General features: G+C 45.4%; 2 protein-coding genes across 4 annotated transcripts; both read left to right on the top strand.

Moving 5' to 3' along the window:
• The first annotated feature begins 4,173 nt into the window (after positions 1-4,173).
• Positions 4,174-19,494, top strand: SLC6A14 (solute carrier family 6 member 14). 3 transcript variants are annotated; one of them, XM_085230623.1, is made up of 14 exons: positions 4,174-4,378; positions 5,512-5,680; positions 7,322-7,453; positions 8,897-9,058; positions 9,929-10,064; positions 10,755-10,887; positions 12,665-12,805; positions 13,780-14,008; positions 14,090-14,215; positions 14,310-14,428; positions 15,633-15,732; positions 15,978-16,087; positions 17,260-17,427; positions 18,013-19,494. In XM_085230623.1, exons 2-14 carry the CDS (start codon positions 5,611-5,613, stop codon positions 18,160-18,162), a joined length of 1,776 nt encoding a protein of 591 aa, XP_085086749.1. In that variant the 5' UTR covers positions 4,174-4,378; positions 5,512-5,610; the 3' UTR covers positions 18,163-19,494. The 3 variants fall into 3 exon arrangements, with proteins under 3 accessions (XP_085086749.1, XP_010713265.2, XP_085086750.1); XM_010714963.4 differs by lacking the exon at positions 4,174-4,378 and adding an exon at positions 4,731-4,888; XM_085230624.1 differs by lacking the exon at positions 4,174-4,378 and adding an exon at positions 5,310-5,334.
• Positions 19,495-30,555: 11,061 nt separating this feature from the next.
• LOC104912152 (protein FAM162B-like) lies at positions 30,556-35,529 on the top strand. Its single transcript, XM_010715171.4, has 6 exons — positions 30,556-30,840; positions 31,335-31,406; positions 32,759-32,855; positions 33,630-33,738; positions 34,413-34,530; positions 35,417-35,529. Exons 1-5 carry the CDS (start codon positions 30,675-30,677, stop codon positions 34,518-34,520), a joined length of 552 nt encoding a protein of 183 aa, XP_010713473.1. The 5' UTR covers positions 30,556-30,674; the 3' UTR covers positions 34,521-34,530; positions 35,417-35,529.
• Positions 35,530-62,571: the final 27,042 nt, after the last annotated feature.

Raw genomic sequence — 62,571 nt, forward strand, 5'->3', positions numbered from 1 at the left:
CTTTCCTTAGTTGTATCTGTTGTTATGACTTTTAGGATGCTCACCTAAGGTTTTGCATTTACACACTGTTTCCGTTGCTTGAAGACAAGCTGAAGGTATTTGGTTGGGGAGGAGGGAGCTGGGGATGAGGCTGGCCTGCTGTCTCACAGCCTTGGATGCTAATTTGGCAGCAGGTTCATCTGCCCATGGAAAGCTGAGTTGCTTTGGGCCATATTTAGCAGCAGAACTGCAGGAATTAAGTTTTCTGGGGCTGCTAATGCAGTTGTTCACCTCATTTTAGTGATTCCAAAGCAAGTCAGTATTTCAGCTAAGAATTTTCACGGGTTGACGTAGCTGATAGAAACATCTAGCCTCTCCTTGATCTGACTTTGCATTCCTTAATCTTTTTTTTTTTCTTTGTTTTGGTCTTTACTCTAGATGGAGCTCTATGTTTGAGAAGCATCATATTCACATGTGACAAACCAACAAATTCTCAGTGACTGGAACTTCTAGCGTGTAGATCGATTACAGTAGATAAAAAGCTGACAATCTTTCAAATAGTCTTGAAAACACCTTTATTAATTTGATGGATGGGGATTAGTGCATTTTGCATTTGTGGTGCTTTTCCCGCTGCTCGGTTTGGAGGAGATCAATGAGTTAATTATCAGCCTCCTACTTTAGAGTATGATAGCCCAGAGGCAAACAGCTCAGCAGAGGTGATGTTGCTGCACTTATCACCTCAGATGACCACGCAGCTGAACTCAGAAGTGCAAAGGTTGGGAAGAAATGGGATCAGGTACCATTACTTGCAGTTGGGTTAATACAGACTTTTAATGTGATGACATATCGCATAAGGAGTTCCTTTAAAAATATGGTGGAGCTTTCCCTTCAGAGAATGCCACCCCTGCAAAATAAAAACATTTTATGGGAATATGTCTATTTTTGGTAAACACCTTGATGGAGTATTTCTCAAATGATTCAAAATGAAGATAGATTCATTTGTTTCCACTTTCCGTTTTATTTCCTCTTACTTTAAATTCTCTTTTGTACCAACAATTAATATTCGAATAGTGAGCAAAACTCCTCAAATATTAGAGAAATTAGAGAATACACCTATTCTACTTTTCTAAGAATTTTGCATTAATTACCTTAGAACTCCCATTCCATGAACTCTTCTAGAAAAATGTGCTCTTGGCTGTGAGATCCTAACTTAGCAGATGTGAGCTTCTTCATGGCCTCCTGAATGGTAGCAACAAACCTCCCAGCTATGCAGAAAAGGCACAGAACTGATAAAGAACAAAACACAACCAGGAATAAGGATGTATAAAAGATTATCTCCTCTTCCCATGGGCTAAATCTCACCCTTGCCCTGAAGGGATCAGTAGGGTTGGAAGTGGAGTACAATTGTTGTCTCTGTTGGCTGACTCACACCAACTGTTGGATGGAAGCCATTAGGATGAGGCAAGAGAGACAATTGGTTTCGTCTCTGCAATTTGCATAGCTTGTGCCTTCATTAACACTATCGCTGTTTTCTGAGCAGCTCTGGATATCCCTCCCTTTTAGATGTTCTCCCACCTTGCACACAGAGCAATAATACATTTCTCACAGGTGGAGAATCCTGTCTTGTTTTCACGGACTGCTTGACCAATCAGTGGTTTAAGTTAATGGTAAAGTTTGTTCGAGATCACCTGCAGGTCAGTTAACCACAAAGGAAACAGTCTTACTCATTATCACTTTGTCCTTTAATCAAGGCTGAAACTTTAAGCCCTACCATTTATATTTAAATTAATGCTTTGTGTTTAATTTTGTTGTTCACCTGTGCAAGAGAAGGTAATTCCACCTCCTGCAGGGTGGAATTACCTTCTGTCTGCTTTGCCTTGCTTGGTCTGTTGGTTTATAGCAGTCATAGAATCATAGAATGGACTGCGTTGAAAAGGACCACAATGATCACCTAGTTTCAACCCCCCTTCTAAGTGCAGGGTCACCAACCACAAGACATCTCTTCTGCCTTTCTGATTCTGCTCATCTGAAGAGTACGACGTGGCCATGGAGCTATATGGATCACAGTAATTGTGTTGTTGATGGATGGCTGGGTGCTTGAGGTCATCTTCCTCAGACCCTGAAGACCAACTTCTTTTTCCTTTTTTCTCTGGTTGCATGCGTTGCTGCTACCTGGTTAGCTGGTGTTTGTCTGCTGCTGAGGTGATGTTGGGATAGAGGAAGAGAGAAGGCTGTTTCTGCCAGTCAGCAGCTACAGATATGTAGTCCCTCACTTCCATTTTGTGGGAATGCACCAACAATCCTTATCATGGCCATGCAATGCATGTTGGCACACCCCTTGCCATTCCTAGGTGTGGAGCAGGTTCATGACACTTGCCTCATGGTACCCAGTGTGGTGTCACCTCCTTATTCTTTAGCTGTCACTCCTCTTCTTGGAATGGGTTTTCTGGTCTTTAACCTCTGCTTGTTGGCAGTGGGAATGGTAAATGAACAATTGTTTTGCCTACTGATTCAGTTTTAAATGTGTGTGCCAGGTGCCAATATTAGTTAGCACTGCTATCACAGAAGATACAGATTAAGAAATAGTTTACTCTTCTTGTTCTTAAATAAGCACACCAAACACCTCTACTTCACTGCCATGGCTGTGTTTGCTAAGAGTCTTATCCAACGTGTGATAAAACCACTGTTGTAACTAGATGGAAAACACAGACATCTCTAGCAAGTCTCAGGGTTGTTTACTGTGTTGTCAGTGCATTGAAGCTATCCTAATTTTTATTAATGTTATTAATTGGGTTGACAGAATGCTCAGTGAGTGGAGTTCATAATAGTTTGAGGTGATTTTCCAAAGTAAAAAGTGACTTAGCTGCGATGGTGTTGGTAGCTCTGCTGGATTTGGGGAAGCAGCCTTCAGGGTTTGAGTTTGATCTTCAGCCTCCAGAAATTGCAGATCAAACTGCTGTGCTATTCAGCTGTATATCTACCAAGCAGGCAAAATGAAGGTCTGCCCCAGGCAAAGTTCTCTCCTTTAACTGCACTCATCTCTTCACTGATCACCCCCTGAATGCTGACTGTGCTCAGATTTTTTTTATTTGTCTCTCCTCAAATACAGAAAATGCATTAGAAAAGAACATTCCCATGGTCAGAAACTGAGCGCATCCCAGGAGCGATACCTCCGGTATAGTTTTACTTTTAGTCATCTCGAGTTACACAGAGAAAATGCCACAACTGGTGACTCCACAGCATTACAACACGCACTTAATCCTAATAAGGAGGGAGAGGCTGTGGCTAACAGGTTGTTTTTCATCTCGTTTTGTTTCTAAACAAGCTGATAACCAGTTCTGAATCACAAGTTTGGAAGAGATTTGGCTGCTTTTGTCAGGTGCTGTTTGCAGGAAGGTGTTCTTTTCTACCTGGGGAGCCAGTGGTCCCCATATCCCAGGGTTACCCATAGCCCAAACCAAAATCATGCTGTCTCACGTTAAAAATTCCATATTCACAACTCACATCGGGATTGCCAGGTTAATTTAGCTTATGTTAAATCCAAACAGGCTTCAGAAGAATCTCGGCTCACCCTCAGTGTGTGTGAGCTGTGTGCTGTGCCGTGCAGAACTGAAGGCTGGCATTCTGTGTTTTCATGGTTGGCTGTTACAGCCCACAGTTTGCAGGCAGCCCATCAAGGAATGCTTTCTTAATTTGTTTACCTTTAATTCGCAGAGCCTCCATTGTGCCAAGACAATACGCTTGTGCTTACTTTTGTTTCCAAAGGCACAGTATTCAGGCTTCCTTCCAGGGGCTAAAATAGAAATCTCCAAGAGAACCTGCTGCATCGGGTGATTAAAAAGATAAATAAATCTGATTTGACCTGCGTTTCGGATGCTGTCCCACACACTTTTCACTCCTGATACAACACATGGAGACTCAGGCTGGGTAGTGCCCTACTTAACAAGGAGCCTCACTAACTGAGAACAGTGTATGCAGGTGGGAGAAAAGAGTGGGTGCGATGGAGAGCAGCGAGGCAGCTGACTGACCATCGTGTACCACGGTGTGCTTTAGCTGCTGTGCTCCTGGGTGCCCATAAGGTATACATGGGGCAGGCTGCTCAACTTGGTGAAGCGCAGGAGGTCCTCAGTTAAGTCGTCGTTGTCATTAAGCCATTGCTTGTTAAATTCCTCCTCTGGGGGTGGCTTTGCTTTTATGACCTGTCTTGTCTTTGTGTGTCCTGTGCGTGGAAGGTGTTTAGAAACCGACGTTTAACCCCTGTTGTGCGCTTGGCTTTCATGCATCTCCTGAACTGAGACTCCAGCGTGAAGAAGGGAGAGAAGGAACAGGAGGGAGGGATGGGTGTTGGATGTGAAGGGAGACCGGTGTGCTGGGAACTGCTTGTGCGGCAGGAGCGGAGGTGAGGCGGGCAGGCAGTGGTTGTGCGGGGAGAGGCGTGGGGTGATGTGGGGTCAGATGTTCTGGCAGGTGTGTGAGAAGCTGGAAGGCTGAAGTTGGATAGATAGGGGCAGAATGTGTGTGAGAGGGGAAGCGGGTCCGGGCGTGGAGAGGGCAGGGGGTACTTAGGAGGGGAAGTGGGCAGGGGACCGGGACAGCTCGGGCGGGTGTTCTCGAGGAAGTGGGCGAGGGGTTGGGCGTGCGGAGGGGAAGTGGGCACGGGCTGGGGCGAGCGGCCACGGGGTGCCCGAGCTGCTCCAGGGGGCGGGAGGGACCGCATCGCCCGCAGCCCCGCCCGGAGCGTGGGGCAGCCCCGGGGCCGCGGTTCCTGGCAGGGGGGCGGGCGGCGGGAGGGAGGCGGCTCCGATAAAGGGCCCGCAGCGGGCGGCGCGGGCAGAGCGGAGCGGCTCCGGCAGCGGCAGCGATGGGGATGCTCAGCCTGCCGGGCTTCCTATCCTGCGGGAAGAAGAAGGTGGGGATGGGGCACGGGGCAGGTGGGCTGTGTGGGTACTCGGGTAGGTGTAGGGACGCTTGGACTGGTGTGTGTGGGGGAGGGAAATAGGTGGGTTACAAATGCACCTGAGCAGGTAGGGTATGGAAGTGCTCCAGGTGGGCATAGGGGCACTTGGGTAAATAGGGTATGGCTACCTGGGAGTGCTGGGCAGGTGAGGTATGGTGTACCTAGGCAGACATTAAAGCATCTATCCAGATTGGATGCAGGTAAATACAGGAATATGGGGGACCTAAATAGGTGGGCAAAAGGGGATGAGCTCAGCACTTAGACAAGTATGGATATATCTGGGCATGTACAGTGGCAGAGCAGAGGGTTCCTGGAGGTTCTGTCCCCAAGAGCTGGTAGGAGGAGCAGGATACAATTGGCTCTGAAGAATCTTTGGGCTCCCGGGAGGACCCTAACAGGTTTGTGCTGTCTGGTCAAGGACCAGTTGGACTGGTCACCCCACCTGGCTCTGCCCACCCTATCTGACTGCCCTGCCCAGAGATGTCCAGGTGATGCTGTGGACAGATAAATGAGGATACGACTGTTCTGCTTACCACTGGGGTGATCCTGAGCCTTCCCTCTTCTTCTCTTCCAAGGACTTCAGTCTGTCAAATGAAAAAGATGCTCACGTCAGCGACAATGATGAGAACTCAGATCGTGGCAACTGGTCGAACAAAGCTGACTACCTTCTCTCCATGGTGGGCTACGCCGTGGGCCTGGGCAACGTCTGGCGTTTTCCATATCTCACCTACCAGAACGGCGGAGGTACCTGTATTGAATGGCAATTCTGGGTGGGCACACCTTGCTATCTCCAAGAGCCATGAAGGCTGGCCCTGAGGCTGGATGTGTTTTGTCAAAGCTGGATGTGAGCATCTCGCTGAGAACTGGGATGATGCCCGCTGATAGGAATGGGAAGAGCAGGAAGAAGCGTCTTTGTGCTTTTTGAGTACTGGCTGAGGAGAGGGATATGATTTAGTTTTAACTGCAGGCTTCCATCTGAGTATTGAAGAACTCTTCTGACTTCCTCATCACTCGCACCTCTTTATTAATGTGCAAGTATCCACTGATAACCTAAATAGCTGTTCTCCCTCTTCAGTGTTTACCACTTTGATATGTTTATGGAGTGCGATTGAGTCCTCTCTGTCTTTGTTTTGCCTGGGCAAATGAACTAAGCTGGAATAATTATCTAAGCTCAGCAATAATCCCCATCAGATTCTACAGAAGTGTGGGGCAGAAAGCCTCTACCTGCTTACATAATAACTGGCAAAGCCAAATGGAGGCTCTAGATTCCCTGACAGCTCTTCCAGAGCTCTGTCTACCCACCAAGCAACCATTGGTAATTAGGAAGAGTGCAAATGCCTAGTATCTGCAGCGTGCTTACTTGTGTGTATTTATTTACTCTGCCCAACAGTCATTTTGAGTCAAATTCTGGACTCTTAAATGCAGCGCAGTTCATCTAACTGCATGTGGAACACAAGATGGCATTTTAGTACAGAAGTTTTATTGGCTTGAGTTATTGGCCAGATTGCCTTACTTATGGCTCTTGAACAAAACTGTGAAAACCAAATAAGTCAGGACATCAGCCTATCTGTTAGGTGATTTGTATCTGCTGCAGCAGATTTAGCATTTAAAGCACCATTGTGTTGCTTCTTGTATCCTTCTTTGCCCCAACTAATTGAAGGGGGCTATTTGCATCCTTAAATTACAGCAGGTATTTGTAGTTCCTTGGAGAACTGGGTCCTCAGTGGCTTTTAAGTCAGGCAGCACAGAGGATGGATTTCTGCCTGGTTACATATGTGGATGTTGGGTCATGTTCAGGAAAGCTGTGTTCTCTCTTTCCTCATTCTTCATGCGTGCACAAAAGAAGTGCCAATCCCTTCCACAGGACACGGTTCTCATTGATGTCAGGTTAATGTGAGCTCTAAAATGGGCTTACACAAGAGCCATGCTGGGATCCTGTTTGACATAGGAGTCAGCCAACCGTATAAAATAATTTTCATGCTTTGACATCCTGTAGCAACTCTGATGGTGCAGCTGCAACTTGTGGCTAAGGATGTGAAGAAATACTTTTGTCCATGTTTAAATGAAAAGAAATAAAAAGCAGGCCAACCCTACAGCTGGGCAGCTTTCCTGGTTCTCTGAGAACGGTATCTTCAGTAGTCTTTGCAAAATCCCTTTAGCTCAATAAGAGGAATAATCCCATGTAAATCAATTCTGGTAACCCACGTCTCTTCTTCATAGGTACTATTAGTCTTACAGAAAACAACTTTTACATATCAATCTCTATATTCTGCAAAAAGCAAAAAAGCCACAGCAGGTATTTGAGACGGGGCAAAGTGGTCATAAAGAATACAGTGAATACTGAAAGATTCATTGTTTTCTGTTTTTTTCTTGTTCTCTGCTCAGGTGCTTTCCTAATCCCATACACACTGATGTTGGCATTAGCTGGCTTGCCCTTATTTTTCATGGAATGCTCCCTTGGGCAGTTTGCCAGCCTAGGCCCCATTTCCATCTGGAGAATATTACCATTGTTTCAAGGTTGGTACTGTTAAATTTCCTCATTTTATTAATGAACAGATGCAGATTGACGATTTCCTCATAGAATTATTAACTATGAGAAGCTTTTTCTGTTTGATGTGTGGAGAATGCTCCTACTGGAACTGGGTTAGTGTTACATTCCCAGATAAATGTCTTCCTTATTAACAGATAAACAGATGTGGGTAATGATTTTCCATGAAGTTTCTAACTATGTGAGGCTTTATCAGTGATTCATGCTAACTGCAGCTATCTGGAGAGAAGAAAATCACCACATTTGGTTCGTGATGGGGAAAACCCCACTTGCATACCTGCCAATGTACATAAGAGATTGTGAACCAAACTTTACCTTATCGCTCTTTCTTTACACTACAAATCCCAAACAACTTGCAGGACAGTTCCACGTTGATGTGCTCATTCTGCATTTGGCCACCAGAGTTGGTGCAGGCATATAGAGTTGGTTGATGTGTGCAGTCAACCAGGTCATTGCACTTCCAATAGGTAGGAAACTGATCCAATGGATCCAATAGTTTAGGCTCCAGCCTATGTGGGGGTTTGGATTTTACACGAAGACTTATGCGTTTGGAAACAACCGTTCACCTGCTTTACTCACTTATACCCACTCAGATTATGTGCATGTGGGTGTAAAGGGCTAAGTAATTGGTCTGTTTGTCCTCTATCTACCTGAGAAATTAATACAGGAACAAAGAAGGTTTGTTTTGCTTTTTTTTTCTTTTCTTGTGATTACAACAAGTACTTCAATCACCACCTTCTACAAAACAAAAGAGATTAGAGACTGGCTGGTTGACTTGCACTTTTTGCCAGTCTCTACTCAGCAGCACAACCAACCTTTCAAGAGAAGAATAGTGTGTTTATCTTTAAAGAAAAAGTCTATAGACACAGCAAATGCTTTGTGTGTCTGTGAAGATATAAATTTAAATATACTCCCTGAATGATTAGGAACTGTTTGGCAGATTTTCTCCAGCTCAGAACAAAGTTCATTTTAGCAAAGGAGAATACCAGTATTAATTGCAGACTTTTGCCATTTTCTGCTATTTCTCATTTATTGGAAAAACTAGTAATTACAAAGGTATCTTTAAAATGATCTGTGCTAAGTCTTGTATAGTTTCCTCTATTTTACTAAGAAATCAAAGCTTTCCACTGAGCTAGGAGAGGAAAAAATTATTGAATTTCTTCCTTAGACTTGATAACTAGTCCAATTATTTCTATGGGTCTAAGTTGAACCTTATTTCAAAAGCATGTGTGGGATGGTCAGTTTAGATCATACCCTTCATTTCATGGACTTACCCTTTCTGTCTGGTGGCTGTTTGCAGTTATTAAAAGTAGTCTTTGTCCCAAGAAGCCTTTCAAAAGTCAACTGAAGGCTCTTCGGTTTTTCAACCTGAGTTTGGAGTAATTAAGACTCTGCATCTTTCTGTTTCATAGGAGTGGGCATCACGATGGTCATCATCTCAACGTTTGTGGCAATCTATTACAACGTCATCATTGCCTATGCACTCTACTACTTGTTTGCCTCATTTCAAAAAGTGCTTCCATGGTCGGATTGCTTTTCCTGGGCAGATGAGTTCTGCAGCAAAACACGCCTGGGTACTGTGCTCAACAGCTATGGCTCAATATGTGATACTTGATAAAGTGTTCTTTGTGTTGTTTTCTGGGAGAGATTGCAGGAGCAAGATGGCAGCCGTGGCTTCAGGAAACAATTCCTGGATTTTGATTCTAAACACATGAGCATAATGCTTATCATCTTCTCTTTCACCAGCTTTAGGTTCTTGGGAAATCAACAGAGACCCAGGGTGAACTTTATTTATTTTCCCCCTCACCTTTAAACTCTAATGTTCCTGGAAATTGCATGTACCAGAAGAAATACTGCATTCCTATTGCACCAGGCCTAATGGCAGAGCAAATACCTCTCTTAAGCAAAGCAAAAGTATTCCTATAGCTTTTATCAGGGCTGCTTTCATTATCCTTTGCCTCCTCTGCAGCTACAATAATGCTGAGCACCAATAAGGCATTGATTTCATACTTTATTAACTGTTTAGGACATATCTCAATACTATTATTCTTGATGTTTGGCAGTGCATGTACTGCCAAATATTTATCTCCCTAGCTTTCTTATCAGGGTAGTTTGAGGCAAAAGGTGAAGCTGATGTGATAATTATTAGTGATTAGCTCAGTTGGAAACAAGTTGCCATATAACCTCTGACGCTATTAAAACAGGGACAGGAATTCAAAATTCAGCTGATATTGTGTTGAGTAACCTTCCACCAGATTTTATGGTAAATGCTGATACAGAGCTCTTGAATGTTGAGAGTAGGTTATATTTGCTGTGTGTACTAGCTGAAGCTATAACTGTTTAGAAAACATATTTACCATTGTAGGCTAACTTCATTTTTTTTCAATCACTGCTTGTTGATTGACTCTTTTTTTTTCTTTTTTTCCCTGCTGTTTCCCTTCCAGTAAAGGACTGCAATGCAACATTAGATGGAGAAATCATTCATGCAAACTACTCGTTCATCACAAGCAACAACCTCACATGTATCAATGACACCATCAACTATAAACCTGTGCAGTTTCCCAGTGAACAGTACTGGAAGTAAGTAAGAAACAATCTTGTCAATGGGAATGAGCATGGAAATCTGTGCAGGAGGAACTTAAATTCTCATTGATGAGTGTGAGCCCTTAAAAATTATATGGAAGCAAATGAGCAAACATGTAGCAAGCTGAAAAATAATCCTGCTGAAGAAGCCTTCTCTTGAGTTCTGGTAGGGACTACATGGTGTTGTTGTATATGGTATCTATTTGGGGGGGGGGATTTATGCAGTAAAAGATACTTGTATTATTCATAATCAGAGCCTATTTTGAAATGTCCATTTCTTCAGCCATGTGATTTCTATCTGCCTGAGAACTGATTCTTGTCATGGGCTCTTCTGCTGTTAGAATTTCATGGTTAACTTGAAGGCATGATGGGACTTGCGGAGTCAGTCATGGAGCTGAGGGCTGGTGGATGCTGAAGAATGGAAAACACGCAGCTGCATTTTATGTTTTTTCAGCTCCAATCATGCAGTTATAGCTGCTGCCTGCAGGGTCTTGTAAATACATCACTGAATCATTACAATTAGAAAAGATCTCTCAGATCATCTGGTCCAACCATCAACCCATCCCCCCCAACCACTAACTATGTCCCTCAGTGCCAATACCTATAGGAAGCAGCTCGTTTTCCTTCAGGAAGGGGCTGAAGAGGTGCTTCTATCACTGTTTTCACTGTGCTGTTTTGTGCTTCCAGTAAAGTGGCTCTTCAGCGCTCCCCTGGGCTGGATGAGACTGGCAACATCGTGTGGTACTTGGCCCTCTGCCTGCTCCTGTCCTGGATGATTGTTGGAGCTGCCTTGTTTAAAGGCATAAAATCTTCTGGAAAGGTAAGTGAGGAAAAGCAGATGGCAGATTCTGACCTGATCCTGCCCAGCAGGAATCCCAGTGTCAGCTGGACTGAAGGGAGGCCAGCACAAGGCAGGATGCGATGCTAACCCACCACCCTCTGCTGGACCCACTATTAGGCTCTGCTGCTGCTCCTTGGCTTCAGAACTGTTATATAAAATATGAGTAAGGTGCTGATTGCTCAGCAGTTACTTAAGGCGCTGCTCTGCTGGCTCCACCAGGGCTGCCCTGTGTTTGGAGACCATGCTGTCATGCAGGTGATCCAGGCTGGGTGCTGGCAGCCAGCTGGCTGGCAGTGATGAAGGTGTGCATGTGACAGCACATGCACATATGCCGTGTTAACACCCAATAATTATTTGCACCTACAGACCAGTTCAGATATTTGGACAATAAAGGTCAAGTCCTACCAACAGTTGTACATGTACCTACCAGGTTGCGAAATCTTGTTTGTACCCAAGATTTCTGAGCTGCCTGTAGGGACCAGGTCCATAGGTGCTTATTTGCAGACTCTGGCTCTGCTGAACTACCAGGCCTGCCTGTGTTCTGCTGGGTAGGGAGGATCCTCTTCAGAACCCAGGCTGTATTTCATTCCTCGCTGCATGAGGCCCTTCTCTCAGTTTAGTTGATCCCCTTCCCATACCTCTTTCTTATTCCCTGTGTTGCGTCTCCATTACTTATTCCTTCAATCTGTTATAAGAAACTTTCTCAGCCTTTCTGCGCTCATTTTCTTTTTCCTCCCTAATTCCTCTCACTACGCCTTTCCACAGTTCCATACTGCCTGCCTTGCTTTGCTCAGCCTAATATCTCCTCCTATTCTCCTCTCTATTTGAAGTTTTCTGCCTTTTGTCTCAGAACTTTGTAGTGGAGTATCTGTGCTTTCCCAGCATCATTTAAATGCCACATTGTTCCTCTAAAACTTGTGTTATTTGGCTTCCTTGCAAATGGCTCTTCAAACTGTCACTGCTCTAGTGAAAGTAAGACTCTTTGAGGAAAAAGTTAAGAACCAGAACTATCTAGCTAGGCAGGAATAAGGAAGAGATGAATAGTTGAGAGAGTTGACTGCTGCAGGCAAAGATGACAGAGATCTTCAAAAACAGTCTCTCCATCTGATGGTGCAGGACAAAGGCTTGATGAAACCAGCACCATTCTTTCAATTATCTGCCTGCGTAACACCGAAACCAAGATTTGAGAAACAATAGTATTGTTAAACACAGCCTGCATGATAAACGCACTGCTGCTGGCCTGGATCCCACCACACTAGAAGTTGTATGGACAAACAACCTGGATTTGTGTCTGAGAGAGCTGAAAAGTCCTTGTTCCCAGTAAAGAGAGAAGTTTCCAGCATGGGCTGTTCTGTTTTGTTTTTTGATCTCTACAGGAGATATTTCCATCCTGATAACCTAATTTTGGCTGGCTTCAGGTCTTGTTTGCTGGAAGCGTTGCCTAGTAGGATACATCGGAAGTAGTTGAGTCCAGGCCTTGCCATAGTAATAAATTATGTCAGAAAACATTTCTGAAACTGATCAAGAGCTATCTGAAAAGTGGATATGTGGCTTAAGCCTTCTGCTGGAATGAAGCTCCAGAACTGGCTAAGCCAGATGATCGGTGCTTGACGTGTGCTCACCTCCAGTCCCACTTCCCGGATTGTTGGCTCTTTTTGTACCAGCAGCTCTCATCCTAGACCCTTGGCCTTCCTCATGCATGAAAGGCTGTGCATCTCATCACTGCTGACATGTGTCCCTGCTCTTCTTTCTGCAGGTTGTCTATTTTACTGCGCTCTTCCCGTATGTCATCCTGCTCATCTTGTTGGTGCGTGGAGCCACCCTGGAAGGTGCTTTGGATGGCATTGAATATTACATTGGGAAACAGTCCAACATCACCAAGTTGATGGAGGCAGAGGTGAGAGGTGTCAGGAAGCATGACACGTTTCTGTGGTTATATGGGCTTGGCCCATATAACAATTTACAGAACAATTTATTTTTTTATCTAGTCAAAAGTTCTTCACTTCTTGCCCTGAGTTCTGTATAGACAGCTGGTTTCTGGCTTTCCAGTAACCCCATCTCTATGAGAGCTTCAAGCCCCTTTTCTAGCTACTCTCAATTTGCTCCTTCCCTTCCACACTGGACAGCAGCAAATTCTATCACATTGCCTTTGAACAGTTCTCCAGAGGCAAAGTTTCACTGTAGCAAAACCGGCTGAGATGGCCCTTGGTGGGGGATCAAACATTGCTTGTGCACGATGCCCTCTTGCTTTGGTTGTAAGAATTTCAAGGAGAAATTCAGGCTGTGCATCGCCCAGTAAATCACCTCAGGAAATTGGATGGGTAGGGAAGGGTGCTTTGTGCAAAGGAAGCCTAGGTGACTTTTCATTATAGTTCAGTACATTAGTTCTGCTTGAACAAAAGCAAATACTCAGCGTGCTTCATTTGTGGTGTCTTATGTGAGCATCAGGCATTAACTGAGGGGATGCAGCAGGGGCACAGTTTCCCACATAAATCATTTGATTTGGTTGGGTCATGGTGTGAAGAACAAAAGTTAGTGAGCAAATGGAAGCTCGTTTCTGTGGCCTCTCCTGGTTTTTCTTATTCACTGGCACTGTGACAAGACTGACATCTTGACAACCTATGAAATGAACTGAATCTCTTCTTCAGAGTTGGCCCAATAAGGCCTAAATATTTGGCAATATACTTGGGATGCTGCCTTCATGATTTCATAGAGGACCTTGTTTGTGCTGGAGATTGCAGCGTCACCAGCATGCTATATCCTACCTATTCTGAAGTTCAAATGAAATAAAATCAGATATTTAGTCTAAACATAGAAAAATCTTGGAGCTTCCATGGACAGTAATAACTCCCATGTTCTTGGTTCTGGTAGGTTTGGAAGGATGCAGCCACTCAGATATTCTACTCCCTCTCTGTGGCATGGGGTGGACTCGTTGCTTTGTCTTCATACAACAAGTTTCACAACAACTGCTACTCGGATGCTATTTTTGTTTGTGTAACAAACTGCCTCACCAGCGTATTCGCCGGGTTTGCAATTTTCTCTGTCCTGGGACATATGGCATTCGTGTTGAAGAGACCTGTCTCAGAGGTCGTGGACTCAGGTAGGCTGATCGTTGCACCATTGGTATAACTGAGCTTGAACAAAGCGTAGCAGTAACCTCCATCATTCTGCTTCTTTCCAGGATTTGATCTGGCGTTTGTAGCCTACCCTGAAGCTCTCTCCAAGTTACCAGTTTCCCCTCTTTGGTCCTTCTTATTTTTCTTCATGCTTCTGCTTTTGGGCCTTGACTCCCAGTTTGCCACCATAGGTGAGTGGGGTTTTAAGTAACTGATTGCATCCCAAATGAACAGCACCTTTCTAAATTGTGCTCTTCAAAACTCACGCTTATCTTTCCCTTGCAGAAACACTTACAACCACCATACAAGATATATATCCCAAAATGATGAAAAAGTTGAGAATCCCTATAACCCTGGGTGTGTGTGTACTGCTCTTCTTTCTTGGTCTTATCTGTGTTACTCAGGTAAGGTGCCACACTTTGGTTTGGCAATGGCTTTAGTTATTCTGCAAGTGGGTCAGAACATCCCTTTTCAATGTGACAAGAGCTTCCCCAAGCACTTCCATTTGCATGAGTCTGAGAGAATCACCGATGCTGTCCACGTGCTTGGATGTGCAAATAGGAAATTCCCATGGGGAAGTGCTGGAGTACTACAGGGTGTTGTGTGGTTACTCAACTGGGATGTGTTTTTAAATAAAAGGCCTATAAATAGCCTGTGAGCCATCAACCTGACTATTTGCTACTGGGTAGAAGACTGTCTGTCTAATTTCAAGCATATATACACAGTGTGTCTGCAGCCTTGTGGGAACTGCTGCTAGATGTGGGTAGGACCTTTGTGTTCGGAACCAACTACCAAACAGGACAGCATTTGAGAAATTCTCTGTTCAAGCCATAAAAAACCTATTAACACATCATTACTCCTCCAGAAATACATGGGATTTTCAGTACACTGTGTGCTTTTTCTTGAGGCAATTGCTTTTACAGTTATAAAGGTTAATTGCCAGGATGACATCCAGAAACACAGATTTCTATGTGTAATTGGACTGAGAATATAAAGATCACTGTTGTGAATAGGCAGCAGTGTATGGTCAAGGAAAGCGTATAGGTTATGAAACATGACGGGGGGATTTGCAAAGGATGTAGTATGAAAGAGTGTGAAATATAAAGCTGTTCCCTGCTCTGTGATCCTGCTGTGGCATACAAGTATTCAAAGCCTTGTTCAACCAATGTGGGAAACTTGTGTAAGAACACGAGCCTATCAGAGCTGTTAACTGGCACAGCCATTCCTATAGCTCAGCATTAAAGATGATGAAGCAGTCTTTACCAACGTTTAACCTTATTTCTTTCTCACGTTACTGTGAAGCTGATGCTTTAATACTATAAGTGCCAAACTTGAATCTTGCTATCAGCTGTCTATATACACTTTGCATATACGTGGATCTCGATAACGTGACAAAACACCATAGATCTGCAGATGTGCTTTCTAATTGTTCATAGAGATGTTTAAATGAAATAATGTTTGCAAATGTGTGCTTAACCCAGAGAAATGGGAATTTGAAAAGCTCAGACTGGTGGTCAGTTAAACTGGCTTGAACAAGAGAACTTCATTTGCATAAAGATATTATGGGAACTGGGTACATTTTTCACCTCTTTCTTGTTTGTTCTGCAGGCAGGAATTTACTGGGTGAACTTAATAGATCACTTCTGTGCTGGATGGGGAATTCTTTTTGCTGCAGTCCTGGAGATAATAGGCATCGTCTACATTTATGGTAAATTACTGACATTGAAAAGCCACGCTTTGACTATAGATTTGATTATACAGACAGAGCATACATTAAACATTTGTTTCTGCAGTAAAAGATTTATGACTTCTTAATAGTTAGTCTTTTGTTTAATTATCATAGAGCTGGAGTTATTGACCTTGACCACCTCCTTCCTTGTGCCATTTTGAAATAGGCACACCTGCAGGGTCCATATGAGCTCTATGACACACCATGTGATTGCTTTTCCACAGGAGGAAACAGATTTATCGAAGACATTGAAATGATGATTGGGAAGAAGAGCTGTTTCTTCTGGATGTGGTGGAGGATGTGCTGGTTTTTCATTACTCCTGTGCTCTTAGTGGTGAATACAGATGACTGGATTATATTAATGTGATAGAGTTTATTGATTTGGTGACGGATAGGTTTCCATGTAAATATTCAGGGATGAATGCCCACGCTCTGTATGCAAAGACAAGGTATAGCTGAGTCAGTGGAGCATCCTATGCATTATCCATACGTTTCAATACATGCCACTTATAGAATTGTTATGGTTAGAAAAGACCACTAAGATCACCAAGTCCAACCATCAACCCACTTCCATGCCCACTGACCATATCCCTCAGTGCTATATCTCTGTGTTTCATGAAAACCTCCAGGGATGGTGACTCCAGCATCCTCTCCAGGACAAGCTACACCTTCAGATCCAGCAAGCTGGATCTATGCTCCATGGAGTAACACAGAGCCAAACAGATTGTCTATTTTAGCAGCTGGCTTCTAATTATTGCAGATGAATATATATTAAAACCAAGCCTCTTGTTTGATAGAAATCCTATTTTCTGGACAGATCTCTTGCATAGATTTAGTCTTTGGATGTCCAGGTGTTCACCTGTCTGACACTTCTCTTTTGTTCTGTAAAAATACATAAAACCTCTCAGGTTTCCATTACTCCTCTGTTCCTCGCTGTGACTGGAGATGGTTGGATTTTGTCGTATTACTGAGCTTAATATCCCAAATCCAAGAGCAGTGGCAGGTCTCTGTCCAGAAGGCATTGTCTTTATTCTCCTCAGATTATAATTAAGAAAATGTTCTTTATAAACATCTTCCTTCTGCCACCATTTAATCATAATTATTTGTCATTCCTGTAAGTAAGGGAACATTAGAGCACATAAAACATTACAGAAAAAGATGCTGAGCTTACTCAGTAACGTGCCCTCCAGTGCTGGGCTCAACAGAACCCAGAAATCTAGTTCTGTTTAAATGTATGTACGTTTAAAATGTTGGCTTGCATGTCAACATCCTCTGATTTCTGTTCGCCAGTCTCACTGCTTGACCATAGCTCAGCACTGAATCCTGTACAACAAATCTCATGTTCAGAAAGCATGAAGAAACTGCAGAAGTGTAGATAGGTTGGGTCGTTTGTTTGTTTGTTTGTTTGTTTGTTTTTAAACTAAACTGGAAATATGGCACAAGTTGAAGTCAACTGGAAATCTGCTTTTCTCTCCTATCTATTTCTTTATATATATTTTTAAACAGGCAATTTTGGTCTGGTCGTTAGTGACGTTTTCAGCTCCCACTTATGGCTCAGTGCTATATCCAACATGGGGAACTGCTGTTGGTTGGTGTATGATCATCTTCTGTGTCATCTGGATTCCCATTGTGGCTGTTGTAAAAATACTTAAGGCAGAAGGAAACCTTTTTCAGGTAAGGATACAACACAGTGGTCATTGTCCCCAATTTTGCTTTTCATGGCATTGTCAGGAATGTCTGTGCCTTTTTCTCAAAAGCATGTTGAATATCTCAAGGTTCTATCACCTGGATCTGTACACCAAACCACATCTTTGGTAGAGCCAAATGTACCCTATTGTGGTCTGGTATGAAGATAAAGTCTATTTCTCTGGAAATGTTCAACAGTGATATTTTTGTTGTTGTTATTCCACTTACTTAGAACACTATATACATAGTATGTGCGTGTGTATTTTTTTTTGCAGAATATTTGTATCTTTATTTTCCTGGAATTTTGCCTCATATTCCTCACTGAAATGAGCAAGTACAAGATCTGGTGTTTGCTCTTCTTGCCAGGCTTTGCAAGAAGTGTCCTGCTGGTCACAGCTTTCTCAGCCTGTTTGACTTCAGTAGCTGAATTTGTCCAGAATATTTTATAAAACATAGATGATTTGTTTGCTGTTTCTTGAGTTTGGGACATGTTTAGAGTTACGGCTTTATTGAGCTTTAAAAATAGCCCAGAATAAGGTAAGATATGAACTGCCTCTTGCTGTTGCTTTTCAGCGCATCGCAAGCTGCTGCAGGCCCACAGCAAACTGGGGTCCCTACCTGGAGTGTCACCGAGGAGAAAGATACAGCCACGTTGTAACTCCCAAAAAGGAAAAGGAACATGAGATTCCTACTGTGTCTGGCTTTACGTACTTTCGGGAATGAGATGGCTCTTTGGATGATCAACTTTTAACATAGATGTGTTTTTTCTTTAACTCTTAGAAAGTGACAGTGCAAAACAACAATCAACCTTCTGCCCTTCCAAGTTCAGCCTTCAGATGCAAGCAAGCCCTATTATTTATTTGTAGTGTTGTATTCTTGGGTTATCTTCCCAGGTCTGAGAGGGCAGGAGGAGGCTTTGCAGCCTCCCCAGGCTGATGGACTGGGCATGCTTGGTCCCATCCCACCAGTATCCAGCTGGACTGTGCCTACTGGTGTGGAGAAGAATAAAAACACACCCTGATGCTTCCCAGCTACATGAAATTTAAGCCACAAGGTGCTGTACTTGCATGCACATCTGCTGTGGGCAGCATGCATCTCCTCCTTCTGCTGTGCCCTCTGCAGTGCTGTGTGGGGCTGTGCTGTTGCCTGGCCCTGCAGCTCAGGGAACATGAAGAATTTTTCTTAAAACATTGCTCAATGCTGTGAGTCTGCTCAGGATCTGATGTTCACAGTGCGTTCATTTTGTCTATGCTCCTAAATATTGAGCGGCAAAAAATTTCCATCACTGGAAATAAGGTGGTGAGAGGTGGCCTGCTTTATCATTATTTCTCCTGGAGCCCACCAAGTCACCTTTTGTTGTGTCATGCTCTGTGCCCAGCATTCAGCCATTTGTAATTCAAAATTCCCATATCTCCAATAATCTGTCCTCGGGCTCTGCAGCCCCAAATGGCAACCTTTGATTTCTGCTCTCCATGCAGACAGCAAGGCTTGTTCTCTGCTGAGATTTTCCTTGCAAGGGAAAGCAGAGTGTTTTCTAAAGGTTCAAACAGTATCATCAGTCTTTAGGTAGAGCCAAAAGAAGCAGAACCTCCATGTGAAGGTTAGAATTGACTTTGTAATACCAGTAGTCCAACCTTTGCTGAAAATTGTGAGAATACTGAAAAGTGAGGAAGTCTGAGCTGTATTTGGGAGAGCAGACTTTTGCTTCTACCTTGGAACTAGTGGGATAGCTGGAGAGCTGATCTTACTCACTGAATTCCCCTCTAAAAAACAAAAAACAAAAAACAAAAAACAACAAAACAAGACCTATGGAATGAAAGCATACATTTTGTGTGCTGGAGCATGTCTCTCTCACTGTGATAATGGTTCCTTGGGAACAGTGCAGCAGGGTTTCTCATCCCTTCCTCTCAGGGCTTTGTCACTGTTTCTGAATGTTGAAGGAGTGGGGATAGTGGCTCGTTGCCCAAGACGCACACCTTGCTGTATGTTTTATACTGATGTTTTTGTGACAAATCAACACTTGATTGCAAATAAAATGTAATTTTCTGTTTTTAATGGCTCTTTGGAGCTGGAAAATGAGATTTCAGCCTTTTGTGTGGAGGTGGGGAGCAGCAGTTGGTGGGGTGGGAAGTACCACCACCTCTTCAATGTTTGGGGCTATTGAACTGAAAAGGTTCAACCTGGACAAAGACTTTTCTTATAAAAGGTAGTAGCAGCAGCCCTGTTTCAAAGCTTAGTCTGAACATACAGAAGGTAACCAAGAGGTGGTGTGGAAGCAGGTTGGCCAAACTAGCTCCAGAAGAGTTCCAGGAGAGCCTTGATAAGAGATGCTGAAGGCCAACTCCTGGTTCCCTGCTGCTGCACATAGGATTGCTCTGAGGCTTCTTCTGCTCGTAGGTGCTTCTAAGAGTCAGTTTCATGATGTTTACCAGTGGAATCTCCCAGAAGAGTGACATTAGGCAACTTCTCATGGGCTGGAGATCCAGATTTGGATGATTGCATACCCCATCTGATGGGGTGAGCTGATTTTCTCCTCTTTATACTGAGTGCTGCCATCTGCCAAGGAGTTTTAAAGAGTATTTAGGAGTTGGCATTCATATTCTTCACCAATCCCAGCCCTGGCCCATCCCCTGGGGTTGTAGGATGGCCCCTGAGGGCTACATGAAGAGTTACTGTCCCTCTGTGCAGAGGTAGCAGATCCAAGTGCTTTCCTCTCCAGTGAGGGCTGGTGCCAAACATCGCAATGCTTGTTGTGTTGCAAGGTCTGGGATGTTACTGGGAGGGGAGGGTGTTTTGTGCTGGGCAAGGGATCTAAATGACTGTTTGTGTCCTTCTTTGAGGAAAAATGTTAAAAGAGAATGGTTCTGCTTTGGATCAAACTAAAAAGAGAGGAAAACTGTTGGAAAGAGAAAAGTAGAACAAGGAAAGAAGTTGATTTTGGACTGCCTCAAAACACAAGTATGTTTTCAGACAGAAAGAGAACACAGACGTGTGAGCAGTTCCAAAAAGCCTGAAAAGCCACATCTACAGCATGGCAACATTTCAAAAGAAGTATTCCAAGTGGCGTTTGTAGATGTACGCAAGGCAATGAGTTAGGGGCCCAGCACAGGAGAGCAAATATAAATCCCCTCCTTTATTTCCATTGGGAAGGCGGTCTACGGGCTTGAATTCAAGTTATAAAAGTCTGAGAGCTGCCGGTGCTGCGCTGACCAGCAGGGAGCAGCGTGGCTTCGTGCTGCGGGCGCAGCGCTGCTCCTAAAGCTGAGTCATTTGGCACTCGTTCTTGCCCTGCTGGTGGCTGCTGGGCGGTGGCTGAGCTTTGAATCCGGCCAGTAGTATCAAAAGGTCTTTCTTCCTTTCTCTTCTTTCCCTTCCCCTCTTTTTCCTAGTTTTATTTGTGTTACTATCTTTTACGTTTTAGCTGGGTGGAAAAAAAGATGCTCGGTGCTCTGTCTGAGATCTGTATGGTCTCAATGAAGTGTTTCAGTTGGTAATGCAGCTGCAGTATGACAGAAGTTGACCATAGTCACCCCAGCAGACGGGTTGTCCCCATAAATAGACCTTCCCAGTCCTACAGTGGAGCTTTGTGCCCCCCTCTCCCAAATGTGCAGAGGGTAAGTTAGCATTTTACCCTTTGCATTTTGGGCTGCAAGTTGGATTCTCTTTGGAGAAGGCTGAGGGGAGAGGTGAGAGCAGCAGTATCTAGAGTTCAGTATCTAGAGGGACTGTGAGAAAGAGGAGAACAGACTCTGTAGCAGGCTCTGTTGTGACAAGAGGAAATGGTTTCAAAGTAAAAGAGGGCAGATTTAGATTGGATCTAAGGAAGTTCTTTCCAAGAATGGTGAACGCACAGGTTGTCCAGAGAGGTGGTGGTGCTCCATCCCTGCAGTCACACAAGGTCAGGCTGGATGGGCTCTGAGCACTGATGGAGCTGTGGGTGTCCCTGCTCAGTGCAGGGAGTTGGACCAGACGGCCTTTAAGGTTCCCTTCCACCTCCAACGATTCTATGATTCTATGCAGTCCCTAGGGTTGCCCTATTCTCATTTCATACGTTCCTAAACAGAGGAAAACTCTTGGAAAGAGAAAAGCACAACAGGGAAAGAAGACGATTTTGGACTGGCTTGGGATTATTCAGTAGATCCTCAGAAGGCTAGAGCTATAGAAATAAGATGATTCAAAGACAGCAGCCTCTGGCCAGGTCACAGGACGTGATCTTGGGCTGAGAAGCTGTGGTGAAAGAGGCAGCAACATGTAAATTGGAACCTCTGCTGAAAGAATTGCTGTGGGGAACGGCAGCCTCACCTGAGCTCCATTAAGGTCAGGACAGCTGATGGCGTGGTCACAGTTATTAAAGGCAGACTTTCTTCCCCAGTTAAACCCATGTGAGACAGCTTTCCTGAACCGCTTTGTCGGCGTGCGAAAATGCAGCCAATTATGTAGGTAAAACTGCACCTCAGTGAGGTATGGAGATGAAGTCTGTGTAAGCACCTTGAATACAGCACACGGTTCCCCAGCTCAACAGTTGGGAATGCAGAAGAGTTTGCAAGGAGCTCCATGATTGGTGTGAGCAATTTTCTGTGTCAGGTCTGGTAGAGAGAGCGGACATAGAAACAAGCAAACAGAGGAATTGCATTCACTTGTTTTTGTTGTTGCCAGAATCTAGATGGCAGCAGAAAGATTAAAACAGAGCTGGGTACAAATAGTGCTGCTGCTGGGAAGCTTGTGCAGAAGGAGAGCTGTGTTCCTGTTTGTGGGAGCCTGGGGTAGAGTGAAAGCATGGGCTGTCCCCTCACCTGCAAGCGTGCACAGGCAGAGATGCATCCTGGTGTGCTCACCTGGTGCAGCTTTGCAGGCACTGAGTATGATGGGGCACACAGCTGTGTGATTGCAATGGTGTTGCACAAGGTGGGGTGCAGACTTTCAGGCAAGGAAGTAGGGGTGGAGGTTTGCTGAGCTGGATGCTCAACTGACTGTCTCAGGTCAGATCTTAGTGGAGAGTTTTATTAGGGAACGGTTGGAGCAGCAGTGCAGCTCCTCGACTGGCAGCACTTCTGTGGAGCTGAGAAGTGATCGAGTGCCAACAGAGCTCTGCAGGCCTGCCTGCAATGGCTGGAGGGCTGCAGTGCTGGTGGAAGCTGGGCACAATTGCATCAATGGTGTGCAGTGAATGTCTGCCTATTTCAGTGCTCAAAAAAAGTATGTCCCCTCTTGGAGCCACAGAAAGAAAGCTCGCGAGGCAGCTTGTAACCATGCACGTGTGTTTTACTTTCAATACTTTTCAAGTGCTTTGAAAGCAAAGAGAGAAATGAATAAGCAAACACTGAGCAGGAGCCAAAAAGGCCAAACACTGGTCGTATTTACAGGACATATTGCAGACAGCACTGTGGGAGGTAGTAATATAGTGGTGTATTTGATACAGCTGTTGATCAGAGAATGATGAATGCCCAGGGGAACATCTAGAAATATGTAGAATACTCTGATTTCATATTGGTTTGACAAAGACTAAAATAATGAGAGGAATCTGCTGTGTTCCACCTGTTCAGAGGGAGCTGCAGGGCTGTAAAATGACAGATCAAATTAACGCGCTGGGCAGAAAGGCTGTAATGAGAGACTGATTGCTGAGGCATCGGCCAAGCCCTGCAGCACAGAGCCGGGAGAGGTGAGGAGGAGCTGATGGCTGGAGGGACCTCTGCTCCTGCTGAGCCTGCTGCTGCCTCTCAGTGTTTTCCCTCCCAGGCATTGGGGCTGTATGGTTTTATCTTTATAAGTGAACCTACAAGCCTTTTTCTTCTTTTGGCCAAGACACTGTTTTCTCATATGGACAGTCGAGATGTTTCTATATTCAAACCCCACTGCACCAAGGCAGTTGTATTGTCTCCAATTCCCAACAACAGCATTGTTCATGGCCCTGGTCCATGCCCAGGTCCGGGCACAGACTTGGGAGTTTGTTGCAAGAACAGAGTGACCTTTTCTTTCTGGAAGTGATGGATGGCTTGTGCATGGTAGGCAGGAAAATAAAACTTGTCACTTGAAGATAGACGAGGGCAACATTTTCCTGTAGTATTAGGATATGTGTGTTCCTCTCTGAATAGCTTTTCATCTTATGTTGGTAGTGCATGTGGTCCTTCCAGGGGAGCCTTGCCAAATGTTTTGGTGCTTCATGTGAAATTTGGGAGCTGTGCTGCTTGTGAACTAGGCAAAAGGAGTAGAAAAAAATAGAGCTAGTCTTTGCAAACTATTGGTGATCGGTGAATGTTTGGTCTGGGTGATCCTGTGGGTCTTTTCCAACCTTGATGCTATGACTGTGAACCCCTCTCTGTCTCACTACAGTGCTGCAAGGGGTCTGTTGGTATTTTACCCCTTGCATTTTTGGTTTTTGGATTCTCAGGTCCTGCTCAGCACGCGGCAGCGCTGAGCCAGCACTCCTCCCCCTCGTCCACAGCACTCAAATTCATTAACCTGCATTTATCAGCTCTTGCCAGGGAAACGGTGAATAATGAGGCCTGGTTCAGGTAATGAAATGATCTCCCTCTCACATCTGATTACATTGCTTCTTATTATTTCCTCAGTGTGTAATTTTGCTTCCCTGGAAGCTTGTTTTGTAAACACTAATGACTGTGCAGTTACAGCCCAAAGTTAAGCTTCCCGGCAGCACAGAAGCCTGGTGAGCCATGTGTCTGTGTTACCGTGTGTGCTTCATTAGCTAACACAGGGATGGAAACAGTCCCTTTCTTTGCTGCATGGTACAAGGAGCAGCAGCAGGGATGGGCAGCCCTTGGCATCCACCAGGGACAATGCATATCTTCTGTTCAGATATCAATGCTGTGATTTGGCACACCTATCTGTTCTTCTCTGGTGCTTTCTTGAGCAGTGCACACTATGAGAGATATCTTACATAAGGATTCTATGCGTCCTCTCTCTGCTGGAGAGATTTTTCTCATACATCTTAAAATTTCATCTACTTTTTCAACAGCATCCACTGAGCCATCCTGAATTAAACTATTATATCCAGAAATCCTCATTCCTTGCCCCAAAGAGATGACCTGCTGTGCTCTTTGCCCTATTTCCATTGCAAAATCCCTTGAGGTCACCTCAGCTCGCATTGAATTTTCCTATATTATTTCCTTCTCATTGACCTCTGTGTGTACTTGGCAACACCATCCTCACTTTAGCTACTTTCTTCTCCAACTGGGCATTTTTATATGTCTCACCAACTACAGTATTTGTAACTGTGGGGGGCGTTTTACTGAAGTCTAAGCAAATGAGGATTCCCCACCTAATGTGGCGTGGGCAGCCTGGTCTGCTGGTTGACAACCCTGCCCACAACAGGAGGGTTGAAACTAGATGATCTGTGAGGTCCTTTTCAACCCAGGCCATTCTACGGTTCTATGACTGCACACTGGAAACACACTGGAAGCACACCGGATGAGAGGTCATGGCCTTAAGTTGATCCATGGGACATGGTAGGTGGGCATGCAGGGGATGGGTTGATGGTTGGACTGGGTGATCTTAGTGATCTTTTCCAAACGTAGTGATCCTATGATTCTGGCTTTGTATGCATTTCCATGATATTCCCTGTCCAGATAATGCAGGACAACTTTGTGTTATTGCTAGAGAAGTAAAATCTTATTTATGAGGGGTGTAGCCAGCTCCTGTGTCTTCTCATGATGAGTGTTTCATTTCCCTTCTCATTATCTCTTTACTATATTATGTAGGAGCTTCAGTAACAGCCTGGAACTCCTGCAAGGTACTGTCCAAGCAAGGAGTGGAGGAGCCACCAGCTGGAGTCCAGGCATGGCTGAGCCCAACACAGGCACGCATGAGCTGTTCCATGACAGAGTGAAGGTGGATGCAGTCAGCAGTTTGAACAAGGTACCAAGGCAGCATTGGTGCATGGAGGCCCCTGGACCACGTGTCACAGACCTTCCCCTTGAGCTGCACTTGAGGGACTGTGCTTCTCTCAAGAGATGTTTTTTCCTCATGGTCCCTTTGGTCGTGTAAAAGCTGCTGGGAAGCTGAATCTAATCATATAGGTCGGCTGTATCTCACTTGGAAGAGTTTTGTGTTCTCTTCAGAGGGCTTGTCAAGATACAGTTCATAAATTTGAGGAGGCACCTGGGCCCTGTTATGGATTCCCATGGTGTGCATTGCTGGGACAAACCTGTCCCTGCAGCAGTGCCTCCTCCTGAACAGCCATGGGTACATTCCCTCTTATATTGATTGCATACATGCTCAACCAGTCACTAAAAAGTAAAATTTGACCCCATCAAGCAGAGGCTCATAATGATCTCAGCAGGTTTATTGGCCTGATCGATAGCACGTCTCCTCTGCAAGAGCTGAAAATGTCTAAGTCATCCTTACATTAAAACAAGTGTGGGGGAAAGGCATTTCCACACTGAATTGTTCAATCTGTTTAAATTAGGTTTCTTTTTTTCCCCCCCAAACTATCGACTAATGGGCTGAAACATCTCTAAATGTGTCTGTTTTTGAAGACAATGCCATTTTTCTCGGGAAAGAAAATCGTTAAGTGACAAGTGAGCAACGAGCCTGTCCTTGTCAATGCGCTTCTCAGCTGGGGAAACAGGTGTGGAAAAGGTTTAAATTAAGTGCTTTTCTGCACTCTGAGTCAAAATGTAAATGGTTTGCCTTCCAATGGCTTTGTTTTCCTCTTAGTGTTTTGCTCATTTTTGCTATCAAGTCCAGTCGTGCAGTATTCCAGAAATAAGTGCAAAGTTCATAATGCATCGATTTCCTTGGTTTAAAGCCTGTAATTTCATCACCATTTCCTGAACACCTCAGGATTTCCAATGGCTCCTATGATGAAGCCAGCCTTAGGCAGCCACCCCTCATTTCAACTCATTGGCCCATGTGCAGAGCCCCTCTGTGCTGAAGGCCACGTGCCATTTCGCTGCCTCTGTATCATCATCCCAAATCCTGGGGAAAGGTTGTGCTGGGGCTTTGTCAGCACAGCAACTCACTGTTGTTGCTATTAGCTTTGTCCTTCCAGCCCCAGGTGTTATAAACCGTGCACTTTGTGCAAAGGACATGCCACACCCCTTCATCTCCTGTTTTTACACTCGTTTTCAGATTTATTAGGACAAGTTTCTTCTGAAAAAGAGCAGTGATGCACTGGCACAGCTGCCCAGCAAGTGGTGGGGTCACCAATCGTGGAGGTGCTCCAGATCAATGGGGATGTGGAACTGAGGGACGTGGTGATGGGCATGGTGGGGAGGGTTGACGATGGGACCTGGTGATCTTAATGGTCTTTTCTAACCTGATTCATTCTATGATTCTGATCATATAAAGTGCTTAAATACCAGCTCAGGGAGGAAGCCAAATCCTGCCCTGTCTTGTGTTGAAGGCAAAGGTAGAGACCAGCTCAAATCTTTCTCACCTGGGGAAAATGACTGTTCCTGTCATGGAAAATAGCAAGCAGGTTATATCACCTTCCCGTATTAAGAGACCAATGGCAAGAAGGCTCATCTAATGTAAATCAGGCAATATTTACCAGGGTAAGTGGAGTACTTAGTAGCGTTTAATGCCATATTTATGGGTGCTGGGTGATTTATTTTTTTCCAGATTTGCGTTGATATTATCACACTTGGAAGAATAGGAACAATAAAGGGGAGTTGGACTAATTGACCTTTAAAAGTCCCTTCCAACTCTAAGGATTTTATGATTCTAATATTGGAAATATGAAATTTTCAACAACTGTGGAACTGGTGGGGAGAGGAATCTAGATTTTATTTTTAAAAGCAGAGCTGAAGTTTAAAGCAGAAAGGGAGGGGGTATCCTTCACTGCCCATGCTCCCTTTTAGCAGGTGCCTTGTTGCATTGATATCACTCAAGATTGGCATCGAGTTGTACCAGGGTAAGTTTTGGTTGGATATCAGGAAAAACTTCCCTACAGAAATGGTTTTTCAGCACTGGAATAGGTTCTCCAGGGAGGTGATTGAGTCACCATCCCTGATTGTTGTTAAAAACCATCTGGATGTGGTGCTCAGGGACATGATTTAGCAGAGGGTTGTTTGAGTCAGGGTAGTAAGGTTAGGTTGCAGTTGGACTTGATGATCTTTAGGGTCTTTTCCAACCAGAGCAATTCTATGATTATCAAAAAACAAGTTCTGAAGTGATGAAAAGCTGGTGCTGATGCTTGGTTTTGGTCCTACAAATCCTCTGAGCCCGGGGTTGCTGTTGTTCTGCTCTTCATCATGTCTTTCACATGTAAAGCTTCCTGTGGCACACGAGGCTGAGGGATGCTGAGCCTTTTGGCTTTGAGGACGTTGCATGTGAAAACAAAGCAGTACTTTATTTATTTATTTATTTGTTTTTGGTTGAATGATCCTCTGAGTTCTTTTCTATACGTGTGACTAAAAAGTGTTGCTGTGCAAACTTATGAAAACGAACCAGGAGATGGGAGGAGGCATTCTGGTCCCACCTGGGCTTTTTGGAGGGGTAAACTTTCATTCCTGTGATTGTTGAAAGCAGATAAAGCAGAACAGGTGCGGAGAACCTGGCTCCAAATTACTCATTGTGCAACGGTTTGGCTGCGATCTGAAGGAAGGCTCTGGGAATTACAGCATAAAGGCAGTCAGAAAGCAAAAAGCAATGGATTTTATATTGAAGCCTTTCAATTCCCTTTCCACAAAGGCTTTTGTGTACATTTAGGGAGGGGAGGAGAACTGGCTGCTGGTCCTGCCCATGGGAGCAGAGAAGGGTGCGAGGGTGACGCAGAACGCTCTGCATCTCTCCTCTGCTCAGGAAGGGGCTCAAGATGTTCTAAGCAGGAGAAAGATCCACAGTGCACACAGGGGAAAGCTTGATTTCCTAACACAGTGGTGTGTTTTGCTTTTTATTAGCTATCTTGCACTGCAGTAAAACTCATCCCAGTCATAATCGTTCCCAGTGCCAAAGAAAGAAGTAAAATGCAGGAGCAAATAACTGCCTTTGTGAGTTCATGAAGGCCTGGGCATCTTTGCACTTCTGAGTTCTGGCATAATAAATCCTGAAGTGCTTTTCTTCTCACAGCAGACGCAGTTAATACAGCTGTTTGCTGGCGTGTCCTTAAGAGGAAACAAATGGCAACTTCTCAGCGGGCAAGCAGCAGAAGCCTGAAAACCCTGTGATTTTCTCCTCATTTAAGAAGCTAAGAAATAAAATAAAAAAAGATACATATCTATAGATTTTCTTTTTTAAATCTCTTCCTCTGGTTTCCTCCGGGACAAAATGCAATCAGCATTTCAGAACGTGTCTCTTAAGGTGGAAATGACAGCAGCTCACTCACACCACCTGCCCCAACACCAGAGGTGGCCAGGTGGACAAGATGCATTTCCTACCCAGCAGCTCTTCTGCAGAGGGAGAAAGGGCCTATGGGGATGCTCAGGTGTGCTGAGCCCTGTAAACTTGGTGCTGTATAAATGCAGCCTTCTCCTCCCCACATCCTGCACCCCCAGGACAATCCTTAGCAGGACACAGTGAATATAGCAGGTTTCCCTTCTGTTTCTTCCAGTGCAATCACAGCTGCTGACTTCTGCTTGTCTGCAGATCCAGCTTGCAGCTGGAAGCTCAAATCTCCTTTTATTTTCTGTATGAGTTCCTAATCTGGAAATGGATCTAATTTGCTTTACTGAATTACAAGCAAATTAAGCTGAATGCATTGTGTAATGCCCGGATGCGTTGCAGGGCTTTTGTGAAAGAGAAAAAAGAGTGTTTGTAATTGTTTCAAGTTTCTCCTTTCCTCAATATTGGTAACTTTGTGTTCTCAAAAATATAAAATGTCTCTATTAACAGCGGAGGTTTTGCTCGGGGCCAGGAGCTGGAGCTGCATCTGTCTCACATCTTTCATCCTCTCAGCCATAAAAGAACATCCCTGCCAACATCCCGAGCTCTGTTCCCTTGCAGTTCCTCCCTTCACAGTCAGGCACACTTTGGTTATCTGCAATATTGCTCTTGATGGTATTATTAAATAGTTCTGATCATTTTCCTGTTGGCAATGGCTTTTTCCTCTCAGATAGATTTTTTTTTTTTTTTTCCCCTGGTTGTAAATCAGCTTTAGAGCTCGTATGTTTAAGGAGAGTAAATACCTCAGTGCTCCAAATGAGACAAGTATTTTGCATTTTCATTTCCTGACCCATCAGGGAGAGTTTCATGCAAAATGCAAGAGAAACATCAAAATGATGAAACAGCAGTGTTTTTGGTTTGATCTCTGGTTAGCACAGCTGATGTCAGACAAACTATCCAGTGCTCCTCAGACTTTGCAGAGAGTGAACTCCATGAGGGCAGACCCTTTATAGGTCATTTCTCAATGGCCAGTTGAGCTTCCTAACAAACACTCATCACCTGAGGTTTTGTATATTTTTTTTAGTTTACTGATTTGATGAGATCTGAAAACTAAGGGATGAATCCTGCCTGAGGAGGACAGTCTGAGAAGAGAAGGCTCTGGGAAGGACTGGGAGTAACCTGTCAGTACCTACAAGCTGTAAGGAAGGAGGGGACAGACTCTGTAGCAGGGTCTGTTGTGAGAGGACGAGAGGAAATGGTTTCAAAGTAAAAGAGGGGAGATTTAGGCTGAATATAAGGAAGAAGTTTTTTCCAATAAGGGTGGTGAGGCAGTGGCACAGGTTGCTCAGAGAGGCAGTGGGTGCCCCATCCCTGCAGACACCCAAGGTCAGGCTGGATGGGCTCTGAGCACTGATGGAGCTGTGGGTGTCCCTGCTCAGTGCAGGGAGTTGGACCAGATGGCCTTTAAGGGTCCCTTCCAAATCCAACAATTCTATGCAACATCAAGTTTGGTTTCCTTTCACCACACCACGTTTACTCTGATAGCAGGGAAACCTTTCCTCTTCCCAAAGGTTGTTTAACAGGACTGATTTGCAAGGTTATTTTTTAAGCTGAGAACAATTAAAAACTCTAACTGTGATAATTAACAGTCACAAAGCTTATCTTTGGGGGAAGCATAGCACACAGTCCTATTTTAGTCCTATTGCAACGAGGAGGGAGAAAAATAATGTCAATCTCCACCAGTACTCAGAGCAGGAACTGTGTGGAGTGCCTGCATAGGGCGTGAGCAGCCCATGCAGCATGGGAGGTGTGTCATTTTGGCAAACAGAGAATGTTGTGACGTAGAAACAAACTGTCAGCAGCCAGTGTGGGAAAGGGTGTTCCTCCTTTCTCACAGGAAGCGGTAGTTTTGTGGAACTAACCCCAGGGTCAGCCTTCCGAGACGGTGCACCAGGATGCTGGGGAGGATTCTGGGCCGCGGTCCAGTGGGGTGGTGGAGGTGTGGGGCTCACCTAAACGCCCGGGACCTTCACGCTGTTCCACCACTGCTCTGCTGTGCCAGAAGTGTCAGGAACAGAGCCAGGGGTGTGCAGGCTGCAGTGCTGCAGACAGCTGCTCCAGGTGGGTGGAAGTTCTTCGGTCGCCGTTTTGTGCTTAAGAACAGGGGAGAAGGGTTTGTGCAGGGAACAGCTGGGAAGTGATCCCCGTTCTGTGCTGTTGCAGTGCTGTGTTGGGGATACAGAGACAATTAAGAGTTCCAAGTAGAGGGATAAAGGTTTTTTTGTGTGTGTGTTAAATAGTTCTGCTGCTATGGTGGCAAAAACAAAGTGATGTCTTATGTCCGAGAATCTGTTAGCTAAAAAAGAAAGTGAAAGTTCCTCCTTGCAGCTTGCTGCCTGGTTTCTGTAAGTGGATGGTACAATCCCCACTCCCACAAGTACAGTGCTGCCACGTCCCATCCATCCCCACCCAGAGCACACTGGAAACCAAAGATGTGCCAGTTCAGAAGGGGACACTGCAATTTGACTCAGTGCAGTGACTTCCAGGCAGTGGATTTATTTGTTGCTCCTTCCAATGACAATGATGGTCCTAACCGTGGTTGCACATCCTTCTAGGCTGGTCTTCCCACCAGGGAGCTGCATGGTGCCCACTGCAGATGAGGTTTCTGCACCAAATCCCTCGCCCTGGTGAGTACAGACTGTGTGGGTCTGCAGCATGGGACTTTACCCTTATCTTCTTGGGATTGGAACCTGTCCTTTCAGTGGTCTGTCCATCTGCTGATCAGATTTAGACTCACTGATATTTCAGATCCATCTCTGGTCTCCCTGGCACTGTTGAAAAAAAAAAAGTAGGAGAAGCAATAGATTAAATTTACCTGCACTGCAAGGATGCCAAGGTTTATACCTGGAATTGTTCAGCCGTTTACCACCCCTGGTGTGCATGAGCAAGTGTGGGACAAAGGCAATTAAAGTGATTTCACCATCTCAGTGCAGGCAGGGAGAGGTGCTCTGTGCCCTCAGCAGGAGCCAGACAGTATGGGATGCTCAGATCAAGCATCTCTGTGTCCATCCCTTCCTGCATGGCTTGGTCACCCACAGCATGCTTCTAAACACCAGTCCCACATCACAAGGCCCCATCACCCAGCATCTTGTTTGCACCCTGCCTGGATGTGCAAGCAATGGTTGCCTATACAGGTGTACAAGGCAAAAGCCAGCATTTTGGGCTGCCTTCCCCTATTTTCACAGGGGACTGTGGGCTCACTGTGGCCTGTCATTGGACTTGTTTCCATCAAGAGGCGCTGGAGTTCCTTTCTCATTATGCTCACAGTGACAGCATGCTAATGGCATCGCTGCAGCACTCTGCTGGGGTGTCATGTATCATCATTAAGAGTACAGCAACCTGGTACCCAGCTTGCATGAGAACGACAGCATCCCACCAGGCTGTACTTTCACAGACCTCATCTCTCCATCAGCCCTTTCTGAAAGAGATGCTGTGGAGGAGTTACAGGTGCTGCTGGCAGTTTGCTGAGTTCCCTATTGGGAAGCAGGAGGCAAGCAGGGTGACAGCATGCTGTGGGGTGGGTGATTGCAGCCCCATATCTCTTCCCTTCAGAATAGGGAAGACTGGGGAGATTTTTAGTTTAAAACCTACCTAAAATAAGGAAAATAATTTTTAAAAATGAGTAAGTTCTAAATATAACAAAGCATCTCATCCCAGCTGCTGGCTCTTATTGACATTAGAAAGCATGTTTGGCTCTCAAAGGACAGAAAAGTGCTGTTCTAAATTTGGGTCCCTTTCCCCCTTAACTGTACTGGTGTTGGCACAGCTGCCCAGGGACTGGTGGGGTCACCACCCCTGGAGGAGTCCAAGAACCGTGGGGAGGTGGCACTGAGGGATGTGATTATGGGCATGGTGGGGTGGGTTGGGATTGGACTGGGTGATCTTAGAGGTCTTTTCAGCCTTATTGATTCAATGGCTTTTTTTTTTTTTTTTTTTACTAAGCTTTGCTCACTCTTTTCTTTTGCAAAATCTCTTAAAGCATTCAAAGATGAAAGAAGGCCTACAAATTTTGACAAAAAGGTGTTGGTGTGGGCAGGACGCTTTAAAAAGGAGGAGGACATTCCCAAGTACATAACGTAAGTAGACCTTTTTTTCTTTTGATATTAATTTAATTTTGCTGAGTGATGCTGTTGGAAGTGAACGTACTTGTTTTGCCTCTGATGTAAATTGGGTTCACTTATTTTTGTTGTCATCCATTTCAGACTCATCAGAAGTGTTTTTTGCAAGGAAGTGGCTCTGTAGTTCAGGAGTCACCATGGTAAAACATCATCCACTTTAGGTTTTTACAGGTTTTGCTAGCTTTTATTAAAGGAACGTTAGTGTTATTCACAGATGTGGTAGAAGACATCTGCAAAGAGTTCCTGGCTTCTGATCTGTGGTTTTACCCACAGATGATCTTGCTGGTGGTTTCCAACCTTGCAATTCTACGATTCTAAATGACCCCTTTGTCAAGGTATTTTCTTACAGAGTTGTGTTTCATTTCAGAGTCCCAGTGCCCCCTGCCTTGTGGGGTCCTTAGGGATTGGCCTTTCCCTTGCAGACATAATGGAATCCACAGCTGGATATAATTTCATGAATGACTCAGGCTGTCACCTTGGAGTCTCTTGCAAGCATGAGTGGTCAGATAAATGCTGTGAGTCACTTATGGAAGGTGGTGGAGATTTCTCAGCAGTGGCTGCTTGGGACGATGACTCTGGATGGATGGTGGTCATCCGCTCCTGCTCAGCCTTCCACTTCATGGTGCACAGACAGGCAGCTGTTGGGAGATTTGGGGATTCGTTACCCAGCTCCTCACAATCTCATTTCCCACATGCTGCTGCAGGATGGGAACTCTGCTCTGTCCTCCACAGGTCTGAGGTTCTGGATGCAGCAAGGAACACTGTGAGGATAAAGATTTGCTACATCATGATTGCACTGACCTTGCTGGGCTGCTTGGCCATGGTCATCACAGGCAAAGAGGTGAGTAATGTTTTCTGGATAACACACTTATCAGGTGGTGTATGTGGACTTTCTTTTTTAAATAAGCACCCAGTTGGCAGGCTTTGAGATTAAGTCCGTATTAGCAATATTAACATGGGATCTCTCTTGCCCCATTCTTCAGGGGAGAGGTTGGCATGGGGAAGCACAATTTGCTCATTAAAATGTTCCTTCTGGCACACTTCATCATAAACTCATGTACTCAGTGCCTCCATATCACGGTGTTTCAGCAAGTCCAAAGGTTGTGGAGTAGCTCAGATAGTGTTGGCAGAGCCTGCTCCTGCCCTGTGGCCATGGGTAATGGGTTCCTGTGGTTCTGCCCAGCATGCCACCATGGCCACATGGCTGTGATGCTTCTCTTCTCCTGTGCCACATATATGGAAGGAGGATCTGCAGCCCAACTGGCATGTCCTAGTTGCAAGTGCACTATCATTCTTCCTACCTACTCATGCACCTGTAAACATCATGCAGTGTAATTTTTCTGCTACTTAGAAGCTGAAAATGGTGAGAAATTTGTAAAATAAAGAAGCACATTCATGTCTTTCATCATGAAATATCAGAGGAGAGTGGGGTGTTAAAGCAAGTGGTGCAAACGAAGGGAAATTTAGTGGTTGGAAATGTATGCATGCAATGTTTTTCACCATTTCCTTCCAAAGGCTGCTAAAAAGGATCAAACACTGCTGAGGGTGAATGAAGAGAAGAAGGCTAAATGGAGGGCTAAAGCAGAGAAGGATCAGGAGGCAGCTGCTGTGAAGGCACAATGATCAGGAACAGGTTTGCTTTAACAGAGGGAGAGAAGTGATTGGCACACATGCCATATGTACCTGTCTTCCTCTTACTCCTTGGATCTTTCTGCCTGCAACTCTGTCAGGGTAAAGGCTGCTCCACGTGAACTGTGAAGCTCTGGTGGAAACCCCAGCAGCTTCTTTCTGTGGCCTCTGGTCTTGGTACTGGGTTCAGCTAAAATAAAGACACCGCCTCTGAGCTGGGAAGTGTGAGGGCGATGGGTGGAGGACTGCACAGCTCAGGATCTGTTGCTCGTGCTGCTGCTGCTACTCAGTGTGGTCCTTGCAGGCAGGAAGGATGCAACCCTATGTCAGAGAGCATCCCAGGCTGTGCAATTCCTCTAGTGCAAGCAGGCTTGGCCAAAGGGATCTGGGGCAGAGGGAGAACAGGTCTGAAATGTGTCCTCAAACCAAGAAGAGGTCGAATATCTCTTCCTCTGACTCTGCTGTCAGTGCTGTCCCACCCCTCTCCTTAGCCCCTCACAGGGGGACATGAGCAGGTGGAGGGGTATGAGCAGCCCTGGTGACTGAATTGAGCCAAAAAGCCTTTGGGTCAGAGGAGCTGCTATGAATGTGGGGTGGCAACATGGGCTCGTGGGGTGGTTTGGTGATGGTGGACAGCTGCCCTTCCAGGAGCAGGGATCCTGGTGAGGGGCACTGCCCATCCTGTTGCACTTCGTTGCTTTGATTTTTCATCTTCTGCTTCCAGTCGTTGGCATGCAAGCTCCCCAGCACTTGCTTAGTTGTGATTTTAGTTAGGATTAATTGCTAATAGATGGTTTGCTAAAACTGAATTCTTTTTAATCACCATAGTTCATTAACTCATAATAAAACAGCTGTCCAATTACATCTAAAACAAACACTTCTCTTCACAGCTTCATTTAAAGTGTCACCAAACTATGAGATGATGCTTAATGGGAGAGATCCTCGAAATACTGAAAGTTCCATTTTCATAAAGTCATTAAAGTTTAAGACAGACCTCAGCTTACCCCTGTGGTCCGAGTCTCCGTGCATCATTCATATCATAGAATCATTAAGGTTGGAAAAGACCACTGAGTTCATCAAGTTCAACTGTGAACCCATCACCATCAGGCCTGCTAAAACAGGTAAACCCTTAAGACCCATAAGTTGAGCCCACAGAGCTGGATATGCTGCATGGGGTACCAAGGGAGCAACAAAACCACCATCTCATCCCAACCACCACAGGAGGTGGCAAATGCTGTAACCATCTCAGCCTTTCTGCTACACATAATCACACCAAGGCTTGGCTCTGCTGCTGCAAGGTTTGTTACCTGGACCACATATACTAGGTTCCAGTAGTCTGGAAGATTCTATGCAGGTGTCTGGGTTTATTGTGCCAAAAATGATGGTCCACTCATCACTGGTGTGTCACTCCATGAAAAAGCTGCTGGCAAGGGTGAGCTTTTCTCCAGGGCTTGGGGTCAGTGCTCAGCAGCTGCTGGGCTCTGGGGCTCCTGGGTCTGTGGTCTTTGGGTGTTTGGTAGTGGTGGTTTCTTCATTCTGCACACCTGTGGAGGATGAGGAGCTGTGTGAGGGGACGTTACATCTGTCACATCTTGGTGTTTGCAGCCCTTGTTTCCGACTCACAGACCCATGCAGTACAAATTGTAAAAGATGATGTCTGCTCCCTGCAGTATTCCTCACAGTGCATCTCAGAAAAGTGAAAATAATGGTCTAGGACAAGTACAGAGTGAACAAGTCTCTGATGAGAAGGCAGTTCTGCTGGCACAGGTAATCCATGCTTGTTTGGTGGATGTGACCTGGTTTCCTTGGTTAGTGCACTAACCTGGAAGAATTTCCTCAGAGTTAATGTTCATGTGGGGATGAACTAAAACACTCAGTCCCCTGGATAAGTTCTAAATTATTAAATGTCCTTCTTGGGCCCTCGCTAAGAGGGCACATGTAACACTTAAAGGAGCCCATTCTGATTCTCATAAACAAAATCACTTCCACATTCTGGACTTCCCTGACTAAAGCAGAAAAGGAGATGGCTACAACTGTGTTCAAAGAACAAACACATTAACTGTGACTTGTTCTGTTCTGTGCTTCCCTGTGCCTGGGAGAAAACAAAGAAGCAGCCAACCCATTTCAGATATGGGCTATTTTCAAATCCTCTTGAATAACCCTGCTCTCCGTTGTGTAGTGCATAAAGCTGCTACACTACACGTTGTCATTAAGAAGAAGGAAAAATCAATTCCTCCTCCCTGATCCAATGATGATGGGCCACCTTGGTTTGATCAGACGACCCAGCTGCTTTTGGGCTCTTACAAAGAGCAGTGAACATTATGTAGGGGATAATCCTTTTCCGGTGCTGGCTACAAGATAATTCATTTTAATATAGCAGTATTCACCCTCCAAAATCAATCGGATTAATCACTGGCATGCACTCTGCTGGTGTAGCACAGCCTCGTCTGGAGCCATTCCCTGTAGTAATGGGAGATGCCAGCAGAGGACATTGTGCTGATGCCTCTCCAGCAGTGGGACTTAGCACTGCTTGCTAAAATCAGCATCCGTCTGTGTTTGCAGAGTCCTTTGACTCTCCTTTGGAAAAGCTTCTAATTAACACAGCTTCCAAATCCTCATCACCTTGGGCTAGTGGCATTTTTTATTTCTCCTCCATTTATATTGCTCCAGAGTCACACCTGATCCCGGTCATTTAAAAAGGAGGCAGAAGTTGTTATTAGGAAGGAGTGATTCTTCTCCTTTTCAAAAACATGCCCTGTATTTCCCCAGCCTGGCCTTAAGGCAGGGGATGGAGCTGGGAGCACTGCTTTGCCACTGGGCTCAGGCATTGGAGGTGAATCTTTTCAGCTCTCACCTCCTTGTTTATCCCTCTGCATCCGAAGGAAAGAAAGCTTCCACCCTTGTAGGGCTTTTGCCATTTTAATGAACTCCTACATGGAAATGGTTAACAACGGGCTGTAGGCTGGTGACAGAGAGGTTTGTCTCATAGTGATTGCTGGGGAATATTTTGCTTAGTAGCTGGAGTTTACCTAATTCCGCTTCCATTAAAATCAATGCTGTGATTCCTCCTGGCTGTGGATTAGAGGTATTATCCACTGCTTTTGGAAATCCATCTGTTTTACAGAAAACTGCCTTCCCCAGGATTGCTGTGGGGCAGCAATGGATGCACCCGAGCTTTCTTCTGCTGCAGTGATGAGGTCTCTGATGACCTCTCAGTGCATCAGACAGAGTGTGAGATGGAAAATTTCAGCTCCAGAGATCCCAGACCCTTCCTTGCTTATTTTGTCTCTCTTTTTGACTCATTCGGGAGTTTCTAGTGACACTTGGTTTCCTCCCATCCATCTGCTATGTACTGCTTCTCTCTGGTATGCATTAGGGCCCATGTCATCCTGCACTTGCAGGATCCCTGATTTCCCTAGATGCAAACAACATCTTGCCATTCAGATCTCATTTTAAAGCCTTTCCTGTTTAAAGCCTTCAGCATTTTTTCTCCCACCAAGCTGGAAACTGCTGCTCATTTTAAGGCAGATTGCACCCATACTCAGCTTCCAGGCTTTGGACATTTTCTTCACTATGGAGTAGAAAACATCCCATCTCAGCTCTTCCCTGGGTGCAGCTGGTTGTCCCTCCTTTGGAGCTGGATTCCTGCTATTTTCAGAGCACCTGTTCTTTCTGACTGTTGCTTGGTCGGTGTCACTGGATTACTGGCCCATTGGGTGATGCACACTGGATTTGCTCCTGTATCAAGAGATTTGCTAAGGTTAGAATCCTCCTCATAAACAATCAAAACGAATGTTATTAGCATTGAATCAATAACCTAATCTAGTACTTTTGTGAAAAGAAAAGATCTAAGAGCTGTTCAGACTTTTACCAGCTACCCTGGGGAATCCCATTGCACAGTGGTGATGCTGCAGAGCCTGTGGTTGCTCTGTGCCTGAGGCTCCAACGCCTGCAGGAGCAGCATGGCTGCAAGGCTGGGGGAAGGCTTTTGCTCCTTGGATCTGTTCAAAGGAGATTCAAGGTTGAAGGCCTTCTCTTTCCAGCCTCATGCTCCCTCATTGCTGCAAATAAGCTGTGGCTGCTGCTGGCCCAAAGGAGAGCTGTGCAGCTCACACCCATAGTGACTGAAGAGAGAGTTTAAACACAGCTCTCCTGTTTGATTTTGGCACCAAGTCATTCTAGCCTAGCAAGGAAGCAAGACCAATGCTCAATAATTTGAATTAATTAAAGGATCATTCATTAATGCGCCGAGGTAGCGTTAAAGCAATTTTCCATGGTTAAATGGTTTGACAGTCATTAGGGCTGTATGATTTATTGCAAAACCAATGTGACTGTCAGATGAGGAATAGGTAAGTCCTGAAAGGCTCAGCACTCCAAATGGAGCATTGCACCTCTCTGCTCTGCACAGCCATGCTGGTCCCACACCTGGGCTCTGCACAGAGGCAGCTGCTACACAGAAACCTGGAGCTTGGATCTGATTCTTCCTCTGGAGCATCGCATCTCCCCAGTGAAGAGATCCAGACCTTCTGCTGTTTGGTCATGGGCTGTTATTTGCTGGATGTATGAGGGCTCAGCAGGGGAGGAGGGCAGATTTAGCTGAGCTCACTCGTGGCTTATGCGTGCTCTGCAATGTGAGCTGTTCATAGCAACTGCCAGGGAGGCTAGACCAGAAAATCAAGGGATCTGCATGCCAGTTTGTAATATGCAGATGAGAGATGGTCAGGAGACTTTTTGTAGATGAAATAGAAACCAAAATAGCCCAATGAATTAGTCATATGCTAATTACAATCATTGGTTGGTGTTTCTGCAGGCTGTATTAATGCACTGCAAATCGCACACAGCTCTGTTAGCTGTTTTCTCGTGGTCTTAGCATCATCCTACAACAGATTTCTAACATCAGAGCTAAAGGGCATCCTCTAGGGATGCAAAAGTGCCATTAAAGCAATGCTGCTCCAGTCTCCATAATAGTTTCACACCATAGCAAGGGGCCGAAATCAGGCTTGAAAAGTGGGAAGTTAAGCACCCAAGCATTCTCCTTGACAAACCTCAGGGTGAAGCAAAAGCACAACCATTGCCTATTGTGTTCTCCCACTCATCTTCATTTTTCTCCTCCCAGAGCTGCTGTGTGGGCTGTGCAGGGGATGCTGTGAGCTGAGGACCCACTGCTGCACACGTGGGCTGGGGAGGCTGCGGGCCTGCACGCGCTGTGCTCTGACACTGCAGAAATGGGCAAAGAGCTGCCTGTGCAGCTGCAGCATTCCACGTGCCACCTCCCACAGCCTCTCCGTAGCTGTCCATATCTACTGACTGAGGAATTTTGATCTCCTTACCGCTTTTGCTGAATGCACTGGGGAGGCATTTTGAGCTCATTGCCAGTGAAGTCCAGGTGCCTGCGGACTTCCATGGGTGGCACCTGGCTGTGGAGCACACAGGTGTCCTGCTGAGATGCTGTCTGGAAAGGAAACTGCACGGGGTGAGGAGCAGAGAGCTCCCAGATGTCACCTGGTGTCCTTCAGCCCAGGCCAAGCTCTTAGCTGGCACCTGGGTGCTGTGCAGCGGACAGTGTCATGCTCCCAAAGCCTGGCTGTGAGAGCCCAGCTGCTAAGGGCAACCCAGGGCAGCATCAGCTCCACAGTGCAGGTGTGAGCTGCAGTGCCACCACCCAGTTGCCCTGGGGGTGATAGGGCTGGGGACAGGATGCCCAGCTGCAGGGACCCTCCTGCTCTCATGTCCTTATTCTGCTCACCCTGATAGCTGCTGGGGTTCATACAGGCTTCCCACAGCTCATAGGCTGCGATGTTTGTGGACTGAGACATTGGCCTTTCCCTGAGAAGCTCAGGATGCACAGTGACTGCTTTATGGAGGTTCAGCCTTCTCTTCAGGAAGAACTACGACACAGAGCTCTGCAGAGCAGCCTGAGCTCTGGTATTTTATTTTGGTTTGATTAGAAATGATAATAATAAAAAGTCCTGGCAAAAGTGTGTCTGAATATGAGCTTGAGTCACCCACCTCCACAGTCACTTTCTGTGCACACAGCAATGCACCAGTCTGGAAAATGATTTGCAATATACCTCAGGTTTTGGTGTTTTTTTTTTTTTTTTTTTTCTTTTTTTTTTTTTTTTTTCCCCTTTTACACACATATTTACATAAAGGAAAATAAAATCTCTGCAGCTAGCCTATCTTTATCTCAAAAGCAGGTTTCCCTTGAGACGGAATGAAATAGTGCGGATGTCTCATCTGATGGATGAATGATGAGAATTTCACTTTCAGCCCTGTGGAAAGAAGGTGGAAGTTTAGAGCTGGCAGCTGAGGTGCTGTTTTTCTACCACCTCTGCAAAGTGGAGGATCTAACCCTGCCTGCCTCGATGGCTCCCAGAGGATGCTGATGCTATCTCACTCATTTCAGAGGTAAGGAGGTGAGGGATGTGGATGGTCTAGCAGCAGTTCCTTATGTCCCATGGCAGTGCTCAGACAACTACAAATCTGTTGGAGAGAACTGCATTCAGTTTTACTCATTCTGTTCGCCCCACATGCTGCACTTGTTGTGGCGTGTGCTGGGCTCAGCAGGCACATATGTGCATGCTGCCAGGGCCCTCTCATCCCCACCTTTAGCAAGGAAGGAGCAAGAGCTGCTTTCCCTGCTGTGCCAGATGTGGGGAATGCATCACATGCAACACAGCTGAGTAATGAGGTTGTGCAATTCAGCAGGGATGCTGTGAGAGGGGACAAGTGCAAACGTGGGCTGTCATGGGCTGCATCCATTTCTGTTTTGTTTTTAGAGCTGAGGCCTCCCGAAGGGCTGTGGTTCCAAGCCTGTGGCTGGCTGTGAGCCTCCCTCTGCCTCCCTGCTCCCTGTTAATGTTTCCATCAGCAAGAGAAAGTGGTTGGAGCTGTTTTTACAGGGATCGTGACCTGGAAATTAAGGCAGCCTTCTGCATGTGCTCACCTAATCCAAAAGCCTTGGCCAGATTGAGATGCTCACACAGCCATCGATGCAAGCTCAGTGCTTCCCAGGCAGCAGTCCCCCCCTGCTGCTCTGTATGCAGGAGTACTCCTATAAACAGCCATAAAACCATGTACTTAACCAATAAAACGGGCATAGGAGCTCTGATATCCACACACCAGAGCCAAGATAATGGCTCTCTTGGAAACTAGCCCTCTGCGTGGGCTGAACGAATATGATTTCTAACTGCACAGCCATTACCCCCCATTACCCCCCTGCTGTCCCGCTGCGCTCTGCATCCTGAACCAGCCCTCAGCCCACCCTTAGCGTACTCAAGTCCCTGCACTGATCCGGCTGGTGCTGAGCGCCTGAAGCTGGGACCCTCTCATGCAAGAACAAAGCAGCAGTGCTCTGCCTGTTGGAAAACCCAGCCCAAATCACCCAGATGCAGGAAATGCAGCTCTCCTGCTTCTCCCATACCCCTGGGGCACTCAGGTGCTTGCCAGCTCGGCTGATCGCTTGGCTGGGCACAACGGGAGATGTGTTTGTTGCTTGAGCTTTTCTAGCAATCTCCCTTGGACTGCGATGGAATCAGCAAGGAGCTGCAAACTGGGATTTTCAGCCTGGCTTTCAGGGGCGGTCAGGGCTGAGCTGCAGCCCCCGTGCTCCTGCACCGACACCGATGTCCTTCCAGCGACACTCCATCTCTGGCAGAGGGAAGCGGGGCTCCTCCCATCATTTTAAAATGCAAACCCACCGCTTGACATCCGTAGAAAGTTAACCTCGGTGCAAGAACCACTTTAGCGACTCCTATTTTAATTGCCTGGAGAATAGATGTTAACCTAGCTTGAAACTCGAGGCAGATTTGCATAACAACGGATCTAAAAGCTGCGCTCGCTCCCACAGCCCGCACGGGGAAACGTGTTTCTGGTAGGTTTTATGTTTTAAGTGCTTCTAACAATGGAGCAATTCAGTGTTTAAGTACAATTTTCAGGTCCTCCAACAAGAGCCTGCTGCGGGGAAAACGCCCTCCTGGCACTTCCCCATTTCCAAAATGTTTCTTTCTGAATTTCTCCTTTGAAGCCCGGACACGTTTTAGAAAAACTTTCTTCTCCCTTTGGCTTATTACGGTGTGACTTTAAGATTTAAGCCATTCCAGAATACTGTTTTAATTCTTTTCTTACTTTCTTGTAGCGGAAAAATCCATTAAGCTCAGATTCAGCCTCACCAACGCGAGCAAAACGGCTTTTATTAACGCCTTAGCTGCGATGGGGGAGAACTCCAGGCTGTCAGCTGTGACTGCAGGAAGGCTCTGGGTGCTGTGCTCAGGATGCATAATAAAAAAGGATGAGGAATTGCACGTCAACATGTCAGTGGAAAGTGAGGACACGAGATACTGTTTACCAACGTTGTGCTTCAGTCAGGATGGGAAAGCTGTCAGCTGGGAAGGACAGAACAGAGCTTGAGTTTCTCTCTGGTTGGGCTTTCCTGTTCCTCTTTGACTTCTTTTTTTCTCCTTCTTTCATGCTGGGCAGCACTGGGTAGCTCTGGTTGTGTTTGGCAGAGGCCATAAGAGCCCCATTATGACCCCTAGTTCAGTGCCACTTCCTGTGCCAGCTGTGCTGTGACCTTGCTGTGACCATGCCATGCCATGCACATCCCCTCTGCCACACAGCCACCAGGCAGGGTTGGTGTCAGCTCTGTTCTGCTCAGCTCAAATGTGTGCAGACGTTTCCTCTCCTGCTTCATTTTACAGTGCTCTTCGTGATAAATTTCCATTATGTGTTTGGGCAGATGCTGAGCATAGCCCCAGTTTAATCAGGGATGCAGGAAGACAGCATGCTCACACCTTACAGAAGCCGCGATCTCCTGATCTTCTCTGCCAGAAATGCAGCAGGTTTATTATTCTAATTATTTTTAAAGCCATTCTCTGGTTACCATGGTTTCAGGGAAACAGAGGGCTGGCACTGCTGGGAGATTTCCCTGGCCATGCCATGGACCTGTTTGGCTGAGGGTTCCTATGCCAGTGTTGTCACCTGCACTGCCTCCAGGACACAGCAAGCAGCATCCTCTGCCTGCACCTCAAGGGATTCCTTGGCTGCAGAGTGGTTGCAGAGAGGACACCTGCCCTGCAGATTTGCAATGCATGTGTACAAGCCAGGCACCTTACACCTTCAGAAAAATGTAGCAATGTGTTTGCAGAAAGCCCTGCTGGTCTGCACCCCTGGTATTAGAAATGCTGTCACCTCCGGGGCAATCCGAGAGGATTGCAGCTCTCATGTGCCTTTCAGAGGGGCTCTGACAGCTTAAGAAATGCCCTCGGAACAGTTCCTGCCTTCCGTCCTGGCCAGTATCGTGCTGCTTAATCACTTTTAAAGTTCAGGGAATCCATAATCTGGCTGGAAAATGTGGAGAAAGCAAAATTTGCTCTGCAAGAGTCGGAAGAGAGGGCAGAGAGTGAGCTCTGAGGGTAGGACTGCTTCCATTTAAATAAGCATTTATTGGTGCAAAGTGGAGTTTGTGTAGGAGCTGTAAGTATATACACGTTTCCTTGGCCTTTCTTTCCTTTTGAATGAAGATGATTCATTTGATTTTTTCACTGCTTTTTCCTTCCACGATCATTTTTGAGATCAGGGATGGTTTCTCATTCCTTATGGAAGCAACACGGGGCAGTGAAGGCAGAGGATCTGAGAAGAACAGGAGGACCTTGCTCCTCCTCCTCAGCCACCCACTCTTCCCAATGCCAATAGCACCATATTGCAAGGGAGAACCCATCCCACAGCTGGCACAATTCTGTGAATGCATAAGTGACATAAACCAGGGCTAGTTATGAACAGCAGAAATAAAAAGGAAGAATTTGTTCCTTTGCACTTTCCTCACTGAGTTAATGGCAAACCCAGCATCATTAAAGCATTCAGGAAAATAGCAGCTCATATAAATGGAGGGCAATTCCTGCTTCTGTGTGGACCAGAGCCACCAAAATGACTCTTTCCATGGCACCAGCTCCTCCATCACCAGCAGAGTGAATCCAAGAGGTAAAAATAGAGAGGCAGGAAGAAATGTGTCCACCTCCATTTCTTCTTTTTTTTTTTTCTTACCAAATTGAATAATCTCCACCAGGGAGCTCCTTCCACTTCTAAATGGTTGACTGAAGGTCCAATTTATTTCCTGTCACACTCTCCCGTGCTCCGATGTGATGCGATCTGCCCTGCGAACACTGAGCGGGCTCTCCTCGAGCCATTTGCATCCCCTACACACACTGCCAGCTCCTTTTTATTGTTTTGATTGGTTGGTTTGGTTTGGTTTTGGAAATAAATCCTATATTTCCATAATCTCTTGGGGTCATCACCTGTTCCAGCCAAGGAAATGCAGTATGAACTGTCACTGCAGGTAGATCCTTCTCTCAGACATTCAGTGCAGTTCTGTCGCTGGTGTAAGGACACTGTCTTGCTCTTGTCACTGGTGTATGGACAGGAAGGCAAGGAGAGGTTGAGGAAAGGGGTGGAGGGGGTTTGTGATGCTGGGGTGAGGTCCCTCACAGCCCGAGGTATTGCTCTGGCCAGGGGGAAGGCAGCCAGAAGGCAGTTTTGATTTGAACAGCTTTCACTTGGTGTGAGCAGATGAGACTAAGCCAGGAAGAGAAGAGCAAAATGTGGAAAGCAGCCCCATGCTGGGCTCCAGGGCCACTGAAGCCGCTGCAAACCAATGGAGCAATGCAGAGTACAGTGCAGAGAGACAGCGCTGGGAGCAGCAGCAGCTTAGGTTAGATGTTAGGAAGATATTCTTCACACTGACGGTGGTGAGGCCTTGGCAGAGGATGCCAAGAGATGAATGGGTGTCCCATTCCTGGAGGTGCCCAAGGCCAGGTTGGATGGGGCAGCCTGAGCCGGGGGGGGGGGGGGGGGGGCAGCCAGCCCACAGCATGGGTTGGAGGTTGATGAGCTTTGAGGTCCCTTCCAAACTCAACCATTCTGTGATTCTGTGATCTCTGTTTCCCCCCAGCTGTGCTATGGGTGTGCCATGTGTTCCCCACACGGATTGGCGGGGGAGGACATCTGAGCCGTGCTTTCATGTGTGCCATCACTTATGAAGTTGATGGACCTATGCTTGTTCTTGCAAAGAGAAACAAACAAAATGATCATTGCCATAGCTGTGGAAGAGCTCTCATGGAGTTATGACAAACACACTTATACTGTCCTCATTAGTGATCTGCCCTGAAGAAAGAAATCCATTATGCATGAAGGCTGGGAAGACAAAGGGAGCCCTGGTGTATCGAACTGATTAGCCCAGGTTTTAATGTGGAAACGGGCCTGTGTTCTGCTGGCCTGGGACAAAGCACTGCACCACAGGCTATAGGCTGCACAGGGCTCCCCGTGTCCCCATGGTGTTCGTGGCTCATAGGTGTGCATGGGGAGGGATCTTGTGCTCACTGCTGTGAGTGTGCAATTGGGGAATGGCATCTGTGCAAAGAGAGACCAGAGCTTGCTGTAATGCATGGCAGGAGCAAGAGGATGTGTCTGAACGTTTCCAGCTTTGCATAGAATTATAGAATTGGAGTTGGAAGGGACCCTTGATGGCCAACTGGTCCAACTCCCTGCACTGAGCAGGGACACCCACAGCTCCATCAGTGTTCAGAGCCCATCCAGCCTGAAATTGGGTGTCTCCAAGGATGGAACACCACCACATCTCTGCGAACCCGTGCCAGTGCTTTACTAACCATACTGCGAAAAAACTATTCCCTTGTATCCAGTCTATCCAAAATTTGGCCAACGCGTTGCTCTCCAAAAAGCTCTATGGAAACTGAGGAGCACATATGGGTAAAAACAGCATCATCCTCCAGCACTGCACATGGCCGCCGTGCTGAGAGCTGCACAGCATGCATAAAATTAGCAACACTGTGTTTTTGTTTCCTCCTTTGATTAGGAAAGCTCGTTGCAAGTGGTGTGTTTAAACAGATATTATGCAGGATAGCGATAACCAGTTTTAAGTCATTATACAAGCAGTTTAATTTGATGTTGCTCTATAAATAATCTAAGTCTATTTGCATGCATATTCTGTTGACAGGAAGATAAAAAACGTAATTCCTACAAACAACATAACGATGTTATGTCAGCAGCAAAAAAAAAAAAAGAAGAAGAAAAGAAGAAAAATCCAGCACTTGATGGTTCAGTCTTTACAGAACTTCATCAAATCCAGTAAAATTAAAAAAAGAGTATCCCTCCAGCTGCAATCTCCATGGAAATAGAGAGAAGGCTCAAATACCGTAGAGGAGGTATGTATTCTGTCTGTTTCTTGGAACAGCTCGTTGCATTGTTACAGCGAGCATTGTGCTTTCGTGAACGAGTTTTGCAAACAAAATAAACTTTGTATTTCTTTGACTACGCTTTGTTAGGATGTCACACGCTTACAAAGGAAGAAAACAAAACAAAAAACCCAGCTTTGTAGTTTGGCCAAGAGAACATCTTAGAATAGGTTTCTCTTTGTTGTGAGTCCAAATGCAAATCTGAACTCAGTGATGTGTCTTGTGGAGGAGTGGGCTGCCCCAGCACTGCTGCTGATAGGGAAGCTCTGCCTCCAGAGCAGAATGAAGAAGGGCAGAGCCTGTCTTGCTGCTGCAGAAAGGAGTGAAGCCCATGGGGATGGGCACGACAGCTTCATTTGTACAGATGGCAAGGAAAAGTCTTTTTGTAGAAGTTTCCTGATGCGTGACTTGAAGCTGCTACATCATGCTGCCTCTGAACAGTTCATCCTTCTTTCTGCTGTCCAGCAAGCAAAGCTCAGCAGATTTAAATTTGCACCAAATTGGACAAAATCAAGATGTACTGGAAGTCCCTTAAGTGTTAAGAGCTGACAAATGTGCAGATCTTTGATACTGTGCAAGAGGCATCCGGACCCAGAGATTCAAGCTTGCTTGAATATAGATTGCAAACCAATGCATCCATTTCTTTCCATGCCAAATAAGAAAAAAATCACCTTTCTTAATTTTTGTCACAGCGTTTTGTGAAATTGGTTGATTTGGAGGTTTATTCATCCCTGTTTGCAGGATGACCAGGCAGCATCTTCAGATCTTTTCCTTTGCACAGAAGGTGAATTCTTTGAGCTCATGCTGTTTGCTGCCTTGCAGTGAAGTTTTCCGGCCATCTTCCCTTGCTGAAGTCTCCTGCTCCGAGGGAGCTTCCCCCAGCACAGGGCATCCTGGCCATGAGGTCTAGGTTGATTCTCTTGCTAACTGCGTTAGGGAGAAAGTCCCTCCAGGTCTGGAAGGAACATGGAGGCAGGCTTAGCTGCACCCAGCCATGCTCACCTCAAGACCATTTCAGTTGGCCAACCCTATGGTACAGAACAACCAATTCATCCTGCAGAGCTGTCTGGCAGGTCCCAAAATCTTCGCTACAAAGATGTAATGATGGTGAAACAGAGATGGGTCAGCAAACCCTTTCACTAACTTTTATATTTCATTTTTAAAGAGTTAAATGTTGTTTGAAAAGAAAGTTCACCTTTTTACTGCTTTTACTCACTGGGTTTCTTCTGAATGAGGTGCTGACGGATAGGAAGGGACTCTGCCTTTACTGCTGGTCCATTAGGTCTGCTGTTTGTTCACTATTTATTAGCCTCTCACTCCTTAAGACTTTGCTTTAATTTAACAAACAATTTCATCTGTCTGAAAGAGAAAAAAGAAAAAAAAGAAAAAAAAAAGATCATTTCTTTGCCAAAGACCCATTTGCCAAGTCAGGGATGTATTGCCATTCTTTTGAGGCACAGCACTGGTAAAGAAAGTCATTGTGCTCTCTGGGGAACACACTTCATTCATTTCACAGTGGGTGGTTCTTGATTATTCAAGTTGAGTTTCTTAATAAAAGATGCCTGTTGTTGGAAATAATAAGCTGGAGAATACTTCCATGCTGTAATTTAGCAAATAATCTTAGCACAGTAGTTAATAACCCAACCATTTTAGAGGCTGCACTTTTGAGATTCTGCATTTCAGTTTTGAGGTTATGAAAAAGAGCAGTCACTCATCAGTTCATAAAAGGCAAAGCTAGAAGAGGTGTTCTTGACTTGGAACAGATTGCCTAGTGAGTTTGTGGATGCTCCCTCCCTGGAAGCATTCAAAGCCAGGCTGAATGGATGGGGCTGTGAGCAACCTGGGCTAGAGGGAGGCGTCCCTGCTATAGCACGGGTTGGAACTACATGATCCTAAAGGTCCCTTCCAACCCAAACCATTCTATGATACTGTGACTTGACCAAAGCATCTTTTTGTTGCCAACTTTAAAGTGTTTCCAGTTTCTTATTACTTCTTCTTGCTTTTTGTTGTCACTTAAAATACGAATAAATCAATGTAGAATATGTTCCTAATAAGGAAGGGAAAAAAGGAATGAAGAATGGGCAGCTCAGGATTCCAGGCCAGCTCCAAAAGTAAAGTTGAGAAGTAAAAAAAAAAAAAAAAGTCAGTATAAACAGCTGGAAGTGAATTTTTAGCCTGTTCATAGCTTTTGCAAGGAATGAGCTTAGAAAGGTGAACTTACCTAGAGTTAATGCAGCTGAGAGCTTGTGTCCCAGCCAATTTATTGCTAGTCTTCCATAGCAGAAAATCCATATGCCCATTGTTTTGGTAGCCAGCACCTCTGTTTGTGTTGTGCTCAGGCTTGTAGGGAGATGTTTGTGCTGCCTTTATTAAACTAGATTTTCCAAAGAGAGGCACACACGTAGCTGACAGCTGGTCTGGGTAGGATTTATGTCTTCTTGGATCTAGGACATTCTCTCAGATTGGTAAACAAAGACACTTTCCCTGTGCTTCACTGAACGCATCTGGATGTGGAGTTATTAAGCAAATGTCCTTTGATTCACAGTAGGGAATGGTAAGGAGCTCTCTGTGGATTTACTGAATGGCATGCTATGTAAGAAGGCTAATAATTTGTCAACATACAGTATGCATTTACTGCGCATCTTAAACTAAATTAGTCCCAGATCTGAAATAAAATATGAAGAGCAAACAGATGAGAATGAAAGCTATTTTAGTATGAGGCTCCTGGTCCCAATGGCACAAATATGGGAGATGGGAAGAACCATTCATGGCTGCTCCCATCCACCCGGGGGTGCTTCACTGACCCAGGGAGACCAAGAGGTGTCTAATTGGCTCTGCTTTTTTAGCAGATGGCTAATTGATGGGTTATTCATGAATGCCATTCTCATGGTTGGGTGGATCCCCACTGAAATCTGTCTGATGGGTATGGCTGGAAGCAGTGCTGAGCTCTGGTCTATTTGCAGAGGGGCTGTAGTGGATAGAGCAGAAACGCATGTGGCTCCTGGGGGTGGTTGGGTGGACACACTGGGGGGTGGGTTCTCAAGCTTTGCCATGGCAGGATCTTATTTTTTTCTTATTGTTTTTGTTTGCTTTTCTACCTTCAGCATGAAGGCACTTGAAAGGGATGCTGTGAAATCCTGCAGTTGTCATGAATTGCATTAAGCCAGGAAAAACTAAGGAGCCTTTCCAAAGGAAGCAGAAATGTATGTGTAGACCCGTATTTGCCTATCTGGGCTGCCAGCAAGCTGGGCTGTGCAGGGTTGTCTTCCCCAGTAGCAGCAAAAGGCTTTATCAGAACTGCACCGATCTCTTTGCCATGCTGGACTTGGTGACATTGCCAACTGATTTCTACAATTCATATAATTCATTTATATGACTCAAGAGATTCGTATAAATAATATATGAATAGTATATCAAGAGATATATAAATAAGCAAATGTTATCATATAAAAAAGGAAAATTTGGGGAAGTGAAGAGATGTAGAGCATCCCTGCACAAGCACTGGATGGGAAGGATTTGTCCCACCGTGAAAATGACAGTGAAATGCAGGGATGTTACCTGATGTCCAGCACTGCTCATCTGAACACCTGAAACCACATTCCCAGGAGTGAATGAATGGCTTTTATGTGCTTTACCTTTTCCCAGAATCTTCCGATGTTTCTCATAGTTGTTCCAGATGGTAACTTCCTCAAAACCACAAATTATCAGTGCAAATTAAGTTGGCTTAAGCTCCTAATGTCAAATGTAGCTCTTATTTTTTGGCTGAAAGGTAGATTTCACATCAGAGGAAATTATCTGGCACCCAGACAGACAAGTGACTTCTCTGCAAAAGGACTAGATCCAGTGAAATAATATTAATCTCCTTCAGTTGTCATGCAGCTGGGTTAAGCCTTGCCTCATTATGTTGCCATTAGCTGCATTAATATCTTCTGACAAAAGTACATTAAAACTGCAGATTGATCTTGGGGCACTGTGGAGTCCATGCTGGCTTTCTGGAGTGCCTGGAAATGTTTTGTGTTTTGAAGTGAAAGAAGATAAAAGGCAGGAGAGTCTATTAGAGAGATGTCCTGCGTGGTGCTGTGCCATTTGGAGCATCGCATGTTCAGAGGGGTTTGACATGGAGCATGGTGTGATGGAAGGAGTCCAGAACACAAACAAGCCAGGATCCAGAAATAATACACCTGAAAAATTTAGGTGACCACAGATTCTTAAGGGAAGCCCTTTGATTTGTAAAAAGTCCAATGTCCAGAAGCGAGGAATGTGGGTATTGTTAATTCCAGCAGTTGTCTGTTCTGCTGCATCCATCTGACAATAAGACTGAAAATCTTTCTGTGACAAGAACCGTGTGTAATAGCAGTGTTCCCATACCATAGGTATTTATACTGGGATGTCAAAACTGGCTGCGTTTTAGCAAACAGACCATCAGCTTTTCCCAGGACAGGGCAATCTGTGCTGCATGTGGGGAAGCTCATCCTGCAGACTGCTCAGCTCTGCCTGTAGTTATGGAGATAACTCAAAAAGCTGAAGTCACACGCAAGAAAGAAAAAAAGCCGTACGTATTATTTTTAAATGTGTTGATTTGAAGGGCTGGGAAAAAAAAAAAAACAAAAAACAACACCCTGTTCACATTTTTATACACTTTTCAGATAGAGATTAAACTGATTGCCACCGTGGGGGATTTTGGACAGGCTCCTTGATTTCTTGACACTGAGATGCTTTGTTCTTGGCTCTGCGGCACAGCTCTGTACAAACAGCAGCGACTGAACTTTAAGAGTACTTACGAGTGGATTTTAGCTCTCTTGACTTAGCCAAGGGAAGCCAGCAAGGACTCAGCCTGCATTTTAATGACTGCAGCTTGAAAAGCGTGCAGCGGTGTTCAGGAAGTCTCACAGGAGCTGCCTGGTGAACGATAGGGCACCATGGGGAGACCGTGACTTGTTGCTCACCATCACACCCAGAGCAGCTCCCCCAACCTGTGCTGTTAGGTGCACCCTCACTTCATCTCTGCTTTCACCCATAATCTGGAAAGTGCTTTGTTAGCTGTCGCTTAGAGATGTAATTGAATGGGTTGGATATTAGGAACATTTTCTACTCTGAAAGAGGTGAAGCACCATCACAGGCTGTCCAGGGAGTGATGGGGTCACCATCCCTAGAGGTGCTCCAGATCCATGGGGATGTGGCACTGAGGACATGGTGGGTTGGGGTTGGACTTGGGGATCTTAGAGATCCTTTCAGCCTTTATGATTCTAGAGACCCAGCCTCTCATCTCTGTGGCAGTAACCTTTAAATTGTGAGTTCTCATTGCAAAAGCTCCTCAACTGAGTGGAGGTTCCCCCTGTGCTCTGCACCAGCTCAAAGCACTAGCTGAATTTCTTCCTATTCCTGCTACGAATGTTATGTCAGGAGCCTTCAGCACACCGTTTACCTCATCCCTGGGTGCTTCATTCAGTCCTGTGAAAAATAAGTAAATCACTTCCACTCAAAACAAAAAAAGTCTTCGCTCTTTTTATCTCTTTAAAATGTACCTGACTGGCTGAGATTATGCCTGGAATATTTTTCACATCTCTTTCTCCTGTCGAGCAAAATCAAAGCTCCTGAGCTCCACAAGGCTGCTGCTGATCTAAGTGCAATCTCTGCTAATCACTGCAGCCTGTGGGTGATTGACTTCAGGCACTTCCAGAGGCCATGGTCAAAGCTGACCGCAGGGCACAGGGCTCGTGGAGATGAGCTCCAGCTGGGTTTGGCCCTCCAGCTCAGAAAGATCAGCTGGAAAATACAAGCTGTAGCCAATGGACTCAGGGAAGAGCTGGAAGAACCCAATAAAAGTGAGTGTGAGGCATAGAGAGAAAGGATGCTTGATGCTGCTGGGTAGGAGCTGAGGCAAGTAGGAGGGAACTGGAGGATATAAAGGTAAGTGAATAACAGAGACCTGGTGCCACTTTCAGAATAGCAGTCTGTTCTCATAGTAGTGCAGATGCTGGGTGGTGAGGGTTGGGTGGCAGGGATGCTGCCTGACTGGTGCTGCAGGGCAGCAGAATTAGCTCCTATCAGAACTAAGTGTCAGCTTAATTATTCCAGCTACACTAGGATAATTTCAATTAGCTTTTCACATCTGATGGTATCTCCCCCATTTTGCTCAGGCAGACATTTGCCCTCATTTTTTGCTCTTACCCAGGAGTTGGACATGATTAAAAGTCTTACCTGTTTCCCAGATGCTCTGTGTTTCTGCTCTGTCTCATTGATTATCAGATTGTTCAGGATATTGAAACAACTTATTGGGAGCAGCTTCTTTTTGATTAAACCTCACCTACAGTGCAGAGGTTGGGCTTGTTTCTTTGCCTCTCTTATTGCATCAGAATCAGACCTCAGTATGTGCATCCTCATGGATGATTGCAAACATTTCTATAAAGTGTCCCTCACCCCCAAAGTAGTCGCTTAGCAACTGCTTCCCTGCCATGTCACACATGTGATGGAGCTAACATACAGTCAATCTCTCTCATTTGCTACAGGAAAAAAAAGGTACTTTGAGGAGGAAGAGGGTTATACAGAGAAAACGTGAGCTTTGGTGGATGTGACTCTTTACTCTGGGGAAAGGTGCATTTAAAAACATCACCCCAAAATGTTTGCTGGGGCTCAGGGATGCGCTGTGCAGGTGATGGGAGAAGCAGCCTGCTCTTGGGTAGGTGACCATCCCAGAGGTGCCCTGCTGCTCTTCACTCTGTGTAAGGATGGGACTGCTGACTATCTATGCCTCAGTTTGTCCTATGGATGCTAAGGTTCAAAGAAAAGAATATAGATTAGATCTTCCTTCCCAGACCATCTACTTCTTTGAGGTGTCTGTATGGTGTTACACAGATGGCTGTGGCCTTGCTGACCCACAGAAGGATGCTGTATAGCAGCATCTGCTTTGATCTCTCAGCACAGAAGGGGCTCTGCCTGTGTCAGGCTGCAGACCTCTGCTTGCTCACAGTGATTTATCTGGTGTTTTTAGCTTAACCTATCTCCCAAGTGGTTGGAAATGTCAGAGAGATGAGATAGTGTGATCTGAAGGACTGTCTCTATTCAATATCAAAGTAAACTTGTGGTTGTCTTGTAATAATTAAAACCAGTTCTGCTAATCAATATGTCTCAGTTTAGCGAACTCTTGCTCAAGTTCACACTTTCTTTTTAATTAAACTTGCTTCAGTGACCTTTTATTCCTTTGCTTGCATCAGCAGTGCCATCCGTTCGCATATATTAATGCAATAGGAAGGATGCAAATAAGCCAGCTGCATGGGGAAATCTTGATTAAGCAAAAAGGAAGAGGATGATTTGTCAGGAAGGCTCTTCATGCATTTTCAAGAGAAAGATGGACTCAACCGAGAGAAATGAGTCCAGCTCCTTCACTGGAGCTGGGGAGGTGTTGGCAGTGAGTGTCCCTACTCATGGTGCAGTAGAATACTGCAAGTTTCCTCTGCTCATCTTCGGAGGGGCCTTGCTTTGTGTGCTTTGCAGCTAGATGTTTCTTTGTTATGGTTTCAGCAGGGATCCCCACTTATAATAAGTCTTGTAATGGCTATGGATAACTTAATATTTGGTATGGTTAAGTCCATGCATCTTCATCCTCAAAGCCATGGAGTGCTTTCAGTTCCACCTGGATGGTGATCTATCAGGCTACCTGTCTGAGTCAACTTTTCTTTTTCTACCACTTCTGGGAACTGCTCGGGTTTGCAGACTGGGAATTCATCATTTGTTAACTCTCTGTCCTGTGTGAAAATGGATCAATCAGGACATGTTTTGCTATGTGTGTAATATATATCACATGTTAAACGCTTCCATGGTAAGAAGATGAGTAATGTAGAGGATGTTTTCTCTGGCTCTGGGTTGCAGCCTCTGTAGGTGCTTCCCACACTGAGAGCTCTGGGCATGACAGAGACATCCATTCAGTTATTTCATCTCCCCTGTAAACACAGGCTAATCTTTCTTAGATTCACAGCCGTAGCATTTCTAAAGGAAATAAGTCAAATTCATGGCAGACAGTGCAAAAATCCCAGTCCTGCATTATGATCCACTAGTGGACATGAGATTTCAGAGAGCTTTGATAAGGCAGTGGGGCTTTGTGCAGCCCAGTGCTGGATCACTGTCCTGAGCTGGTAGGCAAGTTCATCACCTTGTAATTCACGGGGAAAATAGCTGAAGTTTTAAACAGGAAGGTGGACAGCTTTGCAATTGTTCAAAATTACTGTTACATAGATGGCACATGGAGCAAAACGTTTGCTCTATACATCTGCCAATCTGCTCATCATTTCGTTGGTATTAAAGGTCGCTGGGTATTCTGCGAATTTTATCAAAATCTTGCTCTGTGATGCCTTTCTGTCAGTCTGCTCCTCTATCATTGCAAACCCTCTTTGAGAGAGGCTGCCCAGGAGCTGGTTTAAAATTCCTCTGCACCATCTGTCTCCCTGTGGCATGGGGAAGTGGGAGCAGAGCAGTGTGACAGACTCCGTGCTGGGCTGGCAGGTGGTGGGGCTCTGTCTGGTGGGCACAGCCAGGTTCTCCAAAGTCATTTTTGTCCCATGCTGCAACAAAAAGAGTGAGACACTTTTCTTTTTGAGAGTAGGAGGAAAGGCTGACTAAGTCCAGAATGGCCCAAAAGAAAGTGAGGCTTGCACACAAATTGAGCATCCCCCTAGTGAGGGCAGAACTCCTCATACCGTAGCCAAGTGCTTTTGAGTTCTCAGAGCCCCTGCAATCCACTGTGACAGCAAACAAAGGTGTGGGTGCCAGGGTGCAGGTGCTGCTGACATCACCTCGTGTATCAGGGACTGCAGCAATGCTAAGGCTGTGCCCATCTGGGGTTGGCTGTGACAAGGTCATCCTCTTGCTTGATGCAGAGCTGCATAGTGCTTCTGATGCAACAAAATACGAAATTCAGGGCTGTTCCCTTCTGCTTTCAGCTCACTGGGGGGGATGGAGGCAGAAAGGAGCTGAGCCGTGCTCCCCAGTGCTGTGGGTTCAGGCATCTCACTGCTCTGCTGCTCTCACAGGTATCAGCACACACAAGCTGGTGTTTGGGGGAGGAGGAAATGAGCATTCAATTCAGATTCCTATGTAACGGATAGTAGAGTAAACAGAAATGTAATTCATTAGGGCAATATCTTTATCTCCCATGTCTGCCCAATTTCTGCTCATTTAGTGGTGTAGCAGCACATACACAGAGATCAGAGCAAATCACTGCCGAAGGGAGCAGGGGTCAGCAATCACTTGGCTGTGTGTAGGAGGAGATGGAACACAATACTTGCTCCACAGCACGTAGAAAGACAGGTAATGGAACAAACTGGGTGCTGACTACTGAAAGGCAGTAATTGCTGGGATCATTTGCATGAAATGTCCTCCTTTCTACAGATGTCAGCTGGGGGTTGGCAAAGCCACTGATTAAATTTAACAAAATCATACACTTCTTACCTGATTTTCCTTTTATTCTCTACCACCTCTTTCTGATGTTAAAATTAAAGCAGAGTAGTATCATTCTTGTTGAAGAGGAAAGCTGTAATTAACTAGTCCATCACGATTGCTTTTATTCCTGAGATCATTATAGGTGAGGCCAAGTTGCATCTACTCCTATGATATGCTGCTACTGAACATATAGATGCTTTTTGAACAATTTGCTCTGAGTGCTGATTTGCCTGGATGTTACTGCAGCCAGAGAACATCTGAAAGCAGGGAGCTTCTATGCACGTGTATGTGAATACATATATTGCTCTCATCATGCAGTTTGACATTTAATCACGGGGTTTTTTGTTCTGGTTTGGTCTGTGGGTCGTGACATCTTCTTTTCATTCTGGAATCGCCACCAGAAGTTTGTTGGGTGCAATGTAATCCCTCCTAACTGCAGTCCCTTGTGTTACTGCAGAGGTAAATGCCCCATAATGAGAAGAGATTCTTTGCGCTGCTGTCCAGCAAAGGCCATTTGGATTGATTCAATCATGCAAAACAAATTACAAAGGAAAAAAAAAGAGAATCAACTCTCCAAAGCCCCTCTGCTCCCATGAGAAGTGAGAGCACTTGCTGACTTTGTGGTTAACTTCAGATGACAGCAGATTTGTAGTCTTCTTTTTAAACCACGCAGCTCTCATGTATGCAATTTCAGCTGCCGGATTTGAAACAACCCAAACAAAAAGAACTCCCTAGAGAATCAGAGTTTCTTTCCTTGGCTCAGAGCTGTGTTTTACTGAACTGACCCACGAATTCTGCAAAAAGGAGAGCCCAAAGCCTGATAACAGCAGGGAGGAAATTGCTATTTGACCCTCTGCTTGCCGCCAGTTCAGTCCCAGTGCCCTGCTATCTGATGGGAACTGTTAAAAACCAACAACCAAATACAACCCCAGGTCTTTGCAACCTCAGCTTCAGCCAGGGCTGCACTGTCTTCTGAGCACAGTTGCCAAATACTAATACTTAAGGCTGCAGCTAATTTGTAAAGCCTTTACAAGATGATTCTTAATCACAGCCATTGTGGAGTTTCATCTGCCAGAAAGCCCTTCGTGCTGGGAGGTGAAATGCAGAGCTGCTTCATGGGTGCAGTCAGGGCTGCCCTTAGAAGGTCAGGGAGTGCCCCTAGAGCACTCTTGTGTCCCCGATAGGAACACAGTGCTCTGCGGGATGCTCTGTGCTGTGTCAGTGTTGTTTGCCAGACCTGCAGTGCTCCTGCCCCCTTCCCAGCTGTTAATTAGCAGCCAAGCACCAAGACTTCATTTTCTTTAAGGCTGTGTGCGCGAGAGGGGGGGGGGAAAGGCAGGACAGAACAGTGCAAAAATTGGGGTAAAAAAGACGAGCTTGCACAAAATGAGCTCTCTAGGACTGGTGGCTCAGTGCTGCTGCCTCAGCCAAGCTCCTTGTGGAAGCAAACCCAGCAGCTGGTTTGTATTGTGAGTGCTTGGCAGTGTGCACAGATGAGTCCTCACCCAGGTGCTCTGCCATGGGCGGCTGGGTTTGCTAATGTTGGCCATCAGTGTTAACTAGGTCATAAAAATGTCCGTGGGTTGGCTGTAAGGAGGCTCCTAATGAGCTGCTATTTCAGTCCCATCTCCAGCAGCTTCCCAAAGGCTGCTTTTATGAAAATGCCTCAGTGCTGGTAATTGTTCCGTCCTCGTGATGGTGAGGGCAGTGAAATGGTTCATCAGTTTTGTTGCAGAGGTTGTTGTGGTCAAACATCTCCTCCATGTTGGGATGATGAGATGCTGTGCGTGATGGCTTAGGTTGCATGCAGATGATCTCACCACTCTTTTTAGAGCTGGAAAATGGGAGAACAGCAACCACATGTGCTGTCACAGCTCCTTTCTTATAGCATTTGCTTTTGAGCATTCCCAGTTTAAAAAAAAAAAAAAAAGGAACAAGCAAACAAAAAACAAAACACCACAGACCAAAAATAAAACATTGAAGAGCATCAGTTTATTCATATAATGGACACTTTGTGAACTGGCCCTTCCCTTTGGACTGCCCCTTATGGGCAACTCCATTTTCCAGCTGCCCACATTGGGTTCCTCTCATGAACTGAAATAATTGAAGCCCTGACTCAAGCCCAGTGAGGACAGTGGGGGACTTTCCATTGACTGCCCAACATCTGCCTGCTCTGGGCTGCTCCAGGTACACTGAGGAGCTCTTGGTTTCCAGCTCATTGAAACCTTCTTGGCTTTGGGCAGTGCCCTGCTGTGCAGGACTGCTCTAAGAAGTTTTAATGAAGCATGAGCTTGATTTAAGTAGGGACCCTGTCCCTCAGCACTGGAGCAAGGAGAAGGGAGCCTTGCTGGAGCTGCTATGCAGGCTGGTTGAAATGACTTTTAGGTGGACGGCAAAGTGCCACCAATCCTGTAGGGAGTTAAAAGATAAGAAAAACCTTTAACTTTGGCTCATCAAATTCAATGGCTTTTGTTCTTGTGATTGTCCAGATTCGGATGTATAGATTCCTCAGGGATAGCAAATTAAACTGTGGAGAAAAATCCATTCTTTGGAATGGCTCAAAAATATCTTTTTGATAGGAGTGCAAGTTCTGCTATTATTTATTTCTATCTTTCTGTCCTTTGGAGCTAAATGACCAGCCAGATTATGTGCTGTGCTTCATTACTTGAGAACATTGCAGCAACAAGCTGGAATAATGAGTGTGGAACTTCGTTCTGATAGTGGCTGAAGTTCTCAGAGCTTCCAGAGATCAGATTTAGCAATGAGAGAAATTGAAATATACCGAGGAAGTCAATATTTTCTAGGATAGTCATGGAAATGACAATAAAATCAGGTCAGGTGAAGGGCATAAAAAGATGCTCTGAAGATGGACTGTGCAATTCCCATAAAACTGTCTGAGCAGTTGCAGCCTTGGCTGCTGCTTCTTGTTTCCAACTCCTTCTATGAGCAGCTGGATTTGGGTTCCTGTATGGGATTGATGTCTTTTTCACTGGCAGTGGAAAATAGCTGACATAACTGACCAAAATCAAAACATGAAACACATTTGACAGAATGTAATCAACTTTGCAAGTCTTAAATTCCTTTTGTAGGGAAGAGGGAGTGGTAGTGCCAATCAAACCATGTCCATCTCTCTTAGCTTCTTGACACTTGGTCTCAAGCACCCATGCAATGTGTAAGAATGAGAACAACATGCATCTGGAATGCACAAAGCTGCAGCCTTTGCCATTTGTGCCTTCTCTGAGCTAATGTATCAGTGTCATTTTTCCAAAAATACATTTTTTTAATCTTTGCAGAAATGACTTCAGGTGGATCTTTAAATTAATTTTTGTACCTTGTCATTTGTGACAGGTTTTGAAGAGTATTGTGAGCCAACTGGCTTTGTTCCCCTATGTAAAACAAAATGACACGAAGAGACTTTAGGCTGCATCCTCAGATATCTTGTGACACTTTGGGGTACTCATGATACAATTTTCTCCCTTTCTGGATTAATGTTCCTTTACCAAATCACTCAAAGATTATCATTTTAATGGGCACAGATGCTGTGTCCTGTATGTCTCCTAATTCCCCACTCTGTAATTCCCACAAACCTCTTGATTAACTCCTGATGTATTCTGGATAAAGTTGTCCTAAGTCTGGTTTAAGTATCCACAAAGCAATTCAGCAAGCCTTGCTGCCTTTGCAGCATTAATGTTCTCTTAATGTTGCATTCTGATGATAAACCTTATTTAAAATAAATAAGCCCACAACACTGAGCATACATTTTGATCAGACGAATGCTGATCTCTCATGCATTAATATGAATGAGCAGGATTAGCATGAGGAAATTTGCAATTTCTGAAAGTGCTGGAAGTCTGAGCCGGAATAACAGTGTTAACATTTTGCCTTGGCAAAACCCTTAAAAAACCTTAAAGGTTTGTTTTGTTTTGTTTTTCCCCCAAGTTATAACCAAGCATATAAATTCAGAGAAAGGCTGGGAGCATGGAATATATTTAAGAAGTTGAAACTTTAATGATATAAGTTGGAGATAAGAGAGTTAGCAGGTGTTTTTATTCTGAATTTCCTGCATGGTCGGTTTGTGTGTTTTACTGTTTATTTGCTTTTCTTTGTTTGGTGTTTTTATATTAAGTGTGGAGAGTGGTGAGGGCTGAAGGAACTGCTCAGCATGGAGACAGATGAAGGATGGACAAATTGCAACTTCCTGAAAGGAGGTTGTTGCGAGATGGGGGGTGGCCTTTGCTTCCAAGTAACAGGGATAGAATGAGAGGTGATGGCCCCAAGTTGTGCCAGCAGAGGTTCAGATTGGATGTTAGGAAAGTCTTCACAGACAGAGTGGTGCTGCAGTGACACAGCTGCCCAGGACGTGGTGGGGTCACCATCCCTGGAGGTGTTCAAGAGCCGTGGAGATGTGGCACTGTGGGACATGGCTATGGGCATGGTGGGGTGTGTTGGGGTTGGATTTAGTGACATTTGTGGTCTTTTCCAGCCTTAATGATTCATGATTCTCTAACGACTCAAAGAAATGGGTTATAAGGAGGAAGGACCAAGGGGCATCTTGAAGATGCATGGAGAAGGACCACAAGGCACGTTCCCACCTAATTTATTCTATGACCATACAAATTAAGGAGATAGTTGCATGAGGAACAGTGCATCCAGATATGTTGTTAAGTGTGGTTTAGAAAACACTGGGAATGACGAATGGTCCTGGTCCCAAAACGCAGTGCTAAGGAGGATGTGTTGAATGTGCAGGAGCACTGTGGGCTCTTGGGGTCTGTGAGCTCACACAGCCTGGTGCACAAAGGGACTTTTGCAAGGATGTGGGTTTTTCTGCATATGATTTCACTGACAATTGCAGCCTTCCTCTCAAATGGAGATGTCTAGCAAGCTTCTGGAAATTGCAGTGATGAAAAGCAGTTTTTTTGCTCCTGCTCTTTGAGATATTCTTCTCTAAAACTCCAAGCAGCTGCAGTTTCTTTGTCCAAGTATCTTAATTGTAAGCTCGTCAGTGAGCCAACCTCTCTTCTTCAGGCCATGACAATAAGGAAGAAGCTTTGCCAGAGGATCATCCATCAGAGATGAATGCGGTGTTAGTGACAGCTCAGAAGTTTTGCTAGTGCAGCCATGTGAGTATTGCTGCACTCCCCGGTGCCCTGATGGTGATTTATCAGTGGGCACTTGGGCTGTAATCCACACGGTGCTGGAAACTGGGAGAAAACGTGGTGGAATATGTTAATCCCCTGAAACTCTGTTTCTTCTGATCATTGCCATCTCCTGCTGCGCGTACCTTTCTTATGTTACCTAACATACATCAAAGCACTAAGTTGTTACCACCCACAAATATTCCCTGTCGTTATTAAACAAATGAGATGTGATTGCCAGGCAAAGTTAGCCAGAGCCCCTCAATGGGGAGGGAGAGGGGGGGGGGGAAAAAAAAACAACAACAACACTGGCAATAAAAAAAAAAAGGAATAGGGAAAATATGTCATTCTGGGGGGGTCTTATTTACCATGCTAGGGATGCTGGATAATTAGGACATGGATCTTTTTGGCACGCTGACTCAGACAGCACTGTCTCGCTGTGGGTTTGGAGCGGGGGTGGGAATGCAGAGGTGCACAGGGGCTGTAGGAGCAGGGATGGCCCTGACCTTCTGCAGCTCTGTGTCTCCCTGACCTTGTATTTGCACTTCTCCAGTTGTGCTGTTCCTGGTCTGCAGCACTGGAGCTGCCCAGGGAAATGAGGAGGCATCTGGGGGCTACGCTGTTGTTCTTGCAAGCACAGGGGATTTATAATCACTTCCAGCGATATTGAATATGTTTCGTATTGAAGTTAGCCCCTGCTGCCACAGCAAATGGCTGGAGTTGCATTAAATGTTATGATTTCACCACAGTCATGTCATTTTGACTTTCTACACAATTCTGCAGAACCATTTATATACACATATCTATGATCTGATTCAACTCCCTAGGCTGTTGCTGGGAGCTTAAGCCACTAGAAAATCCTATTTTGAGACAGGAAAAAAAACATGAGAACAAGAAAATTCAGACACTGTGGGATTTGTAACATGTTTGTTCTTCCAGAGACAGTCCCAGCTCCTTTTTGGGAACCCCCACATCCTATATAGGGTCACTGGCAAATGATGCGCTCATCTAGCAAAGCTGTTCTGAATGCTGTGCAACTCTTGCCAATGAGAAGCAAGATATCTGTGGTGCCTGGAGGCACCAGGGATTTGCAGTGTTGACCTTCTCCCATGAGTTCTTAAATTTGCAGTCTTGCAGAGTGCTGTGAAATAGCAGTCTCCCTGTGGGGCAGCAGCCCCACACCTCAGCTAGCAGGCAGGCTGAAAGGAGCTCTGCTTTTCAAGGTTCCCT

This window comes from Meleagris gallopavo, chromosome 9 (genome assembly GCF_905368555.1).
Source record: "Meleagris gallopavo chromosome 9, MGAL_WU_HG_1.1, whole genome shotgun sequence".
In the NCBI taxonomy this organism is placed as follows: Eukaryota; Metazoa; Chordata; class Aves; order Galliformes; family Phasianidae; genus Meleagris; species Meleagris gallopavo.

Excerpts from the sequence above, each read along its gene's own strand:
- SLC6A14 (XM_010714963.4), top strand. The coding sequence starts at position 4,841 with ATGGGGATGCTCAGCCTGCCGGGCTTCCTATCCTGCGGGAAGAAGAAG. Across the intron at positions 14,429-15,632 it reads GTCTTATCTGTGTTACTCAG|GCAGGAATTTACTGGGTGAA; the intron begins GTAAGGTGCCAC and ends TTTGTTCTGCAG. Across the intron at positions 15,733-15,977 it reads AGGCATCGTCTACATTTATG|GAGGAAACAGATTTATCGAA; the intron begins GTAAATTACTGA and ends GCTTTTCCACAG.
- LOC104912152 (XM_010715171.4), top strand. The coding sequence starts at position 30,675 with ATGCTGGGGAGGATTCTGGGCCGCGGTCCAGTGGGGTGGTGGAGGTGT. Across the intron at positions 30,841-31,334 it reads GCTGCAGACAGCTGCTCCAG|GCTGGTCTTCCCACCAGGGA; the intron begins GTGGGTGGAAGT and ends ACATCCTTCTAG. Across the intron at positions 31,407-32,758 it reads GCACCAAATCCCTCGCCCTG|CATTCAAAGATGAAAGAAGG; the intron begins GTGAGTACAGAC and ends AATCTCTTAAAG.